Here is a 72,089-nt window from a genome sequence, read left to right as displayed (position 1 = left end):
CGTGCTGCTGGGCTCATCGCGGATTTCGTTTCCAGAGCGACAGCGTCGCCTCAATGCTGGATTATGCCTCTAACTGTGCGAGCAAAGATCATCTCATCTGTAAATGCCCAGTCCGTCCAATTCGAGCCCTGGTGAGTACGCTTCAGACCGAACCCTCAGTTTCTTCACCTCTCACCACCCCAGTGCAGATTTCTCTTCCTCATGTCTCCATTTCTGTCACCGCTATGATCGACTCAGGTTCGGCAGGAAACTTCATATCAGCGTCACTCGCTAACCAACTGAAGCTGACACGCGAGCGTCTCCTGCGCAGACTACAGGTACATGCAGTGACCGGCAAACCACTTAACCGAGCTCCAGTGACACAGAGTACTAGCGAGGTTACACTAACGGTGGGCATTGTTCATCATGAATGAATAAAATTCCTTATTCTAGAACATTCTACTGCAGAAGTGATCCTGGGTCGACCCTGGCTAATACAACACTGTCCCGAACTCTCCTGGGAAAATGGTGAGATAAAACGATGAGGCGATGGGTGTTTTCCACAGTGCTTCTCAGGAATCCTCAAATCGAAACCAGTCCCCACAGATAACATCTCCGTTTCTGTGCCTAAGGATTATGATCACTTTCGTGACGTTTTCTGTCCAAAGAGAAAATCAAAGCTTCCACCTCATCGTCCCTGGGATTGCGCCATTGAACTCCTCCCAGATGCACCAATGCCGAAGGGAAAGATCTACTCGCTCACTATCCCAGAACAAGAGGCGATGGAAAAATACATTCAGGAAGCTCTCGCTCAGGGCTACATTCCGCCTTCCACCTCTCCTGTCGCATCTCCATTTTTCTTCGTCTCCAAAAAGGATGGGGGCCTGTGCCCATGTATTGATTACAGGGGACTCAACAACATATCCAAGAAGTTCCATTATCCACTTCCTCTAGTGCCCGCAGCCTTAGAAAAACTCCGTGGCGCAACCATATTTTCTAAACTTGACCTTCGTAATGCATACAACCTCATCCATATCCATCAAGGGGATGAATGGAAAACTGCCTTCGTGACCCCTACCGGACACTACGAATATTTGGTCATGCCATATGACCTTACTAACGCACCCGCCATCTTCCAGGATTTCATGCATTCTATCTTCCGAGACATTTTCAACAAGTATGTCATGGTTTACATTGACGACATCCTCAGCTATTCGAGAAACACCAAAGACCATTATAACCATGTTTGTGAAGTATTGCGACGTCTTCGCAATCACTCTCTCTATCTGAAGGCAGAGAAATGTGAATTTCACCAGAAAACAATCCAGTTCCTAGGGTATGATGTATCAGAACATGGCGTCAGCATGGACGATAAAAAGGTGGTAGCAATCACAACCTGGCCACCACCCAGCTCTATAAAGGAGCTCCAAAGATTCCTGGGATTCGTGAATTTCTACCGTCACTTCATTTGGGACTTCAGTCTCATCGTTACTCCACTCACCACCGCGCTTCTTGGAAACCCTAAGAAACTCATCTGGACTCCAGACATGCAAATTGCATTCGAGAGGCTAAAAAGGGCATTTTGCGAAGCGCCAGTACTGGTTTAGCCAGACCCCACGAAACCTTTCCGGGTAGAGGTAGACGCATCCTCCACCGGCGTGGGCGCAGTTCTGGCGCAAAGGACAGGCGAATCCCCCGCTCATCATCCATGCGCCTTTTATGCATACAAGTTCAGTTCGGCCGAGAAGAACTATGATATCAGCGACCGTGAACTGTTAGCCATAAAAATGGCACTGGAAGAGTGGAGACACTGGCTTGAGGGAGCCAGACATCCATTCATCGTGATCACAGATCATAAGAATCTCCAGTACTTGAAAGACGCCAAACAAATGAACTCTAGACAAGCAAGGTTGGCTCTATTCTTTACACGGTTTAACTTCTCCATTTCCTATCGACCGGGTTCAAAGAATGGACAAGCAGACGCACTATCACGGAGATTCTCACCAGAAGAAGAAAAGCTGTCTCCCGAGCCCATGGTCCATGGTCGCATTTAGGAGTAGATTTTGCCACCGATCTGCTGGTCTCCCAAGGTAATACAGTCATTTTCGTCATTGTAGATCATTTTTCAAACATTTTAAAGCTCATCCCGATGAAAGGTCTTCCTACAGCTATGGAGAGCGCCGAGGTGCTATTCCAGCAAGTATTTCGCCATTTCGGGCTCCCGGAGGACATTTTCTCGGATCGGGGCCCCCAGTTCATTTCCAGAGTCTGGAAAGCTTTCTTCAGGCTTCTAAAAATCTCTGTCAGTCTCTCTTCAGGCTATCGCCCACAAACTAACGGACAAACGGAGCGTAAGATCCAGAGGGTGAGCCGATTTCTGCAGACATTCTGTCACCAGCATCAGAACTCCTGGAGTCAATTCCTCCCATGGGCTGAGTATGGACAGAACTCGTTACGCCAACAAACCATCAGAGGTAGAGTCAGTCCAACAATGGTATCGGGAGAGCGAGAGGGTCTGGGAAACCGCGCACACCCAACTCCGAAGTGCCATTCAACGACCAAAGACTAATGCAAACGCACGACGGAGAACAGCACCCCAATACAAGGTGGGAGATAAAGTCTGGCTATATACACGCACCATATGTCTTCGCCTGCCTTGCAAAAAGCTCAGTCCTCGGTTCATCGGACCATTCTCCATCACCTGGGAAATCAACCCGGTGACCTTCCAGCTACGTCTCCCCTCACACTATCGCATCCATCCCGTATTTCATGTGTCCTGTCTAAAGCCATACCACTCACCTATATCTTCTTCCTCCTCCACAGAACCTGGCATGGAAACCCCCCCTCTAGAAGATGACCAAACAATTTACACGGTGCGACAACTTCTGGATTCCAGGTGCCGTGGAGGACACCTCGAGTACCTAGTGGACTGGGAAGGGCCCAGAGGAACAGTCATGGGTGCCGAGGGCAGACATCTTAGACCCAGAGCTCCAACGTGAGTTCCACGAAGCGCATCCTGACTAACCTGCACCTCGAGGTAGAGGTCGTCCTCCCCGGCACCGTAGTTCGCAACGGTCCTCAGGAGCGGACCCTCAGGGGTGGGGGTACTGTCACGGATAAGCCAGGTTCTCACGACACTTCCTTCAGATCTCAATCACCGGAGTTCTGATAATCATCACCTGCCGTCACTCAACACTAATTGCTCACAGACTATTTAAGCCACGCTCTCACCTTCATTCACCGTCCAGTCTCGTATGCTATGCTTACTAACTCGACTCTCTCATTCTTCTTCTCAGTAGCGTTTCCAGATCCTGATCTGCATGTTACCAGATTCAACTCCTTATTGAGCATGTGTTTATCAGAGCATGGGCGAAGCGTCCTTCACCACGTCTTCAAGCTTTGCAGCTTTATCTCAGACATGAACTATCAATAAACACTGGTTTTGATTTCATCTGTTCGTTCATTGTCTTCTGTACGTTACACACACAATGTATTGAGATAGATTTGATGTATACACACACCTACATTCACTGGGAATTTTATCACACATTTTATCACACACTTGCAACTTTGCAAGTATAATTAATTTTGTCTATTTTCGTTTAACTATGTGTTCAGACCAGTATATAAAATGTGTTTTGGATCCTTCTGGGTCATTTTGACCCAACCGCATTTAGTGGGTCAATAGGTCACACTTTTGCCCTTTTCAGCGCAATGAACATACTTACAAACACAAAAAGGCAACATAAAGTGTCCACTAACACACGCACCCAAAGAACACACACACACACATAAATTGGGCATTACATTTCATTATGCCTGCAGAAAAAAAAGCCAAACATTTGTAAATTTTTCACACTTATTGCATTTGTCCATCGGGCAAAATCTGATCTACCAACAAGCTTCACACACACACACACACACACACACACACACACACACACACACACACACACACACACACACACAGTCAAACAATGTTCAAAGAATTGGGCATTGCATTTCAGTTGGCCTCTTTTACAAAGGCTACACATTTGTAAAAGTTTCACACACACACACGCACACACACAAACACATACACACACACACACACACACACACACACACACACGTTCATATTTCTATAAAGAAGTCATATATCAGTCAGCTTTGGCCTGGAGATATTCTGAGTAATGTTTGACAGTTTATCAGTCAGTGGTTATCCAAAATGATATTTAATCATTTCTGCTTATTTTACTCAAAACATGGCATAATTTCATAAGGTTTATCGTTCATAAATTAAGTGTAATTAAAAAAACATAAGAAGAGTAAAAGAAGTTTTATTCACATGAAATTATGCCATGTTTTCGAGTGTGTGTGTGTGTGTGTGTGTGTTTGTGTGTGTGTGTGTGTGTGTGTGTGTGTGTGTGTGAGAGAGTAGCCTGTTGTTGTGTGATCAGATGACATCAGGTGGGCAAAATAGATATTACAAGTGTAAAATAGATATTACACACAGAATAGTGATCATTGTAGATTTTTTTATTTAGAAGAATTCAAGTCAGTTTGGCCTGGAAAAAAAAAACAGGTTTTATTATTTGCTTACATTAAAAATGGTCAAAATGGTTTCAATAAATCTCTTGCCTTTGAAATATACCAGCCTGTAATTGTGCATCAACTTTCGTGCCTCTACAGTGAAAATAATTCATTTTTGTATATAAATAAGTTTCCGGAAACGGAATCTGGTTCTAGGGACATGTTATGTCACCTCGCTGGGGGGACGGAGCCTGAGCTGGTGCAGGAGGTTGAGCGATACTGACTAGAGATAGTTGGGCTCGCCTTCACGCACAGCTTGGGCTCTGGAACCCAACTCCTCAAAAGAGGCTGGACTCTTTACTACTCTGGAGTTGCCTGCAGTGAGAGGCGGCCCAGTGAATGAGAGGGTCATTTCCCTGCGCCTTCGGGTCGGGGATAGGTCTCTCACTGTTATTTGCGCTTACGGGCCAAATGGCAGTGTAGAGTACCCGACCTTCTTGGCGTCTCTGGGGTGGTGCTGGAAAGTGCTCCGACCAGGGACTCCATCGTTCTACTGGGGGACTTCAACGCTCATGTGGGCAGCGACAGTGACACCTGGAGGGGCATGATTGGGAGGAACGACCCCCCCCCCTCCCCCGACCGGAACCCTTAGTGGTGTTCTGTTATTGGACTTCTGTGCTAGTCACAGTTTGTCCATAACGAACACCATGTTCAAGCATAAGTGTGTCCATCAGTGCACGTGGCACCAGGATACCCTAGGTCAGAGGTCGATGATCGACTTTGTGGTTGTTTCATCTGACCTCCAGCTGTTTGTCTTGGACACTCGGGTAAAGAGAGGGGCGGAACTCTCAACTGATCATCACCTGGTGGTGAGTTGGATCCGATGGCGGGGGAGGAAGACTTGGCAGACCCAAACGTAATGTGAGGGTCTCCTGCGAACGTTTGGCAGAGTTTCTATTACTGCCAAATTTCTAGAGTCATCATTACTCTCCTAAAAAAATCCACGTCTGTCACGTCTGAATTATTTTTTGGATCAGTTCCTCAAACTTCTGACTCCATGATGTCATCAAATGATTCAAGCACGTTGAATGCCACGAAGTATCATGCTGCCACCACCATGCTTCAACATAAGATTGGTGGGTTTTTTTTTTTTTTTTGCCTTTTTGTAAAAACTTATTTAACTCAATTCATAAGAAAATCTTTTTCCTCTCATGGACATTTAAGTTCCTGCCATTGTTTCTTTTTCCCCATGAGTGCTTGGATTGACAGGAGTCCATGGAGGCAGAAAGTCCATGGCTTGGTTTTTGGTCTGTTATTCACTGTCAGGAGTGTTTATTATTTCCAAACTTTAACAAAGATTGATTTGACATTGCCTTTATGGATTATTGAGTGAAATAAACATTGTAATGGTTTCACTGCATTACATTTTTTTTATACTTTCTACCCTGAGTGGTTACAAAGTCCTGAATGAAGCAGCAACCTAGATGCATTACACGCATACACACCTACACACTAAAATTCATACTGTTTACTCATCATATAACCATCATCATGTACACACAACTGAGAAAACATTAAAATACAGAAATTACATTGAATAGAAACAGCTATATGAAGTTTGAAATCTAAAATCTCTTTTTGAAAGTATCAACAGCCGTATATCTTGATTATAGATCTAAAGCAGTTGTACAGCCTGAGTAGAGGAAGTGATAAAATTAATAATGCTATGTTTAAACGCGTCTCGCCCCCGAAAGCAAACCTCATGAACCTCCTGTGTGCAGGAAGGATGGAAACGTGAAAGTACTCGTCTTCCATATCTATTGTGACGAACTAGTCCCCTGACCTGATCTGAGTCACGACCTCCCTTTGGGTGAGCATCCTGAACCTGAGCCTCCTGAGAGAGCGGTTCAAGGAGCGTAGATCTAGAATGGGACGGAACCCGCCATAATTCTTCGGAAGGATGAAGTACGGGCTGTAAAAGCCTGACTCTCGAACCGAGGGGGGGACCACCTCGATGGCTCCTTTCCTCAGGAGTGTGTGCACTTCTTGTTACAGGACCAGAGCCTGCTCGGGTCCCACCAGGGTGGGACACATCCCGTTGAAACGGGGAGGAGAGAACTGAACCGTGTAGCCGTCCTCTATGGTCTGCAGGACCCACCGGGAGACACCTGGCAGCTCCTCCGAAGCTGTCAGAAAGTTCCTCAGGGGAACCAGCCCCTCAGGGCTGGCCTCTGACCCACTCAGAGCAGCTGGGGCCAAGCCACGCCCTGAAGCACATGTTGTGGCAAGGCAGACAGACCAGCCTACATGACCCGAACAGCCGGAGCCACGTACTGCGGCCGTTGACACCTCCTGAGAGGTGGCTGGTCTCCCCCATCCGTACTGAGACTTTGGGCGGAAGTGGAGGGAGGTACCCTCCAGAGGGCGGCCGTGCTCTGGAGCACATCCTGTGGCAGAGACAACGGCCTAGCGCCCCGATGGTGCAGGGGAGGGATGGGCACCGTCATGTGAGGTGTGCCCCATCCTCCCAACTGAAGACCGTCAGGATCTACGCACCACTGCCCATTTATCGGAGGCAAGAGTGACCCCCAGGTCACCCTGCTCTTTCCCGGGCCCTTAGTCTCCGCCCGCGGAGATCGGGTGGCGACGCTCTGTCCCTGGGCTTCGCGGTGCCCGGAGGGACCAGGCTGGGGCTGCCGCCGATCAGCCCCACGAGATCGCCGAGGGAGGTACTGCTGAAACGCAGCCGACTGCTTTTTAGACTCCTGGAACTTGTGTACGACCGCCGTTACAGCGTCGCCAAACAGTCCAGGAGAAGCCATCGGTGCGTCCTTTCTGTGGCCACCAGGGCCGTCATGGACCGCCCAACGGCCCGCGCCGTGTGCTTTGTGGCCCGAAGAGTCAAGTCGGCAGTGCGACGCAACTCCTCAATATCAGTGGTCCCGGAGCTAAGTCCCTCATCCAAATCAAGTAACAGGTCAGCCTGGTAGGCCTGCAACACACCCATGGTGTGGAGGCAGCCTGTGGCCTGACCTCCTCCCACTTAAGCCTTCCCTACTAAGGCTGACGTAGCACGTAGTGGCTTAGTAGGGAACACCAGCTAGTAGCTAGCCAGCGTCTCTTCCACACGCGGCATTGCCCCGTAGCCGCATGCCTTAGCCCCAAACACATTTGTGTAAAGCAAGGAGTGACTAGGAGAAGTGCGTGTAGAGTACGGGATTTCCCAGGATCTGGACACCTTGGCGTGCAGATCAGGAAAAAATGCCAGGCTCAGGCACTGAGGAAGTGACACAGGGCACAGGAAACGCTCATCCAGCTTACTGGGTGTGCGCTGCTTCTGCTGCTCCACCGGCCAATCTAAATCCAGCTTGGCTACAGCTCGTGTCTCGACTTCGAGGAGCTCCTCATACAGCACAGGCTGTGAGGAGCCCACGGGCTTGCTAGCATCCATCAGCACTCCTTCCTCGGAGGGAGAGACATGTAATGCCGCGCTGCTCATGCCGGGAGAAGGAGCAGCCATCGGGCCTGCCTCTCCGCGAGAGACGGAGCTCGATTCAGCAGACGAGGCTGGAGAGGACTCATCCACCGCCAATCCCACTGCTAAATCGACCTGCGAGCCCCACGAGCGCTGGCGCCACTTTGCCTCGGCAAGAGCGTGACCGGAGCCGCAAGGGAGAGCGCTCTTCTCGAAGAGCGCTCTCCAGGAGCGAAGCGTGCGCATAGCAATGCGGCTGCAATGCGAGCGATCGACTCCCTCGAGAGTCGATTTTGCATGCTCAACTCCCAAGCAAACAACGCATCGATCCTGCGAAACACGGAAAAACACACTTTCGGAATTTTTGTCTGCCAGCCATCACTCGATCAGAAAAACACAGTATCGGAAAAACAGCGCTTACCTGAACAAGCAGAAGCTAGCGTCTTGTCCATCTCGCAGCCATTTGTAGCTTCCTTTTTACGCGACGTCATCCGCCGATGATGTCACGTCCCTACGCCTATTGGTCAGATTACACACGTGGTTCAGAACGCGGTCACGCAGGGGCGTTCCCATAGCGTTTCGACGCAGCTTGAGTTCCGAAAGGGAAGTTCAGAGGCAGGGCCAAGTCAGTCTTTAGGTGATCATTTCTATAATATCAGGCAGTAAAAGCAGATTTAATCAGATTTGGGGTAAAGGCTTTTCCAATATAGGGAAGAGGGGCTCAGTCGGACATGGTAAAGGGGCATCGATATGGGGTAGAAGGGGTCGGTTGGATGGGGTAGATGATCTTGTTGCATAAAGTTCACGCAGACACAGGCAAAGAACATACGGCATGTCATATACCGTTGGAATCGTCTGCTTATTGGCTAAACGGCTGTATAGGTCCCAGCCCATTTCATTGCTATTGGAAGGAGTAATTGTCAGTCAAAGGCGGGTTCCCAAAAAAAAGTAGGTCATGCCACCATTGGCTTCTCAGCCGTCTATCTCTGCCATACAAGCACCGATTGGCTCAAATGAGGGCTTATTTGATTCGTTAGGACCTGGGCTATAAATGTGACGTAGACTTTCAATTTTTGAATATCCCAATTAGGAGTTAGAGCGGCAAAACTAGATGATGGCGCACTTCTGTTTCCAGTTTTCAGAACACTAACGGAATATTTGCGGCGTGACCAGAGCGTTTTGGATTAAAAGGCTTTCAGTTATTTGTGAATTTCAGAATTATTTGTGTTGGAATATATTACCCCAGTGAAGAAAGAGACGCGTCTAAAGGTAAGGGAAAAACGGTCTAGCGCCACCTTGGACAGTTTTGTCCGAAATTTTTTTCTAATTGTATGAAGGCTGTGAATCATATTGTGTGTGGGCTTAAAAAATTATTGATAGTATATACTTTACTAGGTAAATAGGTTTTTTCGTGTTTTTGGAGGATTTGATGCTTTAAAGTTGAAGCTTGTTTCTGGGTCATCTTGTGAATTGAAGCTTGTTTCTGGGTCATCCCCTAGTGGTCACTTCTACTTCCGTGCCGTGCACGGCACGGCGACCCGTAAGAGGTTTTAAACTATTTACTGTTTATAATTATGATTAAAATAAAAATGATTAATTCAAGTGGATTTAAATAACTAAAGTCAAATTTTAAAACACTGTAAAGCAGTGTAGAAAAACATTTATAATATTAAAATTACAAAATGGATAATTATTACATTTATAATGTCATTTATAATTAGAATGCATGATTTACATTTAATGTAAAGTTAATGTAAATCATCATCATCATCACCATCATCTACTTTTTCTCATTACTAATTGTTAGTAGTAGCATTAAGAGGTTCATTTCTGAAACTAAAGAACTAAAAGGAACTTTATGTATGAATGAATGCAATTTATTTTATTGAGTTTAATCTTAGGGGCACGGTGGCTTAGTGGCTAGCACGCCTCACACCTCCAGGGTTGGGATTCGATTCCCGCCTCCTGTGTGTGGAGTTTGCATGTTCTCCCCGTGCCTTGGGGGATTCCTCCGGGTACTCCGGTTTTCTCCCCCGGTCCAAAGACATGCATGGTAGGTTGATTGGCATCTCTGGGAAATTGTCCCTATTGTGTGATTGCGTGATTGCATGAGTGAATGAGAGTGTGTGTGCCCTGCGATGGGTTTGCACTCCGTCCAGGGTGTATCCTGCCTTGCGTGAGTGAGTGAGTGAGTGAGTGAGAGAGTGAGAGAGTTTAATCTTTGATAATGAGAAAATCTTTAATGTATCTGTATGTTACTCTGCTGTATCACGCAGCCTAAGCAGAAGAACTATTCCTTTATTTAGCTACACTGCAAAAAGACATTATGTTTTGTATTGTGATCGGAGACCTGACTAGCTGACTTCAGGCAAAAAAGCTCTTTCTGGTGAAGTTCTTTGACACCAAATTTCAAACAGACATGAAATAAAGTCAGAAGTAAACAAACCCTTATCTTATGAGCAGTCATCCATGATGATATTTCTGCCAGACATGCTGAGATCCAATTAGAAGCTGTGGTATCTGAGGGTGTGAAAGAGTACATAAGTTGTGTATCATCAGCATAGCAGTGGTAAGAGAGTCTTGTGGTTGACTGTATCAAACGCTGCTGAAAGGTCAAAGAGGATAAGGATGGATGACAGTTTGGCTGATCTAGCAGCATGTAGCTTCTCAGAGACATCCAAAAGAGCTGTCTCTGTAGAGTGAGCTACTCTAAAGCCAGACTGGTTGGGATATTGGAGGTTGTTCTGTGAGAAAGAGAGTTGGTACCTTACCAGATGCTATGGATCTATTGATGATAGTGGTAAAGAAGGGCAGAAGGTCTTGTGAGATGGTCTTGAGCATAATGGAAGGGAGTGGATCCAATGGACAGGTGGTAGGATTGCAAGAATGGAAGAGTTGTAAAATCTTTTCTGCTGCTACAGTTGAGAAATGTGACATCAAAGGAGCAGGGAAATCCAGACTGTGAGATGTAAGTGCAGTCAGGGCAGAAGTGAAGTTCCTGCAGATTTACTCAATCTTCTCCTGGTAGAAAGAAGCAAAGTCTTCTGCAGTCAGGGAAGATGAAGAAGGTGTGTGTGTGTGTGGGGGGGGGGGGGGGAGTAGAGAAGAGATGATGTTTTGGAGCTTCCGAGGGTCATGTGAGGAAGCTTCAAGCTTTTCCTTGTAGAAGGAAGTCTTGGCAGAAGTCACATCTGAGATCAACACTTTAATATTAACAATGGAATAAAATATAACAAATCACACTACTCTAGAACAAAGTGGGTTAAGCAGATTGTATACAAAGGTCAGGAACCTACTTTACCAGAAGACAATATATTCAAATGGAGAGTGTTAAAGCACACTTCACACAGTTCACCAAACACTCTATGACCATGAACCCTCCAGGGGTCTCATTTGTAAAACTGTGCGTAGGATCCTTAAAGGTGCGCACATTCTCCCATCATGTTTGTTTTTTATAGATCACAACCTTGGCGTACGTTTCCAGCCCTGTTTTCTGTGTACACACGCTTTATAAATGAGGCCTCAGATCTGCTCCTTTACCTAAGGAATGTATTCATAAAAAGCTAAACTAAACAAATGTGTTTTAGCCTGGACTTAAACACTGAGACTGTGTCTGAGTCCTGAACACTAATTGGAAATCTGTTCCATAACTGTGAGGCTCTGTGAGAAAAAGCTCTGCCCCCTGCTGGAGACTTTTCTACTTGAGGTACTACCAAATATCCTGTATGTTTTGATCGAAGTAGGTGTGATGGATCTTAAAAAAAAAACAAAAGATCACCCAGGAACTGTGGGCCGAGACCATTAAGTGCTTTATAGGTTAGTAACAGTATTTTATAGTCAGTGTGAAACTTGAGTGCATGGGAGACAATGCAATGATGATAAGATGGGGGTGATGTGTGTTGTAGCGTGAGTTATAGAACGTATAGGGAAATCTTGGTTCTAGATCTTCAGCACACGATGTGGTGAGATGAAGAGATTCATGTAGATGTACAGAGGAGGAGCCAAATCTGCTGTTAGATGGAAAGATTTGATCAAATTAGGTTTTAGAGAGAAAAGAGATCAGAGCTTCACACACCTGCTGAGAACATCAAGATGAATCGTGTGTTTCTGGTCCTGGGCTTCGTCCTGATCATGGCGCTCTACTCAGACGCTCAGGGTGAGTCTATTACACAGTTTGTTTATGTACAATAAGATACAATTAATTATATAGAAGAACTAAATAACGTTTGTATACACAGACACACACAATTTATTGAGATGGATTTGATATATGACATGACATGCGGCTAAGTACAGTGACCCATACTCAGAATTTGTTCTCTGCATTTAAACCATCCAAAGTGCACACACACACCCGGAGCAGTGGCCAGCCGCGGAGCAGTTGGGGGTGTTCGACGCCTTGCTCAAGGGCTCCTTAGTCGTGGCTGGCCCGAGACTTAAACCCACAACCTTAGGGTTAGGAGTCAAACTCTCTAACCATTAGGCCATGACTGCCACATATACATATATAGTAGAACTAAAAAATAGTTTGTATACTCAGACACACAATTTATTGAGATTGATTTGATGTAGTGTATATACATACTTACATTCACTGGGAATTTTATCACACATTTAGATTATTCGTAAGCATTATCTGAAGAATTAATAAATTTTTCTGATGTTTATTTTATTGTAAGTTTTGATTAAATTGGACTGAAACACCTGATCTGTCTCTCACTCACTAGAATCTATAAAGGTTTTTGGAGAAGTCGAGCCTTGCTGTTTCGACTTCTTCCTTGGAAAAATTCCTCCCACACACATCCTGCAGGCTCAAACTGTCCAAAGAAAGGCTTCATGTGAGTATCTGACAATCACTGTTTTATTACATGATTTATTATATCAATAAGTGATTTCTAAATTAGATGAGAGTAGAGGAAAATGAATTGATGTGTGTGTGTTTGTGTCTTTCAGTGTTGATACTCCTAAACATCTCGATCTGTGTGTTTGTGAAGTCGTCGTCAATGGCGTCGTCGTCAATGTCTGCACACCTAAAGGCTTCAACTAAGATCACACACACACACACACACACACACACACACACACACACACACACACACACACACACACACACACACACACACTTAACTTAGCCATTTCTTCACCACATTATTGAACCATTTATTATAATGCTTAATGTTGTTATTGTTGTTTAATGCAGTGCAGATTCAAATAAAGTTTCACCACTGAGTGAACTGCATGATTTATTAACAAAAAAAAATTGTGATTTATTAACAGAAACATTTTATTATACTGTATTGTGGGGTATTGTCTAAAGATTCATTGACACAACATTTTTTTAATGATTAAATGATGAATTTAGGATTTTGTAGAGAAATCTTGGTTCTAGATCTTCAGCAGAGAGAAGGATGGGGTGAGATGTACAGATGTACAGAGGCAGGGCCAAGTCAGTCTTTAAGTGATCATTTCTATAATATCAGGCAGGCAGTAAAAGCAGATTTAATCAGATTTGGGGTAAAGGCTTTTCCAATATAGGGAAGAGGGGCTCAGTCGGACATGGTAAAGGGGCATCGATATGGGGTAGAAGGGGTCGGTTGGATGGGGTAGATGATCTTGTTGCATAAATTACAAAGCAGCAATGATTGCAATTGTAATACATTTGAATAATGTGTAAAACATAACAAGTAAAGTTCATCTGTTTTCCATACTAAAGTATATTTTATTATTTTATTGAAACTATTTACTGTTCATAATTATGATTAAAATAAAAATGATTAATTCAAGTGGATTTCAATAACTCAAGTAAAATTTTAAAACACTGTAAAGCAGTGTAGAAAAGCATTTATAATATCAAAATTACAAAATGTTTAATTACATTTATAATGTCATTTATATTTAGAATTCATGATTTACATTTAATGTAAAGTTAACGTAAATCATCATCATCATCATCGTCATCATCATCTACTTTTTCTTACCTGAATTGTTAGTAGTAGCAGTAAGAGGTTCATTTCTGAAACTAAAGAACTAAAAGGAACTTTATGTATGAATGAATGCAATTTATTTTATTGAGTTTAATCTTTAATCTCACCTGCTACATATAAAGTAGTTGAAATGAATTAAAAGCCTTTTGACTTCCTTTTAACTCAAGTTACTATCTTGTAGATAAATCTTAGTTACAGTTCTCAAGTAAATGCTTGTATTGCTGGAGTGGAAAATGTGGTTAAGTTGGGCAGAATAGGCAAACTATTTGGTACCTAAAGTAGTAAAGGCTACCACAGGAAGCAGAGCATTTTCCTGCAGGGTTAGCTAACTAGACACATGAAATGACTCATGCAGCCTAAGTTCTCTAGTCTGTGGTTTCGAAATGACGATCAAATAATAATAATCTGTTCAATTCTGTTTATTTCTGTAAAAACACATTAAAAAAATATATAACAAAAAGCAGCATCAGTGAGATCAGACTCTGATGTTCAGGATGTTGAGGAGACTTCAGTTCCAGTTCATTCCAAAGGTGTCCGGTGAGGTTGAGTCAGGGCTCTGTACAGGACACTTTACTCCAACCTTCACCTCCACACCATCATGGAGCTCAATTAATCTGTTAATCTCAAATTTTTGGAAAAGATATCTTTTGGAAACCAAAAAGTTTCTCTTTCCTTCTGACACAGTAATGTACAGCGCATAAACATGAACCTACAGTGACTTACAGAATCCTGTGACTGAGGGCGAAGGTGCACCGTATCAAACGATCACTGTAACTGTATGGTGAGAAAGAAACTGTTGCTCAAGGAGACCTTTGTGAAAGCGCAACCATGGTTATTAAATATGTGGTTTTGGTTTGTTTCTAAGTGCTTTGTGTGAAACCTTACACAAACTCAAACACGCCTTAACTAACACCATGTCTACAGTGAAATGTGGTGGTGGTGGAGGCATCATGCACACCATTCACATTTTTAAAAACCAACAAATAAAAACTGAAAACAGTAACTTCACCTTTCAGTAGGACAATGAGCCCAGGCCCACTGACAAAACAACACAGGAATCACAACAACAAAAAAAATCACAATTAATTTTAATTACTTAAATACAAAAGACAATCAGATACAATTAGGGACGGGGTGGAAACAGGGAGGAACAGACGAGGGCAGGGCAGACATGTGACGAGGAACATAAACAAACATGTGCACGTGGCCAAAGTCCGGGCTGAGTCATGACAGCTGAGTTGAGTCAATACCCAGAGCTTGTGAACGTAGGTCATGTTTGGACTGTAGACTGACCTGTAAAACGACTGCTTCAGCTTTTAGCTCAACCACTCTACACCATGACAGACTGGTACAAGGTCTGTATAACTCTCCATCCTTTCATCCATCCATCCATTGATCCATCCAACCATTCATTCATTTATTCATCCATCCATCAATCCATCCAACTCTTGCTTAACTCCACCCTTAACAGAGACATTTAAACTCCTCTTTTTCAGGCAGAACCTTTAACCTTTACCCCAAACTTAATAGTATAATTATAATATTTATCAATATAATTTCTTATAACATGTTTGTAGAAGGCACTTTATTTATGTTAATTTTACATGTCGCCACGTTGGCTGATTAAAAAAAAAAAAAAAAAAACAGTTTGAAAAATTGACAAAAACAAATTTAACAGAATCTGGTGGCTTTATAATATTTTTTAATATAGCCTGAAGGTCCTTCAGTGAAGGAATAAGATGCTGAAACAAACATAATTTTTCATCAACAGAGTGATTGGTCCTGGAGTCACAAATAGAGTTTTTCACTACAAACACAATTGAACACACAAAACATCAAACCTCAATTAACCATCAACCCAAATAAAATTATATTAAATGAAATCCCAAAGAACAACGCAATAAATTTGACCTCCTCAGTTCTAATTAACGATAAACTCCCTGGATGCCGATTGTACCAGATAATGATTTCACCGATATTGTGAGACATTTCCTCTCCATAATAGCACCATTTTGCAAAATACAGGTTCAAATAGAGTTAGTTTTTTTCATAAGAGCTGCTGATAGATAGCTATCATTAACCCCACAACTACTGTGGTGTTTCTTAGCTAACTAACTAAAATGCAAAGCACTTTGAATGACCTCTGTGTATGAAATGTGCTATACAAATAAACTTGCCTTGCCTTGCCTAGCTAGATCGTTAGCTATGTGAAGCTCACTATGTTTAGCCCCAGTGACTAGTTTCCCTAGCTAACAAGCTTTCATGGTGATGACAGCAATTCATAAAATGACTGATATTGGTAATGGTATTAACTTCACCTGTTATCTTGATGACACACAGCTCTATGTTATCTTGATGACACACAGCTCTAAGTCAGATGTGAGTCACCATCTTAATAAGATTGAAGACTGTGTGGGACATCAGACAGTGGATGCTTACTAACTTCCGCCTGCTTAACTTAACGTTCTTTCATTAGGACCACACAAGCAGCCAGAAGTAAGCTTTCTGATTACAGAGTAACTCTGGATTGTTTTTCTGTGCAGCAGCGAAAGACCTTTAAAACTAACATAAATAATATCACAAGGGTGACATTCTTTCATCTCAGAAATATTGCTAAGATAAGAAATATGATGTCATTACATGATGCAAAAGCACTAGTTCATGCATTTATTACCTCTACGGTAGAAAATAAAGTTTGTTCAACTCAGTTTTATAACATTTTCATCACTGTAATACATTAATATTTTTTTGTAATGAAGATGCCTGGAAAGTAAGATGTATCCAGATTATTATAATTATTCCTGCCTTCATGAATATGTGAGAATTTAAAATACAAGACAATATACTCTAATATACACACTTTGATTATTCAGCATGGCACAAAACACATGATGAAGGTGTGGAACACCATGGGGATGTTAACCAGTCCATCAGGCATCCGATGGTGGAGGGGTTTATTAATGAAACTAACCTTAATAAATAGCCGTTAAACCGCAGCATGAAAACACAAACATACTGCACAAGATAACAGACTGAATATGAAGAGAACGTTGCAGGTGAACACACAGACAACATGACCTACTGTAAATAGTGTTAATAATTATGGGAACAATGCAGATATGTGAGGAATGAGTGAGATGTGACGAGCTCATGTGGTTTGAGGGCTGGTGTGATATGTTAGTCTTGTCATTCTGGGGAAAAAAAACGGTATTCATTTTTGAGACAGAAATGTAAATCTTTATAATTCATGCAAATTTATGCTCTGTATCATTTTTATTTTATTTTGTCAGTTTTGAGTTATTAGTGTGTAATTTTCTGCACTGATAAAATATTACTCTAGCGCGCGCGTGTGTGTGGCGCCCCCTACTGTACACTCACTAAGCAGAGTTAGGTTACTTATAGTTTCTAGACTTAATATTTTCCTTAACTGTTTCTTCCAGTAAAATAAATAGTTTGTTCTTGTGACATGTTGGGGATGATGGGAAATTTAGTTCAATGCTCCTAAACAATTAAGCTGCCATGTCACACTTCACACACGGGGAGAACATGCAAACTCCACACACACACACACACACACATGGCGGAGGCAGGAATCGAACCCCCAACCCTGGAGGTGTGAGGCGAACATGCTAGACAAGGCAAGGCAAGTTTATTTGTATAGCACATTTCATACACGGAGGCCATTCAAAGTGCTTTACATAAAAATTAGAAAACAATTTATAAGAGAGAAAAAAAATATATATGTAGAAATAAGACACACGATAAAATCATAATAATAACAAAGAACAATTAAAGAAAATAAATGTGATTTTAATAAAAATAGTTTACAATATTTTAAAAAGAATAAAACAGGAGTAAAAGTGATTTGGATAAAAAGTGCAGTCTGTGTGAAGCAGCACAGCACTCATTCAGTAAATGCAGAGTTAAACAGATGTGTTGTTAATCTTGATTTAAAAGTGTCTACTGTTGAAGCACATCTGATCTCTTCTGAAAGCTGATTCCAGCTATAGGTGGCATAATAACTAAATGCTGACGCACCTTGTTTTGAGTGAACCCTTGGTATCTCTAACTGACCTGATCCTAATGATCTGAGTAGTCTGCTTGGTTTATATTCAATTAGCATATCTGTCATGTATTTCGGTCCTAAGCCATGAAGTGATTTATAAACGAGTAACAATACTTTAAAATCTATTCTAAATGTAACTGGAAGCCAGTGTAAGGACCTGAGGACTGGAGTGATGTGCTCAGATGCTTTGGTTCTGCTCAGAATTCTGGCAGCAGTGTTCTGTATGAGCTGCAGCTGTCTAATGGTCTTTTTGGGGATCCCAGTAATGAGTCCACTGCAATAATCCACCCTGCTGGTGATGAAAGCATGAAGAAGTTTTTCTAAGTCCTGTCTTGAGACAAAACATCTAATTCTGGCTATATTTCTGAGACGGTAGTAAGCTGATTTGCTTATCGCTTTCACATGACTACTGAAATTAAGGTCAGACTTTAAAATTACACCAAGATTTCTGACTTTATTTTGTGTCTTTAGACCACTAGAGTCAAGGTGTGTGTTAACCTTGAGAGTTTCATCTTTATTTCAGATTACAATGACTTTTGTCTTTGTTTAACTGGAGGAAGTTTTGATGCATCCAACTGTTAATTTCATCAATGCACTTACATAGAGAGTCAATGGGGCTGTAGTCATTAGGGGACAGGGCTAAGTATATCTGGGTGTCATCTGCATAGCTGTGGTAAGCAATTTGGTTCTTTTTCATTATTTGACCAATTGGGAGCATATACAAATTAAAGAGAAGCGGTGTATTTGCAGACGTTGTAGCGTGAGTTAGAGAACGTACAATATAGCGGCAACCTATAACCTCTGAGAGGCGAAGTAGCAGGAAGAAGCATTGCTGACACGTTCCACTTGTTTCCACTTGTTTATTGAATGCAAGATATACATGTTGTACCGACTGAAGAAAACAAAAACAAAAAAGCATACACTGATGCAAAACACTAGACACAATTGTTGACTAATTATGTTGAAGTCTATATGAAAGCCACATTAAAATACATCAATAAAGTTTTACGGTCAACAGAAAGTAAGCTTTCCCTCTTACTTCCCCCCTCTTCCCATACACACTGACAAACAAGAAATGGAGTGAGATTTATACACTTGAACCCCAATGAAGCACCATGACCCAGAAATGAATTCCAAAAAGATACAAAATAAAAGTCAAGCATAAAGTGCACTTACATTCCAGTCCCTGATTATTAAACAATAAATCTGTAATAATCATCAAAAATAATTAAGAATAAATACAAACATTTACACTGCAGTATGGCACATACATTCTCATTAAGTATTTTAGTCAATGAGAGTCTGTTTAGTTTATCCATGTAGCTTCAAAGGTTGTATTCAATAATGTAAGAATTATGTCATATCTGTTGAGAGCTCTCAAATGTCACTATAAGAAGTTAGTCCATAGATTCTTTATGCTCCTCCGCTTCAAGAAGACAACAAATTTTTGTAATTGGTCTAGTTAAAAGGGAACTCAGTCTTGATTTTGACTTGTCGTACAAATCCCTTCTTGTCCTTTACGGTGTCTACAATTCTACCCATATTCCAGGAGCTCCTTGGTGCATTGTCGTCCACAAGAAGCACATCTCCCAACTGAAAGTTGCGCGTTTTTACAATCCACTTCTGTCATTCCTGTAGTACAGGTAAGCAATCAGTTATCCATCGCTTCCAAAAGAGATTTGACATGTACTGAACTTGACGCCATCTTCTGCGTGTATACAAGTCCTCTTTTGTGAATGTTCCAGGAGGTAATGTCAAATTCGTCTTCAACAGGAGAAGATGATTAGGTGTTCAAACTTCTAAATCGTTAGGATCAGAAGACGCTTTTGTTATAGGTCAATTGTTAAGTATGGACTCCACTTCACAAAAGAATGTAAGAAGACCTTCTTCATCCAATCGCTGACCTTGAACGATAGCATTCAGAATTTTCCTTATTGATCGAATAAGTCTCTCCTAGATTCCTCCATGGTGTGAACCTGTAGGTGGATTGAAAGTCCATTTTATCTTCTTTTGAAGAAGAAAGTCATTGATCTGATTTTGGTTCCAACTATGTATTGCCTCTCGCAATTCACATTCAGCTCCGACAAAGTTTGTCCCATTATCTGAGCGTATTTCAACCACTTGTCCACGTCGTGCAATGAAGCGTCTTAATGCATGAATAAATGAATCTGTATATAATGATGCAGTCATTTCAATGTGAACAGCTCTAATGGCAAGACATGTAAAGATAACCCCGTAGCGTTTTAGGGTGACTCTTCCCCGTTTTATCTCAAAGGGACCAAAACAATCTACTCCAACAGGAGTAAAGGGTGGCTTATCTAGTAAAACTCGATCTGGTGGTAAATCTGCCATTTGTTGATGTCCTGCAGTTCCATAGAACCTCCTACAAACTATGCACTTTGATAGAATTCTTCTTATGGCTACAGCAGCTCCAATGATCCAATATTGTTGTCGAAGGCTAGCCAACATGTAGTTTCGCCCACTATGTCCAACTTGTTCATGAATGTGGTGCAAAATCAGGTTAGAAATGTGCATATCCTTAGTCAGTACAATTGGATGTTTAGCATCTTCAGGAATTTCTGCATTACCAAGACAACCACTAACTCTTATAATACCAGACTGAAGTATGGGATTAAGATTGCAGAGAGAACTATTTCTCTTGACTATTCGACTATTTTGCAAACTTGCAAAGGAAAATCAGGAAATCTGGAAATTTCCACCTTTGACACAGTCGGATAATTTCCATTTCTGACTTTTCCAATTCTTCCAATGAAAGTCCTTGTGTCCAATAGATGGAAACGTTACACTTATTTGGTCTGTTCATCTGCCGAACAGGCCGTGTAACCTTTATTAATTCTATGAAGGAGGTATCTTCCCGGCCCAGGAAGGTTTTACTTTTACTTTACACTGTAATTTGAATTAAATTAACTTAATAGAGCATGTAGTTCAGACCAGATGTTGCAGGTACCTTAATTTGTGAGCGATACTCAGAGACAATCACTTATTTGGCACAAAATTATGCCATTTAATGAATGAGACAAACACAACATAAAACTAACTACACAAACAAACAAAAGAAATAGGGAAAATGAAGATGAAAATAAAATAAAACAAAGGAAATTAAAATTGGGGAAAGGGAGGAAGAGACTGGAAAGAATAAATTAGAGAAAGAAGGAAAGGAATGGCAAGCTTAGACTCAAAAATTAATCACACCCTAACTGGGAAATCGTCACAGAAACTTAAATTCACCTTATGATTCAATGAAAGATTACTACTTAAAAATATGCATCTAAATTGATTGGTAGAGGAAACTGCTACTTGCATTGGTTTGCGGCACAAGAATCTGGATGTAACGGAGAAATCTCAGTCAGGATGGGGTCAGGCGTTCTTCCTGGAGGTTCTGGAGAGTGGAGCTTGCCGGAAGTTCTATGAAGGAAGATGGAGTCGTCTCTAAGCTGTTCCAAAAGTCTGACCATGGATTAGTGGTGTTTGTGACAATTTAAAGGTCACAAACTCCACCCATCTTTGGGGAGATGACCAATACTTCGGTCAGGATTTTGGAGGGAAAAAACTCCCTTTGTTTCAGGTGTCTGTGGGCGTGGTTTAGCTATCAAACTTTTAGATGGCTTTAAAGTTTGATCCAGGGTGTATTAAGACGGTATGGCGCCTTTCGTGCTCATTTCACATTTTGTGGTCATTTGGATACTAAACATGAAGGGTAATGACGGTATAAAGGCAGCGGTACATTATATACACAGATCAGTAATCAAAGGGTAACTGATGTTAATACGATATTATGTTCTTATAAAGGCAAAGAAACAAAAATGAAACATAAAACAAGATGCACTTTCATTAGGGAAGTAAAAAGAAAATGATAGCTTCGTATAAATTCTGACATCAGACCTTAAAGGGGCATACAGCATTAGAACAGGTATACATTAACATGCCATGATCAGTAATTAGAGTGTAACGGATGTTAAATACAATGTTGTTTTCTGACGCATGAATAAAATACACCCTTGTCAGGAAATTAAGGAGCAAATAATTTTACGTCAGGCAAGCCTTAAAAGAAGATCACATTACAAAAAAGGGTTATAAGAATGAGAACCTTAGAGTACCTTATCTTCGGGTTCTATTAGTAAAAGGAATGTCTCATTGTGTTGTGTGTGTGTTCTGGTTTAGGGCCCTATGAGTTCAATCGGAGAAGCCGCATGGGGTTATCTGGTCTTAGTGTAGGCTCCAGACATTCCGGACATGACCGGTACCAGACGCTACAGTAGGATCTACTGGCCATTCTTCTTGCGGCTGGACAAGAAATTTAGGACCATAAAGCCACATACTGTTTTGTAGGAATGAATACACCTTAACTCCTCTAGATGTTAAATCCGCTGGATTACTCAATGAATTCACATATTTCCACTGTGATATGTCAGAGTTCTTCAGAATTTCTGACACTCTGTTAGACACAAAGCACTTAAATCTTGTGGTCTTATTCTGTAAGTACTTAAGAACTGAAGTACTATCTGTCCAGAAAACTGATTCCTGAAAGGGCATCTTAAGCTCTCTCATCCATATGCTGTTAATGCGTCTAGCAAGTGTGGCAGCTGTAAGTTCCAAGTGAGGAATCGTAATGGATTTTAGTGGCATAACTCTTGCCTTGCTTGCTAGAAGAGTTGAATGTGTCAAATTATTGGTGTTGTGAATCAAAAGGTAAGACACCACACCAAATGGCTGCTTGCCTGTGACCTGATGGCTGCTTGCCTGTGCTGGATGACCTCAACCCCCTCTCCCCTCCCCTGTTGCAAGTCGTGTGTTTATGGCGTACTGTTTATGTGCTTATGTTGCTGAGGTGTTTTTCCTGTTCCCACACTGTACTTCCTCTGGAGTATAGTCTGGTGGTTGGTTTTTTTCTCCTCCTTTCCCTCATGTTATGCTGTATTTCTTTTCAAATTCCCTATCTTCCTGTCCTGTCCCCCCTTGTCATATTGTATGTATTGTATGTTGGACAGGTTGATGGCTAATTTCACGGTACTTGTGACCAGTGACAATAAAGGCTACTACTACTACAAATCCTCTCTCTCTTGCGTCTGAAAAATTATGCATTTGAGCAGATGTTGCTTCACCAAAACCATCAGCCTTTAAACATCTTTTGACCTTCAAACTTTCCAAATGATGCAGGTCATCTAGCCACTTTCTCAAACGCTGAATATATTCCAAAGGAATAACATCGTCCCATTCAATTTCTTTTCTGCATAGATCTTGTAGGACTATCTTTGCAAATAGAATTACAGGTGAGAGGAATCCTAGAGGGTCATAGATGGAACTAAAGATGGAAAGAATTCCTCTTCTGGTAAAAGGTCGATCACGGACTACCACCTTAAATAGAAAGATATATGACTCAGCACACCATTGCACTCCCAGGGCTCTTTCTAGTGGTAATGCTTCATGATCCAAATCCAGGTCCTTTATCTTGCTCTCTCTGTCCTTTTCAGGTATATAAATTAATACAGCATGACTGTTACTAATCCACTTAGTTAAGTGAAATCCTCCTTTGGCACACATATCAGTGAGGTTCTTGTACAGGTGCACAGCATCAGATTCAGATGTTACAGAGACAAGGCAGTCATCCACTCATCTCTCATTCTCATTTTCTACTGCTTATCCGAACTACCTCGGGTCACTCATCTCAGGCGTCATCGAGCATTGAGGCAGGATACACCCTGGATGGAGTGCCAACCCATCGCAGGGCACACACACTCATTCACTCACACACACACACACAACGGACAATTTTTCCAGAGATGCCAATCAACCTACCATGCATGTCTTTGGACCGGAGGAGGAAACCGGAGTACCCGGAGGAAACCCCCAAAGCACGGGAAGAACATGCAAACTCCACACACACAAGGCGGAGGTGGGAATCGAACACCCAACCATGGGAGTGTGAGGCGAACGTGCTACCCACTAAGCCACCGTGCCCTACCTGGCAGTCATCCACATAAAAGTTATTAAACAGAACATTCTTTGTCTTGTCGTCATATAGGTCCTTTTGATCTGTTGCACATTTTCTTAATGCAAAGTTTGAGCAGCTTGGTGAAGATGTAGCTCCAAATAAATGTACCATCATTCTGTATTCCTCCAAATTGTTGTTTGCGTTACCTTCAGGCCACCAAAGAAATCGTAAAAGATCACGGTCTTCTGGGTGAACTTTCACCTGATGAAACATAGACTCAATGTCGGCCATCGGGGCAACAGTTTCTAGTACAAGTACGCTAACTAGTGAACTAGTTAGATCAGGACCATGTAAGAGATTACTATTCAAAGATGTACCTTGATAAGAAGCTCCACAATCAAACGCAACCCTTATTTTGTGTTTTTTAGGATGGTATACACCATGATGTGGTATATACCAGAGATGTCCGACACATCTTTCCAACTCAACCTCTTTCTGCATAACTTTTACTGATGACATCTTCTATAAAGGTGATGTAATTTGCATGAAAGATTGGATTCACATTGAACCTTCTTTGCAGATGTGCAGCACGCTGCTCCACAATTTTACGATTCATTGGCATAATTACATCAGTGTTTCTAAATGGCAGTCCAATATGATAGTGACCATCAATGCGTTTTGCTGAATGGGACACAAAATAGCCCCCGCCTTGTCTCATACACCATAGCTTACTGTATTTCATTGCGTATATATATATTCTGTTCTGTATCTCAGTTCTTTGAGCAGCTGTTTGGAATAAACCAGATTTGATTTCACTCGTGTGGTTTGTTCTCTCAGTGCTCCGGAGCTCCTATTGTTTGCAGAGGTAAAGAGACGCGGACAAGTGCGAGGAGGAATCTTTCTTACAGTATACATACATATTTTATTCACAATAGAGAGTGTGTACAGTATTTGTGTGTGTGTGTGTGTGTGTGTGTGTGTGTGTGTGTGTGTGTGTGTGTGTGTGTGTGTGTGTGTGTGTGTGTGTCTGCTCTTCTGAACACGTCTCCTGACTCTCCTGCTCTCCTCTAACAGGAAGTCTCCTCTCTGAAGAACAGCATTCTGGGTATGAGCATGTGGATGATGAGCTTCTCTCAGGTAAAAAAGACCAGAGTGTGAGTTTGTCTAACTCCATTAACTGAAAGATATTAGAATTAAAATTAGAAATCAGAAATGACTACATTTGTCCTTTCTGAGACGTGATTATGATGTAGTGTGTAGAAGAATTACAGTAACTCCAGTGTTTTAATGCTGACACATGAGATCTCACCATGTTGATCTCAAATTTTTGGAAAAGATATCTTTTGGAAATCAAAAAGTTTCTCTTTCCTTCTTACACAGTAATGTACAGCGCATAAACATGAACCTACAGTGACTTACAGAGTCCCGTGACTGAGGGCGAAGGTGCACCGTATCAAACGATCACTGTAACTGTATGGTGAGAAAGAAACTGTTGCTCATTGAGACCTTTGTGAAAGCGCAACCATGGTTATTAAATATGTGGTTTTGGTTTGTTTCTAAGTGCTTTGTGTGAAACCTTACACAAACTCAAACACGCCTTAACTAACACCATGTCTACAGTGAAATGTGGTGGTGGTGGAGGCATCATGGACACCATTCACATTTTTAAAAACCAACAAATAAAAACTGAAAACAGTAACTTCACCTTTCAGTAGGACAATGAGCCCAGGCCCACGGACAAAACAACACAGGAATCACAACAACAACAAAAAAATCACAATTAATTTTAATTACTTAAATACAAAAGACAATCAGATACAATTAGGGACGGGGTGGAAACAGGGAGGAACAGACGAGGGCAGGGCAGACATGTGACGAGGAACATAAACAAACATGTGCACGTGGCCAAAGTCCGGGCTGAGTCATGACAGCTGAGTTGAGTCAATACCCAGAGCTTGTGAACGTAGGTCATGTTTGGACTGTAGACTGACCTGTAAAACGTCTGCTTCAGCTTTTAGCTCAACCACTCTACACCATAACAGACTGGTACAAGGTCTGTATAACTCTCCATCCTTTCATCCATCCATCCATTGATCCATCCAACCATTCATTCATTCATTTATTCATCCATCCATCCATCCATCAATCCATCCAACTCTTGCTTAACTCCACCCTTAACAGAGACATTTAAACTCCTCTTTTTCAGGAAGAACCTTTAACCTTTACCCCAAACTTAATAGTATAATTATAATATTTATCAATATAATTTCTTATAACATGTTTGTAGAAGGCACTTTATTTATGTTAATTTTACATGTCGCCACGTTGGCTGATTAAAAAAAAAAAAAAACAGTTTGAAAAATTGACAAAAACAAATTTAACAGAATCTGGTGGCTTTATAATATTTTTTAATATAGCCTGAAGGTCCTTCAGTGAAGGAATAAGATTCTGAAACAAACATAATTTTTCATCAACAGAGTGATTGGTCCTGGAGTCACAAATAGAGTTTTTCACTACAAACACAATTGAACACACAAAACATCAAACCTCAATTAAACATCAACCCAAATAAAATTATATTAAATGAAATCCCAAAGAACAACGCAATAAATTTGACCTCCTCAGTTCTAATTAACGATAAGCTCCCTGGATGCCGATTGTACCAGATAATGATTTCACCGATATTGTGAGACATTTCCTCTCCATAATAGCACCATTTTGCAAAATACAGGTTCAAATAGAGTTCGTTTTTTTCATAAGAACTGCTGCTAGATAGCTATCATTAACCCCACAACTACTGTGGTGTTGCTTAGCTAACTAACTAAAATGCAAAGCACTTTGAATGACCTCTGTGTATGAAATGTGCTATACAAATAAACTTGCCTTGCCTTGCCTAGCTAGATCGTTCCCCTAGCTAGATTATTCCTGCCTTCATGAATATGTGAGAATTTAATATACAAGACAATATACTCTAATATACACACTTTGATTATTCAGCATGGCACAAAACACATGATGAAGGTATGGAACACAATGGGGATGTTAACCAGTCCATCAGGCATCCGATGGTGGAGGGGTTTATTAATGAAACTAACCTTAATAAATAGCCGTTAAACCGCAGCATGAAAACACAAACATACTGCACAAGATAACAGACTGAATATGAAGAGAACGTTGCAGGTGAACACACAGACAACATGACCTACTGTAAATAGTGTTAATAATTATGGGAACAATGCAGATATGTGAGGAATGAGTGAGATGTGACGAGCTCATGTGGTTTGAGGGCTGGTGTGATATGTTAGTCTTGTCATTCTGGAAAAAAAAAACGGTATTCATTTTTGAGACAGAAATGTAAATCTTTATAATTCATGCAAATTTATGCTCTGTATCATTTTTATTTTATTTTGTCAGTTTTGAGTTATTAGTGTGTAATTTTCTGCACTGATAAAATATTACTCTAGCGCACGTGTGTGTGTGTGGCGCCCCCTACTGTACACTTACTAAGCAGAGTTAGGTTACTTATAGTTTCTAGACTTAATATTTTCCTTAACTGTTTCTTCCAGTAAAATAAATAGTTTGTTCTTGTGACATGTTGGGGATGATGGGTAATTTAGTTCAGTGCTCCTAAACAATTAAGCTGCCATGTCACACTTCACACACGGGGAGAACATGCAAACTCCACACACACACACACATGGCGGAGGCAGGAATCGAACCCCCAACCCTGGAGGTGTGAGGCGAACATGCTAGACAAGGCAAGGCAAGTTTATTTGCATAGCACATTTCATACACGGAGGCCATTCAAAGTGCTTTACATAGAAATTGGAAAACAATTTATAAGAGAGAAAAAATATATATATGTAGAAATAAGACACACGATAAAATCATAATAATAACAAAGAACAATTAAAGAAAATAAATGTGATTTTAATAAAAACAGTTTACAATATTTTAAAAAGAATAAAACAGGAGTAAAAGTGATTTGGATAAAAAGTGCAGTCTGTGTGAAGCAGCACAGCACTCATTCAGTAAATACAGAGTTAAACAGATGTGTTGTTAATCTTGATTTAAAAGTGTCTACTGTTGAAGCACATCTGATCTCTTCTGGAAGCTGATTCCAGCTATAGGTGGCATAATAACTAAATGCTGACGCACCTTGTTTTGAGTGAACCCTTGGTATCTCTAACTGACCTGATCCTAATGATCTGAGTAGTCTGCTTGGTTTATATTCAATTAGCATATCTGTCATGTATTTCGGTCCTAAGCCATGAAGTGATTTATAAACGAGTAACAATACTTTAAAATCTATTCTAAATGTAACTGGAAGCCGGTGTAAGGACCTGAGGACTGGAGTGATGTGCTCAGATTTTTTGGTTCTGGTCAGAATTCTGGCAGCAGTGTTCTGTATGAGCTGCAGCTGTCTAATGGTCTTTTTGGGGATCCCAGTAAGGAGTCCATTGCAATAATCCACCCTGCTGGTGATGAAAGCATGAACAAGTTTTTCTAAGTCCTGTCTTGAGACAAAACATCTAATTCTGGCTATATTTCTGAGACGGTAGTAAGCTGATTTGCTTATCGCTTTCACATGACTACTGAAATTAAGGTCAGACTCTAAAATTACACCAAGATTTCTGACTTTATTTTGTGTCTTTAGACCCCTAGAGTCAAGGGGTGTGTTAACCTTGAGAGTTTAATCTTTATTTCAGATTACAATGACTTTTGTCTTTGTTTAACTGGAGGAAGTTTTGATGCATCCAACTGTTAATTTCATCAATGCACTTACATAGAGAGTCAATGGGGCTGTAGGCATTAGGGGACAGGGCTAAGTATATCTGGGTGTCATCTGCATAGCTCTGGTAAGCAATTTGGTTCTTTTTCATTATTTGACCAATTGGGAGCATATACAAATTAAAGAGAAGCGGTGTATTTGCAGACGTTGTAGCGTGAGTTAGAGAACGTACAATATAGCGGCAACCTATAACCTCTGAGAGGCGAAGTAGCAGGAAGAAGCATTGCTGACGCGTTCCACTTGTTTCCACTTGTTTATTGAATGCAAGATATACATGTTGTACCGACTGAAGAAAACAAAAACAAAAAAGCATACACTGATGCAAAACACTAGACACAATTGTTGACTAATTATGTTGAAGTCTATATGAAAGCCACATTAAAATACATCAATAAAGTTTTACGGTCAACAGAAAGTAAGCTTTCCCTCTTACTTCCCCCCTCTTCCCATACACACTGACAAACAAGAAATGGAGTGAGATTTATACACTTGAACCCCAATGAAGCACCATGACCCAGAAATGAATTCCAAAAAGATACAAAATAAAAGTCAAGCATAAAGTGCACTTACATTCCAGTCCCTGATTATTAAACAATAAATCTGTAATAATCATCAAAAATAATTAAGAATAAATACAAACATTTACACTGCAGTATGGCACATACATTCTCATTAAGTATTTTAGTCAATAAGAGTCTGTTTAGTTTATCCATGTAGCTTCAAAGGTTGTATTCAATAATGTAAGAATTATGTCATATCTGTTGAGAGCTCTCAAATGTCACTATAAGAAGTTAGTCCATAGATTCTTTATGCTCCTCCGCTTCAAGAAGACAACAAATTTTTGTAATTGGTCTAGTTAAAAGGGAACTCAGTCTTGATTTTGACTTGTCGTACAAAACCCTTCTTGTCCTTTACGGTGTCTACAATTCTACCCATATTCCAGGAGCTCCTTGGTGCATTGTCGTCCACAAGAAGCACATCTCCCAACTGAAAGTTGCACGTTTTTACAATCCACTTCTGTCATTCCTGTAGTACAGGTAAGCAATCAGTTATCCATCGCTTCCAAAAGAGATTTGACATGTACTGAACTTGACGCCATCTTCTGCGTGTATACAAGTCCTCTTTTGTGAATGTTCCAGGAGGTAATGTCAAATTCGTCTTCAACAGGAGAAGATGATTAGGTGTTCAAACTTCTAAATCGTTAGGATCAGAAGACGCTCTTGTTATAGGTCAATTGTTAAGTATGGACTCCACTTCACAAAAGAATGTAAGAAGACCTTCTTCATCCAATCGCTGACCTTGAACGATAGCATTCAGAATTTTCCTTATTGATCGAATAAGTCTCTCCTAGATTCCTCCATGGTGTGAACCTGTAGGTGGATTGAAAGTCCATTTTATCTTCTTTTGAAGAAGAAAGTCATTGATCTGATTTTGGTTCCAACTATGTATTGCCTCTCGCAATTCACATTCAGCTCCGACAAAGTTTGTCCCATTATCTGAGCGTATTTCAACCACTTGTCCACGTCGTGCAATGAAGCGTCTTAATTCATGAATAAATGAATCTGTATCTAATGATGCAGTCAATGTGAACAGCTCTAATGGCAAGACATGTAAAGATAACCCCGTAGCGTTTTAGGGTGACTCTTCCCCGTTTTATCTCAAAGGGACCAAAACAATCTACTCCAACAGGAGTAAAGGGTGGCTTATCTAGTAAAACTCGATCTGGTGGTAAATCTGCCATTTGTTGATGTCCTGCAGTTCCATAGAACCTCTTACAAACTATGCACTTTGATAGAATTCTTCTTATGGCTACAGCAGCTCCAGTGATCCAATATTGTTGTCGAAGGCTAGCCAACATGTAGTTTCGCCCACTATGTCCAACTTGTTCATGAATGTGGTGCAAAATCAGGTTAGAAATGTGCATATCCTTAGTCAGTACAATTGGATGTTTAGCGTCTTCAGGAATTTCTGCATTACCAAGACAACCACTAACTCTTATAATACCAGACTGAAGTATGGGATTAAGATTGCAGAGAGAACTATTTCTCTTGACTATTCGACTATTTTGCAAACTTGCAAAGGAAAATCAGGAAATCTGGAAATTTCCACCTTTGACACAGTCGGATAATTTCCATTTCTGACTTTTCCAATTCTTCCAATGAAAGTCCTTGTGTCCAATAGATGGAAACATTACACTTATTTGGTCTGTTCATCCGCCGAACAGGCCGTGTAACCTTTATTAATTCTATGAAGGAGGTATCTTCCCGGCCCAGGAAGGTTTTACTTTTACTTTACACTGTAATTTGAATTAAATTAACTTAATAGAGCATGTAGTTCAGACCAGATGTTGCAGGTACCTTAATTTGTGAGCGATACTCAGAGACAATCACTTATTTGGCACAAAATTATGCCATTTAATGAATGAGACAAACACAACATAAAACTAACTACACAAACAAACAAAAGAAATAGGGAAAATGAAGATGAAAATAAAATAAAACAAAGGAAATTAAAATTGGGGAAAGGGAGGAAGAGACTGGAAAGAATAAATTAGAGAAAGAAGGAAAGGAATGGCAAGCTTAGACTCAAAAATTAATCACACCCTAACTGGGAAATCGTCACAGAAACTTAAATTCACCTTATGATTCAATGAAAGATTACTACTTAAAAATATGCATCTAAATTGATTGGTAGAGGAAACGGCTACTTGCATTGGTTTGCGGCACAAGAATCTGGATGTAACGGAGAAATCTCAGTCAGGATGGGGTCAGGCGTTCTTCCTGGAGGTTCTGGAGAGTGGAGCTTGCCGGAAGTTCTATGAAGGAAGATGGAGTCGTCTCTAAGCTGTTCCAAAAGTCTGACCATGGATTAGTGGTGTTTGTGACAATTTAAAGGTCACGAACTCCACCCATCTTTGGGGAGATGACCAATACTTCGGTCAGGATTTTGGAGGGAAAAAACTCCCTTTGTTTCAGGTGTCTGTGGGCGTGGTTTAGCTATCAAACTTTTAGATGGCTTTAAAGTTTGATCCAGGGTGTATTAGGACGGTATGGCGCCTTTCGTGCTCATTTCACATTTTGTGGTCATTTGGATACTAAACATGAAGGGTAATGACGGTATAAAGGCAGCGGTACATTATATACACAGATCAGTAATCAAAGGGTAACTGATGTTAATACGATATTATGTTCTTATAAAGGCAAAGAAACAAAAATGAAACATAAAACAAGATGCACTTTCATTAGGGAAGTAAAAAGAAAATGATAGCTTCGTATACATTCTGACATCAGACCTTAAAGGGGCATAAGGCATTAGAACAGGTATACATTAACATGCCATGATCAGTAATTAGAGTGTAACGGATGTATACAATGTTGTTTTCTGACGCATGAATAAAATACACCCTTGTCAGGAAATTAAGGAGCAAATAATTTTACGTCAGGCAAGCCTTAAAAGAAGATCACATTACAAAAAAGGGTTATAAGAATGAGAACCTTAGAGTACCTTATCTTCGGGTTTTATTAGTAAAAGGAATGTCTCATTGTGTTGTGTGTGTGTGTATGTGTTCTGGTTTAGGGCCCTATGAGTTCAATCGTAGAAGCCACATGGGGTTATCTGGTCTTTGTGTAGGCTCCAGACATTCCGGACATGACCGGTACCAGACGCTACAGTAGGATCTACTGGCCATTCTTCTTGCGGCTAGACAAGAAATTTAGGACCATAAAGCCACATACTGTTTTGTAGGAATGAATACACCTTAACTCCTCTAGATGTTAAATCCGCTGGATTACTCAATGAATTCACATATTTCCACTGTGATATGTCAGAGTTCTTCAGAATTTCTGACACTCTGTTAGACACAAAGCACTTAAATCTTGTGGTCTTATTCTGTAAGTACTTAAGAACTGAAGTACTATCTGTCCAGAAAACTGATTCCCGAAAGGGCATCTTAAGCTCTCTCATCCATATGCTGTTAATGCGTCTAGCAAGTGTGGCAGCTGTAAGTTCCAAGTGAGGAATCGTAATGGATTTTAGTGGCATAACTCTTGCCTTGCTTGCTAGAAGAGTTGAATGTGTCAAATTATTGGTGTTGTGAATCAAAAGGTAAGATACCACACCAAATGGCTGCTTGCCTGTGACCTGATGGCTGCTTGCCTGTGCTGGATGACCTCCACCCCCCACTCCCCTCCCCTGTTGCAAGTCGTGTGTTTATGGCGTACTGTTTATGTGCTTATGTTGCTGAGGTGTTTTTCCTGTTCCCACACTGTACTTCCTCTGGAGTATAGTCTGGTGGTTGGTTTTTTCTCCTCCTTTCCCTCATGTTATGCTGTATTTCTTTTCAAATTCCCTATCTTCCTGTCCTGTCCCCCCTTGTCATATTGTATGTATTGTATGTTGGACAGGTTGATGGCTAATTTCACGGTACTTGTGACCAGTGACAATAAAGGCTACTACTACTACAAATCCTCTCTCTCTTGCGTCTGAAGAATTATGCATTTGAGCAGATGTTGCTTCACCAAAACCATCAGCCTTTAAACATCTTTTGACCTTCAAACTTTCCAAATGATGCAGGTCATCTAGCCACTTTCTCCAATGCTGAATATATTCCAAAGGAATAACATCGTGCCATTCAATTTCTTTTCTGCATAGATCTTGTAGGACTATCTTTGCAAATAGAATTACAGGTGAGAGGAATCCTAGAGGGTCATAGATGGAACTAAAGATGGAAAGAATTCCTCTTCTGGTAAAAGGTCGATCACGGACTACCACCTTAAATAGAAAGATATATGACTCAGCACACCATTGCTCTCCCAGGGCTCTTTCTAGTGGTAATGCTTCATGATCCAAATCCAGGTCCTTTATCTTGCTCTCTCTGTCCTTTTCAGGTATATAAATTAATACAGCATGACTGTTACTCATCCACTTAGTTAAGTGAAATCCTCCTTTGGCACACATATCAGTGAGGTTCTTGTACAGGTGCACAGCATCAGATTCAGATGTTACAGAGACAAGGCAGTCATCCACTCATCTCTCATTCTCATTTTCTACTGCTTATCCGAACTACCTCGGGTCACTTATCTCAGGCGTCATCGAGCATTGAGGCAGGATACACCCTGGATGGAGTGCCAACCCATCGCAGGGCACACACACTCATTCACTCACACACACACACACACACACACACATACACACACACACACACACACAGGACAATTTTTCCAGAGATGCCAATCAACCTACCATGCATGTCTTTGGACCGGAGGAGGAAACCGGAGTACCCGGAGGAAACCCCCGAAGCACGGGAAGAACATGCAAACTCCACACACACAAGGCGGAGGTGGGAATTGAACACCCAACCATGGGAGTATGAGGCGAACGTGCTACCCACTAAGCCACCGTGCCCTACCTGGCAGTCATCCACATAAAAGTTATTAAACAGAACATTCTTTGTCTTGTCGTCATATAGGTCCTTTTGATCTGTTGCACATTTTCTTAATGCAAAGTTTGAGCAGCTTGGTGAAGATGTAGCTCCAAATAAATGTACCATCATTCTGTATTCCTCCAAATTGTTGTTTGCGTTACCTTCAGGCCACCAAAGAAATCGTAAAAGATCACGGTCTTCTGGGTGAACTTTCACCTGATGAAACATAGACTCAATGTCGGCCATCGGGGCAACAGTTTCTAGTCTGAATCGTACAAGTACGCTAACTAGTGAACTAGTTAGATCAGGACCATGTAAGAGATTACTATTCAAAGATGTACCTTGATAAGAAGCTCCACAATCAAACGCAACCCTTATTTTGTGTTTTTTTAGGATGGTATACACCATGATGTGGTATATACCAGAGATGTCCGACACATCTTTCCAACTCAACCATGGGTACTCTTTCTGCATAACCTTTACTGATGACATCTTCTATAAAGGTGATGTAATTTGCATGAAAGATTGGATTCACATTGAACCTTCTTTGCAGATGTGCAGCACGCTGCTCCACAATTTTACGATTCATTGGCATAATTACATCAGTGTTTCTAAATGGCAGTCCAATATGATAGTGACCATCAATGCGTTTTGCTGAATGGGACACAAAATCCATAAATTGGTGATCTTCCCTCGATAATCCAATGTGTTCATCATGAGCAGTCTCAGGAGATTCTGCTTTAAACTGTTGTTTCCACAGTTTTTCCAACTTTAGTACGAAATCCTATTCACCATTACAGGAGATCGATCCACATCATCATCATTTGTGACCGTCCCTTTAATTGGTCCATTAACCGCCCAGCCAAACATAGTTTTTATTGCATAGGGACCATTATTCTGACTTCGCATGATCTGCCAAGGTTCTAATGCCTGTGGAACATTAGCTCCTATCAACAGTTCAACATCAGAGTCTATTCCAGGTAAGTTCAGGTGACACAAATGTGGCAAGACTGAAGATCATTCTGTGTGGCTATTTTAGCTGTGGTTACAGGCATAGCATCTTGAGTATATACTTCAGGTAATAAGCAATAATGTTCCTGATTCAACCCCGACACTTCCAAATCATTCAGGACATAACTGCTAACTGGTTTGTCTTGATTTATGGTCCTGAGAAGAATATTCACTTTTTTCCAGGGAGATTGAGCTTATTCATTAAACAAAAAGCGTATGTTTTCACAATATTATTTCCCTTTTTTGACTTGACACACATGGGAACAATGGATAATGCACAGCAGTCTTTACCAGCCCTGGTATGAGCATTGGACTGTAGGGAAATCATAGCACTACCAATGGCCGTTTTGAATTCAGATTGCTTATGCAGAGTATCTGACCTTTCACGTGGGAATATATGAAGAAGATCTGGATGAATAAGATTACAAATGGTACAAGTACTTCTTTTCTTGCAATCGCTATTGATATGTCCAGTCTGTAAACAACCAAAGCATATTCCTTTACATTTCAGGAAGTTCATCTTTTCTCTGTGACCTTTCTTTATAAGTTTATGACAAACACTCAATGCATGTTCTCCATTGCAAAAGATACATTTGTTGTTGTTGTCTAATGTCTTACTGTGTTCCTTTACATCAGGCATGGGAGAAATAGTGGTAGCAAAACTACTTCTGGATTTTTTCTGAATCATTCTTGCATTTACTTTGTTAGTTCCTGTGGTGGGTGTGTCCTGTATATTACCAAACACTGGATCTGAAAGGATTTTTACTTGTTTCTCAATAAAATTGTCAATATCCACAAAGGTAGTCTGACTGTTGTTTCGTTCCTTTAACTCATATGCTACAACTGTCCATTTATCTCTGTACTTGTATGGAAGATTTGAGAGAATGATCTGCATGTTGGAAGTCAGGTTTAACTCATTCATGTAATTCATACCTTGCATAGCGTTGCAGCAACTCCTTAGAAACGAGCATATTCTTGCAGAGCCTTTGCATCTTCAAATTTTATAGCTTTCCACGAAAGAGCTTTGTTCATATAAGAAGCAGCTATTTTTACCTCATCTCCAAAATTCTCCTTGAGTAAAGTTTTTGCCTTCAAATAGCCTTGTAATGAAGTCATGTGTTGGCGACTTCGAACTATTTCTTTGGGCTGTCCTCTTGTATATTGCTCCAAAAAAATGCAAGCAGTCACCTGGGCTATCTGCCCTTTTTTCCACCACTTCATCAAATGAGCGTAGGAATTCATGAATGCGTAATGGATCTCCATCAAAGTAGGGTATTTCTCTAGGTGGAAGTGAAGATAAGTTATTCTGTTTAACCAACAAGGTAGTTATTTCATTTTGCTTATCAATAAGCTGTAACATGTTCATGTAACTGAGGTCATTTAGAGGACTTGTTCCATTACCAGTTCCGTTTCCATTATTCCGATCTTCCAATAATGGCATGCTAGATTCAGGAATTTGAGAATGTATTTTAGGTCTGGTTGTACTTCAAGTTCGAGCATGAGTTGAAATCCCTTGTGCAGCATGAGCTTGAGATGTTCCATAAGCAGACAAAGTTTGTGATACAACTGGCTCAGTATCTGAAGGAATCGGTGCTTCCACATCAATATGATAAGAACCAGATTTAATTCTGTTAGCAGAGGTATATGATCCCAGTTTTGCATTTTGGTACACTTTTACAGCCAGTTTGGTTTCCAACTTCAGTTTCTCTTGTTTTCCTCAGTTGTTCTTCTTGCTCCGCCAATGTATGTTTCCTGTGTAACATTTGTTGAGCAGCCAATAATGCAGCCAATTCTGCTTCAGCTTTAAGACGTGTGGATGACACAGAAGAGCAGCTGGATCGAGATTCATGGGACATTACTCCCGAAGAGCCTTTTTTGCTTTTATTTGAAACACTGTCATTTGGTTGAACATCGTGTTTACAATCACCAGATTCAGGTTGTACAGCCTTGTATTGAATAATACATGTTGTAGAAACAACAGAAGTAGATAACTTGTCATACTTGTCATTTGTGCTACGAAGACTGGTTCATGAGTGTTAGAAGCTTCCACACAATGTTTTAGTTTCTTAGCTTCAAAAGAGCCATAATTCCATATCTTCCACAAAACCCTGATAATGGGTACAAATGACATAAAACCATTCATTTTGTTTGCTTTGTTCATCTGGAGGTACAAGAGACAGTAAACATTTATGTGACACAATTGCATCAGACATAATGAGTTGCATGTTTTCCAACATTGAGCACAATTGAGATGCATTGTCATCGCATTTCATCAATTCCTTCATGGTTCCAATCATATTCTTCACTTTATTCACTTTAGTTTTCCAATCCTTTTGTAGCGATTAAATTTTTGCCGCCAAGGCCTTAGCCGTGAGCTTATGCTCTCGTTTTCCGCTATCAGCCAGCTCACCACCTGGCTCGCCGCCATCAACGTCTTGCTTGCCGAAATCCGCGTTTTGCTCCATATCTTAGAGTTCATCAACACAACAAAGGCGTGAACTCAATTCCAAACAGCGCTGTCTTCACGCACACAGAGCAACAACCAATGAATTTGTGTAGTAAGAGAACAATCATGAGCTGTTCAGTCAAAAGCATCACAGTGCAACTCCAATCCAGTGGAACAGCGCACAGCGGCATCTTCCACAGCAGCAGCAAACACAGCTCACAATAATTGAAATCACGGACATACCTTAATTGCCGTTATCATGCGATAAGTATTTGTGGTGAGCAGAGGAGAGCCATTTCCAATTGCGTCCACACTCCTAAGCCGTTTTCTGTTGACTTGAATATAGCGGCAACCTATAACCGCTGAGAGGCGAAGTAGCAGGAAGAAGCATTGCTGACGCGTTCAACTTGTTCCTTGATCACATTTATTGAATGCAAGATATACATGTTGTACAGACTGACGAAAACGCTAACTAATAAACAAAAAAGCATACAATGATGCAAAACAGTAAAGACACAATTGTTGACTAATTATGTTGAAGTCTATATGAAAGCCACATTAAAATACATCAATAAAGTTTTACAGTCAACAGAAAGTAAGCTTTCCCACTTACTTCCCCCCTCTTCCCATACACACTGACCAGAGGTGGCAAAAGTACACACATCCTTTACTCAAGTAGAAGTACAGATACTCTTTTTTAAAAAGACTCCAGTAAAAGTAGAAGTAGTGACTACACTCTTTTACTCAAGTTAAAGTAAAGAAGTATGGGCTCTGACATGTACTTAAGTAAAAAGTCGCTGTTACTACTACCTGGTTAGTGTCATGCTGGTAACTGGACGTCATGTTTATATATCTATATATATATATATATATATATCTATATATATATCTATATATATATATATCTATATATATATATATGTATATGTATGTGTGTGTTTGTGTGTGTGTGTGTGTGTGTGTGTGTGTGTGTGTGTGTATGTATATGTATATGAATTTATAATTTTGGTGTGTGCTGATGGATATTTGTGTTCATCAACCACAAGAGTGTTACGAAAGGCAGGCACTGATGTAGGTGAGGTAGGGTGGAGTCAGCGTTCACAGTCATCTCAAGGGTGTTCAGTAGGGATGAGATCAGAAAACAACCACATATAGCAGGAAAGGTCAGGTGACCCAATACTTTTGGAATAATATAATGTATACCAAGTATATCACCAAGGCCATATCCCAAACTGTAGGGAGATTCCAGCTCTGTCCTTGAAAACAACTCAAAATTATTGTGATGTTTTACAAATGACAAAATTAATGTTAATTAAATTAAGCACATTGTGTTTTTACACCAGGGGCAGTTCTAGGATTTCATCTTTAGGGGGGGTTTAGCCCTCAGTGAGAATTTAAAACCAGAAGAGTTCTATATTATATATTATATGACAACTCTGGTAATAAGAATAGTGACATTTCACTGCTTTTGTTTGCCGTCTTTGCGTCTTTCCGCCTTTTGTTTTTTTTGTTTTTCCGTCTTTGCTTAATGTTATAGACAAACGCCTCCAGCTTTGACTACGCGTGCATGCTGCGCGTACCTGTGCGTCTCTGTTCTAATAAAGCAGACAGCTGTGTGAGGAAAACGTGCAAACCACTAAGCCACCGTGCCCCCCGTTGGATCGCGTTCATGTGGTTAAGTTGGGCAGAATAGGCAAACTATTTAGTACCTAAAGTAGTAAAGGGTACCACAGGAAGCAGAGCATTTTCTTATAGAGTTAGCTATCTAGACACATGAAATGGCTCATGCAGCCTGAGTTCTCTAGTCTGTGGTTTCGAAATGACGATCAAGTAATAATAATCTGTTCAATTCTGTTTATTTCTGTAAGAACACATTAAAAAATTCTATAACAAAAAGCAGCATCAGTGAGATCAGACTCTGATGTTCAGGATGTTGAGGAGACTCCAGTTCCAGTTCATCCTAAAGGTGTTCAGTGAGGTTGAGTTAGAGTCAGGCCTCTGTGCAGGACACTTGAGTTCTTTACTCCAATCTTCACCTCTACACCATCATGGAGCTCAGGGTCTTTATCACTCTGGAACAGGGTTTGAGTCTTTTAGTTCCATTGTAGGGAAATTGTACTTTAAAGCTACAGCACACAGAAACATCCAATACAGTTTTAAACAGTCTGATGGTGTTCTACATGCCAGTGTAATGGCCAGGGTGCACTTACTTTTGGACATTTAGTATATGTAATGTTTGTCGTATGTGTCTGAACTATCAGTTACTTGATATTAATTTCTTGTTTAGGGAACTGTTGTATAAAAGCAATAACACACTCGCAGATGTGCGAGTTGTGTGTATAGAGCAGCGGTGGCCAAACAGTCAGAGACCAAGAGCCACATTTTTTACTGTGTTACCGAAAAGATCCACATCATACACAAGGGCATACTCGACTGGTTCCGCCATTTCTCAGGGTAAGAGGCAAGTATACTACAAGACCCTTCTCTGTTCTGGCACCAAGGTGGTGGAATGAACTTCCCCTAGTGGTCCGGATAGCTGAGTCACAGGCTATTTTCAAGCTGCGGTTGAAGACCTACTTATTCAGGAAACACTTCAACTAGCACTTCTTTCCTTATCTTTTGCATTAAAAAAAAAAAAAACCTTTGACACTTTTTCATTGTAACTTTGAACAAATGTTTTAAACTCATGGTATCTTAAGTATGTGACCTAGTGAACCAGCATTAATGTATTCAATGTTAGAGATTTAAGCACTTATGCACGTCGCATAGTTGAAAGAGATGAGAGGAAAGTATCTGTGGCTGAGTCCAAGGTTAATGAGGAAAAAGTTTCAGGATCAGAAAGAGTAAAAAGAGTGCCAGAAGCTGCAGAAGGAGGGGGACAGAGTGAAGGTTGCGGCGTGTAAGAGCGAGGGGGTGAGAGGTACTTTTTGGTAGGATAGGTGAGAGTGATGGTGAAGGATACCAGGTGATGATCGGAGATGTGTAGTGGGGTAGCAGTCATGTCTGTAGCTCGAGAAGTACGGGTGAAAACCAGGTCCAGGACCTGAAGCTTGTCAGAGGGGAGGTTGAAATTAAGGATTTTTCTTATAAGTTCAAGCAATAGTCTGATGTTTGCTGTTCATTAATCAACCACCACGAGCATTTGAGTCGGAAGTAAATAAAAAGTGTGTGTGTCCTGTACCACCCACATATAATGGTTCTGACGCCCATGGATTTCAGGAAGCCGGAGCGTGGTCAATGCTGTAGGTAAAACACGGAATGGAGTTGAATTTATTAGGGCACTCCTCAAGCAGAATGTATTCGACTAGTGGCGCTCTGAAAAGTAATAAAAAAAAACATATGCACTAAATAGAGATGGTAAAAGTGGGTGGGTCCAATATTAATGGTCTTAAAAAGTGGGTGGGTCCTGTCCCCAGAGGATATAGTAGCTGTTGTAGCCGTGTTCTGTGGGAATATCCAGGTTTCTGTTAGAAATGTGACCTCTGTTCTGTAGACAAGAGCATCTGCGACTGTAAGAGGTGACTACAGAGATGGGTTTGAGGCAAATATCTGCAGTCAACCAAGAGTGAGATTTAAGATGTGGTGTGGTAGAATATATCAAACAGTACTAGATACTTGTGTTAAAATGGTTTAGAGAGATACTTAGGAGAACCTTAAATTTAAATGAGTAAGCCCTGCCCACAATTCACACCTTAAGGGAGACTGAACTACCCCTGATTAATCCGCTGAGAGAACAACATAGCAAAGACCAAAACTTTAATATTAACAATGGTATAGAATATAACAAAATTCAAATCACACTACTTATGAACAAAGTGAGTTAAGCAGATAGTATACAAAAGTCAGGGACCTACTTTACCAGAAGACAATATATTCAAATGAAGAGAGTTAAAGCACAATTCAAACAGTTCACCAAACACTCAATGCCCATGAACCCCCCAGATCTGCTCCTTTGCCTATGGAATCTATTCATAAAAAGCTAAACTAAACAAATGTGTTTTTAGCCTGGACTTAAACACTGAGACTGTGTCTGAGTCCCGAACACTAATTGGAAATCTGTTCCAAAAGAAAAAGCTCTGCCCCCTGCTGGTGACTTTTGTACTTGAGGTATTAGCAAATATCCTGCACCTTTTGATTGAAGTAGGTGTGACGGATCATAAAAAAAACAAAAGATAACTCAGGTACTGTGGCACGAGACCATTAAGTGCTTTATAGGTTAGTAACAGTATTTTATAGTCAGTGTGAAACTTGAGTGCATGGGAGACAATGCAATGATGATAAGATGGGGGTGATGTGTGTTGTAGCGTGAGTTAGAGAACGTATAGGGAAATCATGGTTCTAGATCTTCAGCACAGTTAATGATGTGGTGAGATTCAGAGATTCATGCAGATGTACAGAGGAGGAGCCAAATCTGCTGTTAGATGAAAAGATTTAATCAAATTAGGTTTTAAAGACAGAAAAGAGATCAGAGCTTCACAAACCTGCTGAGAACATGAACATGAATCATGTGTTTCTGGTCCTGGGCTTCGTCCTGATCATGGCGCTCTACTCAGACGCTACCCGTGAGTTTATTACACAATTTGTTTATGTCCTTTAAGATAAAATTAATAATATAGTAGAACTAAATATCGTTTGTACACACACACACACACACACACACACACACACACACACACACACACACACACACACACACACACACACACACACAATGTATTGAGATAGATTTGATGTATACACACCTACATTCGCTGGGAATTTTATCACACATTTAGATTATATGTAATCATTAACTGAAGGATTAATTAATTTTTCTGATGTTTACTTTATTGTAAGTTTTGATTAAATTGGACTGAAATACCTGATCTGTCTCTCACTCAGCATTAGCTGTAAAAGTTTTGGAGAAGTCGAGCCTTGCTGTTTCGACTTCTTCCTTGAAAAAATTCCTCCCAAACAAATCCTGCAGGTTAAACCGACAGGCTCACACTGTCCACAGAAAGGCTGCATGTGAGTATCTGACAATCACTGTTTTATTACATGATTTATTATATCAATAAGTGATTTCTAAATGAGATGAGAGTAGAGGAAATTGTACTGATGTGTGTGTTTGTGTGTTTGTGTGTTTCAGTGTTACTACTCCTATATGTCCCAATCTGTGTGTTCGTGAAGTCGTTGTCAATGGCTGAACACCTTAAGGCTTCAACTAAGATCACACTGCAACACAAACACACACAAACACACACACACACCCACATGTATACACACACACAGAGTTATTTACTAAGGTTCAAGCTTAGCCATTTCTTCACCGCATTTATCAACCATTTATTATGATGCTTAATGTTGTTATTGTTGCTTAATGCAGTGCAGATTCAAATAAAGTTGTCATTGCACCACTGACTGAACTGCATGATTTATTACTGCAAATATTTTGATTTATTAACAGAAACATTTTATTATACTGTATTGTGGGTTATTGTCTAAAGATTCATTGACAACACATTTTTTTTATTGATTAAATGATGAATTTATGATTTTGTAGAGAAACCTTGGTTCTAGATCTTCAGCAGAGAGAAGGATGGGGTGAGATGTAGAGATGTACAGAGGCAGGGCCAAGTCAGTCTTTAGGTGATCATTTCTATAATATCAGGCAGTAAAAGCAGATTTAATCAGATTTGGGGTAAAGGCTTTTTCAATATAGGGAAGAGCGGCTCAGTCGGACATGGTAAAGGGGCACTGATATGGGGTAGAAGGGGTCGTTTGGATGGGGTAGATGATCTTGTTGCATGTATTACAAAGCAGCAATGCAATTGTCCTACATGTGAATAATGTGTAAAACATAACATGTGAATATATTTAATTAATTTTTTAAACTATTTACTGTTTATAATTATGATAAAAATTATTAATTCAAGTGGATTTAAATAACTCAAAAACTAAATTTTTAAAACACAGTAAAGCAGTGTAGAAAAGCTTAAAAACATTTATAATATTAAAATTACAAAATGGTTAATTACATTTATAATTTGAATGCATGATTTACATTTATTAAAACAAGGTCCGTGACGTCGCCCGGTATGGCTCAACCGGGGCACAACCCTGGAGCCAGGCCCGGAGTTGGGGCTCGTATGCAAGCGCCTGGTGGCCAGGTCTTACCCTACAGGGCCCGGCCGGGCTCAGCCTGAAGGAGCGACGTGGGGCCGATCTCCTGTGGGCCCACCACCTGCAGGAGAAACCGTAAGGGGCTGGTGCAATGTGGATTGGGTGGCAGTCGAAGGCGGGAGCCTTGGCGACCCAATCTCATGGAATGTCACCTCGCTGGGGGGGAAGGAGCCTGAGCTGTTGCGGGAGGTTGAGAGATACTGATTAGAGATAGTTGGGCTCGCCTCCATGCACAGTTTGGGCTCTGGAATCCAACTCCTCGAGAGAGGCTGGACTTTCTACTACTCTGGAGTTGCCCGCGGTGAGAGGCGGCGGGCTGGTGTGGGCTTGCTCATAGCCCCCCAGCTCAGCGGCCATGTGTTGGAGTTCACCCCGGTGAACGTGAGGGTTGTTTCCCTGCACCTTTGGGTCGGGGAGAGGTCTCTCACTGTTATTTGTGCTTATGGGCCAAATGGCAGTGTAGAGTACCCGACCTTCTTGGCATCTCTTGGAGTGGTGTTAGAAAGTGCACCGACCGGGGACTCCGTCGTTCTACTGGGGGACTTCAATGCTCACGTGGGCAGCGACAGTGACACCTGGAGGGGCGTGATTGGGAGGAATGGCCCCCCCGAACTGAACCCGAGTAGTGTTCTGTTATTAGACTTCTGTGCTAGCCTCTCCTCAACCCCACCAACATGTCTTCCATTCAGAAAGCAGAGGCAGAGGGCTAGGTTGTGGACTCATCGATCCCCTAAGCTGAGGTCACTTAGGTAGTTGAGAAGCTCCTTGGTGGCAATTCACCAGGGGTGGATGAGATCCGCTCTGAGTACCTCAAGTCTCTGGATGTTGTGGGGCTGTCATGGTTGACATGCCTCTGCAACATCGCGTGGCGGTTGGGGACAGACTGGGGTGCTGGACTGGCAGACTGCGGTGGTGGTCCCTCTGTTTAAGAAGGGGGACCGGAGGCCTCCACGGAAAAGTCTATGCCAGGGTTCTAGAGAGGAGAATTCAGCCGATAGTCGAACCTTGGATTCAGGAGGAACAATGTGGGTTTCGTTCTGGTCGTGGAACACTGTGAAACATGTGTTTTGTGGATCTGGAGAAGGCATTTGACTGTGTCCCTCGTGGTGACCTGTGGGTTGTGCTCTGGGAGTATGGGGTTTGGGGCCCTCTGCTAAGGGCTGTCCGGTCCCTATATGACCGGAGCAGGAGTTTGGTTCGCATTGCCGGCAGTAAGTCAAACTTGTTCCCGGTGCATGTTGGACTCCAGCAGGGCTGCCCTTTGTCACCGGTCCTGTTCATTATTTATATGGACAGGATTTCTAGGCGCAGTCGGGGGCCGGAGGGAGTCCGGTTTGGGGACCACAGGATTTCGTCTCTGCTTTTTGCAGATGATGTTGTCCTGTTGGCTTCTTCAAATCAGGACCTTCAGCATGCACTGGGACGGTTTGCAGCCGAGTGTGAAGCGGCTCGGATGAGAATAAGCACCTCCAAATCCGAGGCCATGGCTCTCAGCCGGAAAAGGGTGGCTTGCCCCCTTCAGGTTGGTGGAGAGCTCCTGCCACAAGTGGAGGAGTTTAAGTATCTTGGGGTCCTGTTCAAGAGTGAGGGAAGGATGGAGTGGAAGATCGACAGGCGGATCTGTATATCTTCTGCAGTGATGCGGTCGATATACCGATCTGTTGTGGTGAAGAAAGAGCTGAGCCGCAAGGCGAAGCTCTCTATTTACCAGTCGATCTACATTCCTACCCTCACCTATGGTCATGACCTTTGGGTCATGACCGAAAGGACAAGATCCCGGATACAGGCGGCCGAAATGAGTTTCCTCCGCAGGGTGGCTGGGTGCACCCTTAGAGATAGGGTGAGAGCTCGGTCACTCGGGAGGAGCTCGGAGTAGAGCCGCTGCTTCTCCACATTGAGAGGGGTCAGCTGAGGTGGCTCGCGCATCTGTTTTGGATGCCTCCTGGACACCTCCCTGGGGAGATGTTCCGGGCATGTCCAACCGGGAGGAGGCCCCGGGGAAGACCTAGGACAAGCTGGAGGGACTATGTCTCTCGGCTGGCCTGGGAACGCCTCGGTATTCCCCCAGAAGAGCTGGTGGAAGTGTCTGGGGAGAGGGAAGTCTGGGTGTCCCTGCTTAGACTGCTGCCCCCGCAACCTGGCCCGGATAAGCGGTAGAAAATAGATGGTTGGATGGATTTACATTTAATGTAAATTTAATGTAAATCATCATCATCATCATCATCTACTTTTTCTCATTACTAATTGTTAGTAGTAGCAGTAAGAGGTTCATTTCTAAAACTAAAGAGCTAAAAGAAACGTTATGTATTAATGAATGTAATTTATTTCATTGAGTTTACTCTTTGATAATAAAAGAATTTATAATAAAAATTTTAAATAATGAAAAAATCTTTAATGTATCTGTATGTTATTCTGTTGTATCATGCAGCCTTAGCAGAAGAACTTGACACTGTGGCTTGTAAATAGCTTTGTGACCCAAACACACATTTACACAGTGTACACAGTGTGTGATAGTGAAGTCATTTGATGTAAATGTTTACATGGCTACTATTTCTTTATTTAGCTACACTGCAAAAAGACATTATGTTTTTTATTGTGATCGGAGACCTGACTAGCTGACTTCAGGCAAAAAAAGCTTTCTAGTGAAGTTCTTCGACACCAAATTTCAAACAGACATGAAATAACATCAGAAGTTAACAAACCCTTAGTGTCACTGTAGCATTAATTAAAATAAATATATATGTCCACACAATGTTGTAGACAAAGATAACAAAATGGCTAATCTACCAGGTAAGTCTACAGCCATCCTTTAGAATTCATAACTAAGAATCATGTTGATTTGTTAAATATCCTGACCTTCAGGATCACCTGGATTTCTGCACTGATTACTCAAACGTGTGATTGATCTTCATTCAAGATTTAGTCATAATAATGTATTTGTCACGATTAGTCACAGGCGAATGTGGATCCAAATGCAGTTAAATCCTTTTAATAGACAAAAACAGGAAACAAGAAACAAACAAGCAGACAAAAACAGGGCAGAACACTGAGCAGGACAGGGCACAGGAACAAAGACATGAACAGACAGCCTAGCACATACTAACAACGACTCAAAACAGGGAAATGAACAAACAGAGTAGATATAGGGAACAAGAACCAATCACATGACAGAGGCAATCACAGGCTAAGACAAAACACCCGGGGAAGAGAATGAGTGCAGTTAATGTCCATGGTAACAAATAGGTGGGCAGGGTCAAGAATTAACAGCAGGGAATGACAGCAGACAGAAACAAGGGAAAACACAGACAGCCTCGTTACAGAGTGACGTGGGGCCGATCTCTAGTGGGCCCACCACCTAAAGGAGGAACCGTAAGGGGCCTATGCATTGTGGATTGGCTGGCAGTCGAAGACGGGGGCCTCAGGGACCCAATCCCCGGAAAAGGAATCTGGTTCTAGGGACATGGAATGTCACCTCGCTGGGGGGGGACGAAGCCTGAGCTGGTGCAGGAGGTTGAGCGATACTGACTAGAGATAGTTGGGCTCGCCTTCACGCACAGCTTGGGCTCTGGAGTGAGAGGCTCATAGCCCCACAGCTCAGCCGCCATGTGTTGGAGTTCATCCCGGTGAACGAGAGGGTCGTTTCCCTGCGCCTTCGGTTCGGGGATATGTCTCTCACTGTTATTTGTGCTTACGGGCTAAATGGCAGTCTAGAGTACCCGACCTTCTTGGCGTCTCTGAGGTGGTGCTGGAAAGTGCTCCAATCAGGGACTCTGTCGTTCTACTGGGGGACTTCAATGCTCATGTGGGCAGCGACAGTGACACCTGGAGGGGCGTGATTGGGAGGAACGCCACCCCCCCCTTCCCGACCTGAACCCTTAGTGGTGTTCTGTTATTGGACTTCTGTGCTAGTTACAGTTTGTCCATAACGAACACCATGTTCAAGCATAAGCGTGTCCATCAGTGCACGTGGCACCAGGATACCCTAGGTCAGAGGTCGATGATCGACTTTGTGGTTGTTTCATCTGACCTCCAGCCGTTTGTCTTGTACACTCGGGTAAAGAGAGGGGCGGAACTGTCAACTGATCATCACCTGGTGGTGAGTTGGATCTAATGGCGGGGGAGGAAGACTTGGCAGACCCAAACGTACTGTGAGGGTCTGCTGGGAACGTTTGGCAGAGTCTCTATTACTGCCAAACATCTAGAGTAATCATTACTCTCCTGAAAAAATCCACATCTGGCACTTGAATTGTTTTTTGGATCAGTTCCTCAAATTTATCCTGTATACTTCTGACTCCATGATGTCATCAAATGATTCAAGCAAGTTGAATGCCACAAAGAATCATGCTGCCACCACCATACTTCAACATGAGATTGGTGGGGGTTTTTTGGCTTTTTGCAAAAACTTCTTTAACTAATTTCACAAGAAAATATTTTTCCCCTCATGGACTTTTAAGTTCCTGCCATTGTTTCTTTTTCCCCCATGAGTGCTTGGATTGACAGGAGTCCATGGAGGCAGAAAGTCCTTGGCTTGGTTTTTGATCTGTTATGCACTGTCAGGAGTGTTTATTTTTCCAAACTTTCAGAAAGATTGATTTGACATTGCCTTTATGGATTATTGAGTGCAGATTTATTGAAATAAAGATTGTAATGGTTTCACTGCATTACATTTTTTCTATCCTTTCTTCCCAGAGTGGTCACAAAGTCCTGAATGAAATAGCAACCTAGATGCAATACACACATACAAACCTACACATACAAATTCATACTGTTTACTAATCATATAACCATCATCATGAACAAACAACTGAGAAAACATTAAAATACAGAAATGACATTGAACAGAAACAGCTATTTGAAGTTTGAAATCTAAAATCTCTTTTTGAAAGTATTAACAGCCGTAGATCTTGATTATAGATCTAAAGCAGTTGTACAGCCTGAGTAGAGGAAGTGGTGATTTGAGAAAGTGTGTGGAGAGGGGGAGAGTGAAAAATCACATGCAAGAAAAAAGCCATCTTAGAAATGAGATCTGCTATGAACATGAAATGAGTCTTGTGATTCTGCTCCTGGGCTTCATCCTGAACATGGTGCTGTTATCAGACACTAGCACCATGACCCTGAGGAACACTGTTTCATTTCACTGTGTACGGCACCAGCTACATATAGTTGAAATTAATTGAAAGCCTTTTGACTTCTTCTTAACTCAAGTTACTATCTTGTAGATATATCTTAGTTTCAGATCTCCAGGAAATGCTTGTATTGCTGGAGTGGAAAATGTGGTTAAGTTGGGTAGAGATGTGTAGATGTGTAGAAATATATACATTTGTATAAAATGATCAAGTAAAACCTGACTCAGGGAAATTTGCTGTTTGAGAGAAAAGATATCAGAGCTTCACACACCTGCTGAGAACTTGGTGACGACTCTTCACAATCAACACAAAGCTAAGATAAATCTTGTTTTTCATGTAGGTGCTAATAATAATCACCTTTGTCAGTCAGAGATTTCTGAGAGTAATATTGTAGAGGTGTGTAAATTAGTGAAGGCGATGTTAGTTGAAGTGTTTCCTGAATAAGTAGGTCTTCATGCCGCTGTTTGAAAATAGCCAGTGACTCAGCTGTCTGGACCCCTAGGGGAAGTTCATTCCACTACCTTGGTGCAAGAACAGAAAAGAGTCTTGTAGTATACTTGCCTCTTACCCTGAGAGATGGTGGAACCAGTCGAGCAGTGCTGGTAGATCGGAGGGTGCAGGGTGCAGTGCAAGGAGTGAAGAGGGCTTTGAGGTAAGAGGGAGCTGGTCTGTTTTTGGCTTTGTAAGCCAGCATCAGTGTTTTGAACTTGGTGCGTGCAGCTAACAGAAGCCAGTGGAGTGATCGCAGCAGCGGGGTGGTATGCGAGAACTTTGGCAGGTTGAAAACAAGCCATGCAGCTGCATTTTGGATCATTTGCAGAAGACGAATTCAGTATACAGGGAGAAAACACAAGGACCAAGTACTGAGCCCTGTGGGACACCAGTGAAGAGTCTGCATGGAGCAGATGTCACTCCCCTCCATGTTACCTGATATGAGCATCCTTCCAGGTAGGAAGAAAACCATTCCCAAGCTGATCCTCAAATCCCAAGACTCCTGAGGGTGGACATGAGAGTCTTCCTTATAGAAGGAAGTCTTGGCAGAAGTCACATCTGGGGAGAACTTGGCCAGGAGTGTTCAGTAAGAATCAAGATCTGCATCAAGTTGTGATTTCTTCCACTTTCTCTCCGATGATCTTAGCTCTCTTTGATTGTTCCACAGCACATCTGAAAGCCAAGAATTTTTAATGGGTTTAGTGGACATAGGGCAGAGAAAGTCCATAGTTGAGGAATGAGATAGAAAATTATCTGTGGCTGAGTCCAAGGGTAGTGAAGAAAAAGACTCAGGATCAGGAATAGTAGAAAGAGTCCCAGAAGCTACAGAAGAAGGGGAGACAGAGTGAAGTTTGCAGTGGGTAAGAGTGAGGGGGTGAGAGGTAGTTTTAGGTAGGATAGGGAGAGTGATGGTGAAGGATACCAGGTGATGATCATAGATGTGTAGTGGGGTAGCAGTCATGTCTGTAGCTGGAGAAGGACAGGTGAAAACCAGGTCCAGGACATTGCCTCCTTTGCGTGTGGGGATGTAGCTGTTGAGTGTCAGGGTGAATGAGTCGAGAAAATTAAGGAGGGAAGAAGATTGAAGCTTGTCAGTGGGGAGGTTGAAATCCACAAGCACTGTCAGAGGGGAGCTATCGGAAGGCAGAGCACTAAGCAGTGTCTCCATTTCTTCCAGGAAGTCTCCTAGAGGACCAGGAGGGCAGCAGACAACAATGACAACATGTTTGATTGGAGATGTGACTGAAATGGCATGGAATTCAAAAGAGTCGATGGTTAAATGAGACAAGAGGAGAGGTGTTAAGCACCATCTCTTTGACAACAATAAACCTGTACCACCACCCCTGCCCGTTTCTCGTGGTGAGTGAGAGAAAGCAAAGGCAGAGGATAAAGCAGCTGGTTTAGCCGTGTTCTGTGGGGATATCCAGGTTTCTGTTAGCACAAGAATATCAAAGGAGTAATGGGAAGTTAAAGCAGAGATAAAATCAGCTTTCTTTAAAGCGGACTGGCAATTCCAGAGCCCAACTACCATCACTGTTTGAGATTTACACAACAGAGGAGGGTAGATGAGGTTACTGGAAATGTGACCTCTGCTCTGTAGACGAGAACGTCTGTGACAGTAAGAGGTGACTACAGAGATGGGTTTGAGGTAAGTATCTGCAATCAACCAAGAGTGAGATTTAAGATATGGTGTGGTAGAATATATCAAACAGTACTAGACACGTGTGTTACAATGTGTTAGAGAGATACTTAGGAGAACCTTCAATTTAAATGAGTAAGCCCTGCCCACAGTTAACCTTAAGGGAGACTGAAACTACCCCTGATTAATCAGCTGAGAGAACAACTAAGCAAAGACCAACACTTTAATATTAACAATGGTATAGAATATAACAAAATTCAAATCACACTACTTTTGAACAAAGTGAGTTAAGCAGATTGTATACAAAAGTCAGGAACCTACTTTACCAGAAGACAATATATTCAAATGAAGAGAGTTAAAGCACACTTCACACAGTTCACCAAACACTCGATGCCCAAGGTATGGTTGCCCAAAGATACCTAAGGAATCTATTCATAAAAAGCTAAACTAAACAAATGTGGTTTTAGCCTGGACATAAACACTGAGACTGTGTCTGAGTCCCGAACACTAATTGGAAATCTTTTCCAAAAGAAAAAGCTCTGCCCAGTGCTGTAGCCTTTTGTACTAGATCTTCAGCACATGATTTGGTGAGATGAAGATATCCATGCAGATGTACAGAGGAGGAGCCAAATCTGTTGTTAGATGGAAAGATATCAGAGCTTCACACACCTGCTGAGAACATCAAGATGAATCGTGTGTTTCTGGTCCTGGGCTTCGTCCTGATCATGGCGCTCTTCTCAGATGCTCAGGGTGAGTTTATTACACAATTCATTGAGATGGATTTGATGTATGACATGATATATGGCTAAGTACAGTGACCCATACTCAGAATTTGTTCTCTGCATTTAAACCATCCAAAGTGCACACACACACACACACACACCTAGCTGTGAACACACACCCGGAGCAGTGGCCAGCCGCGGAGCAGTTGGGGGGGAGGGGGTTTCGGTGCCTTGATCAAGGACACCTTAGTCGTGGCCGGCCCGAGACTCAAACCGACAACCTTAGGGTTAGGAGTCAAACTCTCTAACCATTAGGCCATGACTGGCCCATATACATATATAGCAGAACTAAAAAATAGTTTGTATACAGACACACAATTTATTGAGATGGATTTGATGTAGTTGCATCAAATTTAGATTATTTGTTATCATTAACTGAAGGATTAATTAATTTTTCTGATGTTTAATTTTTTTGTAAGTTTTGATTAAATTGGCCTGAAACACCTGATCTGTCTCTCACTCACTAGAAGCTATAAAAGTTATTGGAGAAGTCGAGCCTTGCTGTTTCAACTTCTTCGATGGAAAAATTCCTCCCAAAAACATCCTGCAGGTTAAACAGACAGGCTCACACTGTCCACAGCAAGGCTGCATGTGAGTATCTGACAATCACTGTTTTATTACATGATTTATTATATTAATAAATGGTTTCTAAATGAGATGAGAGTAGAGGAAATTGTACTGATGTGTTTGTGTGTGTGGGTGTTTGTGTCTTTCAGTGTTACTACTCCTAAATATCCCAATCTGTGTGTTCGTAAAGTCATCGTCAAAGGCTGCACACCTAAAGGCTTCAACTAAGATCACACTGCAAGATACACACACACACACACACACACACACACACACACACACACACACACACACACACACACACACACTTATTTACTAAAGTTTAAGCTGAGTCATTTCTTCACCACATTTATGAACCATTTATTATGATGCTTAATGTTGTTATTGTTGCTTAATGCAGTGCAGATTCAAATAAAGCTATCATTGCACCACTGAGTGAACTGCATGATTTATTAACGCAAAGATTTTGATTTATTAACAGAAACATTTTATTATACTGTATTGTGGGTTATTGTCTAAAGATTCATTGACACAACATTTTTTTATTGATTAAATGATGAATTTATGATTTTGTAGAGAAATCTTGGTTCTAGATCTTCAGCAGAGAGAAGGATGGGGTGAGATGTACAGATGTACAGAGGCAGGGCCAAGTCAGTCTTTAGGTGATCATTTTTACAATATCAGGCAGTAAAAGCAGATTTAATCAGATTTGGGGTAAAGGCTTTTTCAACATGGGGAAGAGAGGCTCAGTCAGACAAGGTGAAGGGGCATCGATATAGGGTAGAAGGGGTCGTTTGTATGGGGTAGAGGATCTTGTTGCATATATTACAAAGCAGCAATGCAATTGTAATACATTTGAATAATGTGTAAAACATAACATGTGAAGTTCATCTGTTTTCCATTTTAAAGTATATTTTATTATTTTATTGAAACTATTTACTGTTTATAATTATGATTAAAATAAAATGATTAATTCAAGTGGATTTAAATAACTCAAGTAAAATTTTAAAACACTGTAAAGCAGTGTAGAAAAACATTTATAATATTAAAATTACAAAATGGATAATTATTACATTCATAATGTCATTTATATTTGGAATGCTTGATTTACCTTTAATGTAAAGTTAATGTAAATCATCATCATCGTCATCATCATCTACTTTTTCTTACCTGAATTGTTAGTAGTAGCAGTAAGAGGTTCATTTCTGAAACTAAAGAACTAAAAGGAAATTTACGTATGAATGAATGCAATTTATTTTATTGAGTTTAATCTTAATCTCACCTGCTACATATAAAGTAGCCTTTTGACTTCCTTTTAACTCGAGTTACTATCTTGTAGATAAATCTTAATTGCAGTTCTCAAGTAAATGCTTGTATTGCTGGAGTGGAAAATGTGGTTAAGTTCGGCAGAATAGTACCTAAAGTAGTAAAGGCTACCACAGGAAGAAGATCATTTTCCTGCAGAGTTAGCTAACTAGACACATGAAATGACTCATGCAGCCTAAGTTCTCTAGTCTGTGGTTTCGAAATGACGATCAAATAATAATAATCTGTTCAATTCTGTTCATTTCTGTAAAAACATATTAAAAAATTCTATAACATCAGATCAGACTCTGATGTTCAGGATGTTGAGGAGACACCAGTTCCAGTTCATTCCAAAGGTGTCCGGTGAGGTTGAGTCAGGGCTCTGTACAGGACACTTTACTCCAACCTTCACCTCCACACCATGATGAAGCTCAAGGGCTCAGAGTTTTAGTCTCTTAGTTCCAGTGTAGGGAAATTGTAAAGCTACAGCACACAGAAACATCCAATACAGTTTTAAACAGTCTGATGATGATCTAAATGCCAGTGTAATGGCCGGGGTGCACTTACTTTTGGGCATATAGTATATTTAATGTTTATCCATATGTGTCTGAACTATCAGTTACTTGATATTCATTTCTTGTTTAGGGAACTGTTGTATAAAAGCAATAATACACTTACAGATGTGCGAGTTGTGTATATAGAGAATAACATCTGTTTTATGAAATGCTGCTTACTTAATTAACAAACCATTAAATGATGTGTTTGAGCTTTTGAGACTTTGTCCTGGTTTCGCTAGTGAAACCACCCAGTATTTAGTTTAATGCCTTGTATTAATTAATCTGTTAATCTCAAATTTTTGGAAAAGATATCTTTTGGAAATCAAAAAGTTTCTCTTTCCTTCTTACACAGTATTGTACAGCACATAAACATGAACCTACATTGACTTACAGAGTCCTGTGACTGAGGGCGAAGGTGCACCGTATCAAACGATCAGTGTAACTGTATGGTGAGAAAGAAACTGTTGCTCAAGGAGAGCTCTGTGAAAGCGCAACCATGGTTATTAAATATGTGGTTTTTGGTTTGTTTCTAAGTGCTTTGTGTGAAACCTTACACAAATTCAAACACGCCTTAACTAACACCATGTCTACAGTGAAATGTGGTGGTGGTGGAGGCATCATGCACACCATTCACATTTAAAAAAACAAAAACAAATAAAAACTGAAAACAGTAACTTCACCTTTCGGTAGGACAATGAGCCCAGGCCCACGGTCAAAACAACACAGGAATCACAAAAAAAAAAAAAATTCACAATTAATTTTAAAGAATGCCCGATGACGCCTGAGATAGGCACAGGCTTCCCGTGACCCGAGAAGTTCGGATAAGTGGTAGAAAATGAGTGAGTGAGAATTTTAAAGAATTCATGAATAATGCATGACCCCCAAAGCAAAGGTGCAGCAAAACCCATGAGCAGTGTGACAGAGAAGATTGTGTTAGATTAGTTTGCATTTAATCTTAAACATTTAGCTACAATCTCTTACACTTCTGCAGAAGTTTAGACGAAGTGAGAGATTTCTGTTTATCCTCTTCACTCTATCTGTAAGGCTGAGACCAGAAACAGAACAAATGTCATTTCTGCTGATGTCACGACGCGGGGTAAGGAAGCGGACCCAAACGCAGGATAGCAAAACAAAACAGGGTTTAATAACAAAGGAAACACTAAACATGACACGGACTAAAGACAGGACAATACAACAGTAGATTCAGTGCTGCCATCGGCAATGCGGCACACTTAAATACAAAAAACATATAGACAGCTGAGTTGAGTCAATACCCAGAGCTTGTGAACGTAGGTCATGTTTGGACTGTAGACTGACCTGTAAAACGACTGCTTCAGCTTTTAGCTCAAACACTCTACACTATAACAGACTGGTACAAGGTCTGTATAACTCTCCATCCTTTCATCTATCCATCCATTGATCCATCCATCCATCCATCCATTCATTCATTCATTCATCCATCCATCCATCCATCCATCCATCCATCCATCCATCCATCCATCCATCCAACTCTTGCTTAACTCCACCCTTAACAGAAACATTTAAACTCCTCTTTTTCAGGCAGAATCTTTAACCTTTACCCCAAACTTAATAGTATAATTATAATATTTATCAGTAAAACAATATAATTTCTTATATCGTGTTTGTAGAAGGCACTTTATTTATGTTAATTTTACATTTTGCCATGTTGGCTGATAAAAAAAACTGGATACGAGTTTTTTTAATATAGCCTGAAGGTCCTTCAGTGAAGGAGTAAGATGCTGAAAAAAACCATCATTTTTCATCAACAGAGCGATTGGTCCTGGAGTCACAAATAAAGTTTTTCAATACAAACACAATTAAACACACAAAACATCAAACCTCAATTAACCATCAACCCAAATAAAATTATATTAAATAAAATCCCAAAGAACAACGCAATAAATTTGACTTCCTCAGTTCTAATTAACGATAAACTCCCTGGATGCCGATTGTACCAGATAATGATTTCACCGATATTGTGAGACATTTCCTCTCCATAATAACACAATTTTGCAACATACAGGTTCAAATAGAGTTCGTTTTTTCATAAGAGCAGCTGCTAGATAGCAATCATTAAGCCCACAACTACTGTGGTGTTGCTTAGCTAACTAACTAAAATGCAAAGCACTTTGAATGACCTCTGTGTATGAAATGTGCTATACAATTAAACTTGCCTTGCCTTGCCTAGCTAGATCGTTAGCTAGTAAGATGCTATGACACATGTGAAGCTCACTATGTTTAGCCCCAGTGACTAGTTTCCCTAGCTAACAAGCTTTCATGGTGATGACAGCAGTTCATAGAATGACTGATATTGTTAATGGTATTAACTTCACCTGTTATCTTGATGACACACAGCTCTATGTTATCTTGATGACACACAGCTCTAAGTCAGATGTGAGTCACCATCTTAATAAGATTGAAGACTGTGTGGGACATCAGACAGTGGATGCTTACTAACTTCTGCCTGCTTAACTTAACGTTCTTTCATTAGGACCACACAAGCAGCCAGAAGTAAGCTTTCTGATTACAGAGTAACTCTGGATTGTTTTTCTGTGCAGCAGCGAAAGACCTTTAAAACTAACATAAATAATATCACAAGGGTGACATTCTTTCATCTCAGAAATATTGCTAAGATAAGAAATATGATGTCATTACATGATGCAGAAACACTAGTTCATGCATTTATTACCTCTACGTTGGATTATTGTAATGCTTTACTGTCTGGATCAGGGGTCGGCAACTTGCGGCTCCTTCGTCACTCTGCTGCAACTCCCTGTAGATTTGGAAAATAAATTTTGAATTTAAATTTATTTCAATTTAGTTAGTTAGTTTCTTTTCTGTTAGTTTTTTCTGTTACTAACCTATAAATCACTTAATGGTCTCGTGCCACAGTACCTGGGTGATCTTTAGCTTTTTTTTATGATCCGTCACACCTACTTTGATCAAAAGGTGCAGGATATTTGGTAGTACCTCAAGTACAAATGACTCCAGCAGGGGGTAGAGCTTTTTCTTATAGAACCCCACAGTTGGGCACGGTGGCTTAGTGGTTAGCACATTCGCCTCACACCTCCAGGGTTGGGGTTTCGATTCTCACCTTACAGCCTTGTGTGTGTGGAGTTGCATGTTTTCCCCCCGTGCCTTGGGGGTTTCCTCCGGGTACTCCGGTTTCCTCCCTCGGTCCAAAGACATGCATGGTAGGTTGATTGGCATCTCTGGAAAAATTGTCTGTAGTGTGTGAGTGAATGAGAGTGTGTGTGTGTGTGTGCCCTGCGATGGGTTGGCACTCCGTCCAGGGTGTATCCTGCCTCGATGCCCGAGGATGCTAGAGATAGGCACAGGCTCCCCATGACCCAAGGTAGTTCGGATAAGCGGTAGAAAATGAATGAATGAATTAAAATGATTTAATAAAATAAAGTTTGTTCAACTCAGTTTTGTAACATATTTATCACTGCAATACATTAATATTTTTTTGTAATGAAGATGCCTGGAAAGTAAGATGTGTCCAGATTATTATAATTATTCCTGCCTTCATGAATATTTGAGAATCTAATATACAAGACAATATACTCTAATATACACACTTTGATTATTCAGCATGGCACAAAACACATGATGAAAGCATGGAACACAATGGGGAAGTTAAAAAGCCCCATCAGGCATCCGATGGTGGAGGGGTTTATTAATGAAACTAACCTTAATAAATAGCCGTTAAACCGCAGCATGAAAACACAAACATACTGCACAAGATAACAGACTGAATATGAAGAGAACGTTGCAGGTGAACACACAGACAACATGACCTACTGTAAATAGTGTTAATATTTATGGGAACAATGCAGATGTGTGAGGAATCAGAGAGATGTGATGAGCTCATGTGGTTTGAGGGCTGGTGTGATGTTAGTCTTGTCATTCTGGAAAAAAAAACGTAAACATTTTTGAGACAGAAATGTAAATCTTTATAATTCATGCAAATTTATGCTCTGTATCATTTTTATTTTATTTTGTCAGTTTTGAGTTATTAGTGTGTAATTCTGACTTGTTTTATAATAATTTGCTAATTTCTGCACTGATAAAAATATTACTCTAGCGCGTGCGTGTGTGTGTGTGGCGCCCCCTACTGTACACTCACTAAGCAGTTAGGTTACTTATAGTTTCTCAACTTAATATTTTCCTTAACTGTTTCTTCCAGTAAAATAAATAGTTTGGTCTTGTGATCTTGTGGAGGATCCAGAATAGGAGTCACTATGAAGGACCTGTTGCCATAGAAACGGTTAAACTGTTTAAATGTACATCGTGACAATTTTAGTTTATTGTACCATGAACGTGCAAAAGTGTACTATAATGCACGTTAATTCCAAAAGAAGCACACTAGTATTTTTGTTAAGTGTAACACACTGTATGCCAGCAAAGTACAGGACTAATTTTTAGAAAATTCTTTTAATAAATACAATCATTGATATCAAGTTCACCATTCTGATGTCTAACATACAACACAAAGATCTGACCCCACCTGACATTTCTAGCCTGACAGAATACTCATTGCTCATTTTATCCATTGCTTAATTTGTGAATATATTTGTGCAATCTTCAATTTTAATTACTTGGTAGTTAAGCAACATTATGCAAAATTTAACCAGAACTGTGTGTTTCTGTGAATCTTTAAATCATTATATGTAGTCATTATTAATTATTATGAACTTTCATACAGTAACTCACGTGGTACTCACGTCATCAGACTTAAATTCACCCGTTTCCAATCGATCATATTAATTTATGGACCATTTATAAATCACATTCAGTCAGTAAGACACAAGGACTTACTCTTATTCTTCATTTTGCACCCAGTGTTTCAGATGGTGCAGGGTATTAGAAAGATAATGCGCTAATCCTATCCGAACTTCTCGGGTCACGGGGAGCCTCAGGCGTCATCAGGCATCGAGGCAGGATACACCCTGGACGGAGTGCCAACCCATCGAAGGGCACACACACTCTCATTCACTCACACACACACACACACACACACTACGGACAATTTTCCCAGAGATGCCAATCAACCTACCATGCATGTCTTTGGACCGGGGGAGGAAACCGGAGTACCCGGAGGAAACCCCCGAGGCACGGGGAGAACATGCAAACTCCACACACACAAGGTGGAGACGGGAATCGAACCCCCAACCCTGGAGGTGTGAGGCGAACATGCTAGGCAAGGCAAGGCAAGTTTATTTGTATAGGACATTTCATACATGGAGGTCATTCAAAGTGCTTTACATAGAAATTAGAAAACAATTTATAAGAGAGAAAAATATATATATATATATGTAAAAATAAGAGACACACGATAAAATCATAATAAAAACAAAGAACAATTAAAGAAAATAAACGTGATTTTAATAAAAACAGTTTACAATATGTTAAAAGAATAAAACAGGAGTAAAAGTGATTTGGATAAAGCAAGGGCGTCGATTTGGGTAGGGACGGTAGGGACTTTTCCCTACCAATATCCAGGGAACACTCAATTGTCCCTAGCAATAATTCGACAAGCTTATATATATTTATACATAACCACTGATATCCGTCTGTGTCTTGTGCTTTTTTACTTATTTCATTTAACATTTATCCAGGAATCATTAAATAAGATGAAAATATTTTACAACGGCTTTCTGTAAAAAATAGCGCAACTAGTGGAACACAAACAGTTAACAGATTTACCCCCTGTAATGAATCCCGCCTCTGTAACTCACCTCTCTAAAATGATTGGCCATTGCCTTTTTTGAGTCCTGCCTCTCTAACCCACGTCGCTGTTTGATTGGCTTTGTTTTTCTCGCTACTGTGTTTAGGTCGGCTGCAGTGCAGTTATATTCCGTTGTATGAAGCAATATGCAACATGATTATGCAGGCTACGGGTATTTGAGGAAGAAAGTATTCTTATAACAACAGTTTTATGCACAAAACATGGGGAATGTTGTCCCCACCAATGTCAAATAAATTATGTCCCCACCAATGTCAAATAAATTATGTCCTCACCAATGTCAAAATCAAACTTACGCCATTGGGATAAAGAGTGCAGTCAGTGTGACCGCCATACCGTCCACGGCACAATACGGAAAATGACCACTAGGGGATGAGGCTGAAGCAACTTCGTTGTAGCTTTTAAGCATTAAATCCTCTAAATACACGGTTAAACTTATTTTTGTATTAAAGCTTAGACTCTCAAGATTTTATTAAGCCCACACACAAAGCATAATATGATTTATAGCCGTCATACTATTTGAATCAAAATTGGTAGTGAACTGAACTAGGTGGCGCTAGACCAGTTGTTCCCTTACTTAAGACGCTTCCCTTTCTTCACTGGGTAATATTTTCCAAAACAAATGCTTCTCAAAAATCCCCAAGAGTCCAAGGAACCTTTTAATCCAAAACGCTTTGGTCGCCTCGCAAATATTCCGTTTCTGACCGAAAACTTGAAACAGCAGTTCACCTCCTTCCTTTGTTTCGGCTCTCACTTCTCCCATGAGGCTTCTAAAACTACACTGTTGCATCAGATTTGTAGTCCAGGGCCTAACGAATCAAACAAGCCCTCACTTGAGCCAATCAGCACTTGTAGTGCAGAGATAGATGGCTGAGAAGCCAATGATGTCTCTCCATCCTAGGTGGGACTCCCTTTGACTGACAATTGCTCCCTCCAGTAGCAATGTAATTATCCGGGACCTTTACAGCTCTTTAGCCAATAAGGAGACAATTACAACGGTATGTCTGATGCCTGAGCTGCGCAGAAATGGCTGCGCAATGGGTTTATTGCGCAATACTCGACTTTTTCACACTCTCACAGCTCAGGGTGTCAGGTTACAGGTTACAGGCCTTTTTTCACAGCAGACTTCTAGGCAGAGGGGTTCTCTTTGTTTTAGGCCTTTTAAACTGAGCATGCAGTCTTTTAATTCAAAGTTATACAGTAAACAAGTAAACAAGAAAAACATGAACGGACGGACATGTCCGTAGAAAAATATTCATATAAAATCCAATTTTGAGTATTTTGACTTGAATTTTTTTTTCACCAAAAAAATATTTCAAGTCTTTTGACTTGAATTTTTTTTTTTGGTGAAAGCCAAGACATGTGGCTATTACCCTCAGTTGTTATTTGGTTCCTAACATGTTCCAGAGCAATAAGATTAATCAGTTTATCAGGTAAACGACTCAGACGGAAAAAACCTTCCATTCTAGCCTCTGTAAATTTGTGTCAGTAAGGCCTAGAATCACTCTGACACTTGTATCTGAAACTAGAGACTCTCTCACAAGGCTCACCCCTGTGTGTCAAAGTATAGGGGTGGGTAGGTCATTTAGGTGGGTAGGTCATTTAGGCGAAAATCATGAAAATAGGGGGGAGATCCATAAGGAGATCCATAAGGAGATCCATAAGTGATGTTTTGTTAATCTTGATTTAAAAGCGTCTACCGTTGAAGCACATCTGATCTCTTCTGGAAGCTGATTCCAGCTATAGGTGGCATAATAACTAAATGCTGACGCACCTTGTTTTGAGTGAACCCTTGGTATCTCTAACTGACCTGATCCTAATGATCTGAGTTGTCTGCTTGGTTTATATTCAATTAGCATACCTGTCATGTATTTCGGTCCTAAGCCATGAAGTGATTTATAAACGAGTAACAATACTTTAAAATCTATTCTAAATGTAACTGGAAGCCGGTGTAAGGACCTGAGGACTGGAGTGATGTGCTCAGATTTTTTGGTTCTGGTCAGAATTCTGGCAGCAGCGTTCTGTATGAGCTACAGCTGTCTAATGGTCTTAGCTGATCACTAAGCCACCGTGCCCCCCACTGGAAGGGATATGTCATTACAAAATGTAGTTAATAGTTGTTGCAATGCAACATTCTTGTTATTTGTGACGAACAAAATTTCGGCGCGTAACTTGTCCTGCGGCTTTTGTCCTAGACCCACGAATGAGGTGTCAAATTGACCAGCTCATTGAGGACAGGTGTGCTATGACTTTTATAAGTGATCGGAATTCCGGAATTCCCAGTACGGAAGCTCAAACGGGTTTTTTTTCCCCCATAGACTTCCATTATAAATTTTGGAGGTTTATAACTCGGCAAGTTTTCGAGCGATTTACACCAAACTCGACCAGCTCCTTTAGGACCTTACACCGGACAAAGTTTTATTTTAGTAGCAAAAAGTATTGGGACCCTACCGGGTATTCACGTGATGTCACAGGTAGCCCCGCCCTCCAAAATAAGCGAAATCAAAAAGTTAGCTCAACATGGACATGTCATATCAAAACACTCAGCCCAATGAGGGGAACTGACGTCACGTGTAGCCCCGCCCCCAAAATAAGCAAAATCAAAAAGTTAGCACAACATGGACATGTAATGTATCAAAACACTCAGCTTGATGAGGGGAACTTGCCACGTGCAAGCACCATTCACATTTTCTTCAGGAAATGTACCGTTCTAGTTACCATTACTATAGTTTGACCACTATAGTTTTTTTTAAAAAATGGCAATTTTATGGCTGTCTTTAAAAGTTACATTCTCAAACTTAGTACTTTATCCTGCCTGTGCATAGAGTGTACTGTAATGCAATAAGGCCTTTATGTCAAACACAATAAGATACCAAACTGATAGTGATAGTAGATATGAAATGGTTTGACAGAATATGCTATTTTAAGGTAGGAGAGAGAGTAAGATTAATCTTGAAGAGATGGATTTTGTTCTTTGGAAACAAAAAGAAGCTTAAAAATTGTACATCAGGTGACTACAGAAAAATGATCAAAGGACCATCATGTACCCCCCAAAAAACATGCAAATTAAGAAACAATAAGTATTTGAACCATCTATCCTCTGCTAATACAGTATGTCAGTATTTACCAACCTTTCTTACTCAGCATTTCATTGTACCAGCTCCGATCATCTTCCGTGCGATGAAGATTTTGGACCTCCACTGAGATGAGGCTGACTCTAAGAATCCTGAGACATCTACAGATCTACCAGCTCCAGTTGAGCTAAGTTGATACCAAGAGGAGATCTGAACTCCATGTGATCTTTAGACCGATTCAACATTTGATGAGTGTATATTTATAATCACACCCCCAGTGTCACCCATATGAGGATGGGTCCCCTTTGAGTCTGTTTCCTCTCAAGGTTTCTTCCTTACCAATTTAAGGGAGTTTTTCCTTGCCACTGCTGCCTAAATCACCTCAGACTTGCTCATTGGGGGTAAATACATATACATACATACATACATACATACTGTACATACATACATACATACACACTGTGAACTATATACAGTACGTATATCTTGAATTTTTACTATTATTAATTCTCTATATTTCTCTTTATGTTTACCTTCTGTTCTATGTTTATGTTCTGTAAAGCTGCTTTGAGACAAAGCCCACTGTAAAAAGCGCTATACAAATAAACTTGAAATGAATTGAATTGAATTGAATTCATTGCAGTATACAGTAGCTCTATTACATGTAGGCTAATGCTTCACAATGTTCAAATATGGTTCCTTTGTACAATTTCTTATTATGACTATTTCAGAACACACCCGAATCAATGAGCTAGTTACCCAAGACATTCTCAGCAAGTTTAAAATAAGGAAATACTCTAACAGTCGCAATACCTCTGAACTCCTGGGAACACAATTTTAAAATACTGCTACGTGCAATAAACAGTATTATTTGAAAAAAAAGCCTAGCCTAGTCACTAGAGTCTACATCCACTTCATCCTGATGACTCAACACTCATACTTTTATCAGCTCTCACACTTTTCCTGTCCCTGTATGTTTAAAGGAAAATATGGTGAAGGGAGGGATGTGTGTGTGTGTGTGTGTGTGTGTGTGTGTGTGTGTGTGTGTGTGTGTGTGTGTGTGTGTGTGTGTGTGTGTGTGTGTGTGTGTGTGTGTGTGTGTGTATTAACAGATTAGCTTTTAAAAAAAACAGACTTGTAATAACTTATAAAATTAACTTAAAGTTGAAGTTAAAATGTTTTTATGTATTTAATTTATTTATTTTGGAGTATTGTTTGTTTATCAGGTTTAAAATTAAATTATTTAATTAAGAAATAAATAGAGCTCGGAAGCAGGATAGAGCAGAATTTCAGAATTTCAGTCCATCTGAATATGACATGGATGTAGTTGATACAACACTTAATTTAATAAACCTCTTCTCATCTCATCTCATCTCATCTCATCTCATCTCATCTCTCGCTCAGATCAAGCACTCATCAGTTCCAACATCACGTGATGCTACAACTGAGATGCAACACAGGCACACTGTTGTAAGACCCTGGCAGGTACAGGATGGAGTTACAGGAATCTTCCAAGGCTACAATACTGAGCCAGGGATTCATCAGCATGTTCGGCCAGTGTCTCATGGGAATGTTGTTAATGGAGCTGCCTGGAGACGTCTTTGAACCGATTTTGAGTGAGTCAGCTGTATGGTCTGGTCTTTATCAGCAATCAGGTCTGTGCTGAACTGAGAATTTGCGATGACCCATTAGTTCCTCAGGAGCTCTCGGTTCCACTATTATAAACTGTTGTAGAAAGGACATTATTTACATTTACACTATTTACTGTCCAGTGTCAACCAAATGAGAATGAGGTTCTCTTCTGAGCCTGGTTCCTCTCAAGGTTTCTTCCTCATATCCTCTCGGGGAGGTTGTCCTTGCAGCCATCGTCTCCGGTCTGCTCATTAGGGACAGGGATAGATATATAGTATTTGAAATTTTAAGTTAATATTCTTTAAATAAATTGTAAACTTTAATTGTATATATTCATATATTTATTTTTATCCATATTTCTTCTTCTTCTTCTATATATTTCTTTTTTCTCTCTCTATGTTTCCATACTTCTGTAAAGCTGCTTTGAGACAATGGGAATTGTTAAAAGTGCTATACAAATATATTGAATTGAAAAATATTTAGATAATGTACTGAGGATTCTGGACATTTGCACTGAGGTCACGCTCACCATGCTCGTGGTGTAGTATGAACTACGCCTTATTATTACTTCCTGGTCCAGCAAGTCTTCATGAGAACTGTCTCATTGTGAAACCATTAAGATCTCAGCAATGATCTTGTACTCTATGTGTTTCAACCCTTGCCATGTTCTGGATATCTTTTTTTAATTACCCTCTGGCCTTAATTAGTTATTGATATTGTGTCTTTCCCTCAGTCTTAATTATGGAGCTTCAGTGGATTTCTAGTGGCTATACACTCTGGAGAGGAAGTGGTGTAATGAGGAGAGAGAAGATAAGTCTTAATACTGAGTGAATGGGGGGAAAAATCTGCTTGAATATATTGAGATAATAAAATGTGACCAAATGAGATAATGAGAGAGAACAGAGCATCATAAATGAGAGAGAACAGAGCAGATCATTTAACACCTCCTGGGAACATGAAGAGCAGCTCTGTGACTTTTTGCTTGGGCCTCGTCATCATCATGGCGCTTTACTCTAGTGCAGTCCGTGAGTATTTTATGTAGCTACACACCATGGGGTATTTACTCTGATGTTTATTAAGAGCTGTATTTACAATTAAGTGAGTATTTGATGCTAGTTTGTTTTTTCTTTTAACATTCCCTTTTCAGTCACACCTACCTTTTCTTCTTGTAGATGTTCACTTTGAGGCTAGAGCTCACAGTATGCTAATTCAGTGTGTATATATATATATATATATATATATATATATATATATATATATATATATATATAAATATATATATATACACACTGAATTAGCATACTGTGCCATTATATATATATATTAATAATGTTATATATATTATTAACAAATATATCAACATTTTATAATATTAGCATGATGATTAAATGTCCCTCAAGAGGGATGAATCACTTAAAGAACAAAATAGATCAAATATATACGACATGGTATGATAAGTGTTTATTAATTCGGATCATTACTATATATATTTTTTGATTAACTGAGCTGTTAATATTGTGTGTTTCTCACTCAGCTTTAAGCCTTCCGCCCGGACCTGGAGACTGCTGTTTCAAGTTTTACCCTGTCAAAATTAAATCTAAAAGAATCCTGAAGGTAGTGGATACAGGGTCACACTGTTTACTGCAAGGCTTCATGTGAGTTTCAGCCTGTAGATGATAAACACATGCGTTGCTCTTTAACTCATTTCATTCTGAATTATCTGTTTTAAGACTCGGATGATTTGTGTGTTTGTTTCTCTGTGTGTTTCAGTGTTAAGATGCCTAAGGGATATTTGTGTCTCCAGAATAACCCCCTAAAATAAACTTCATCTACTACAATCAAATCAATCGAATCGAACAAACTTTATTAATGGAACAAACTGTTGATGCTTAATGAATAAAAATGCAATAATGAAGTGAAAAAATCTCATGCTTGTATAACATGAAACTGTATTAAATAATGACTAATTAATTTATTTTACATTGCACTGTGTAACCCTGTATAACAACACACACACACACACACACACACACACACACACACACACACACACACACACACACACACACACACACACAAACATACAAAGCTATCTGCTAATGAAGTTTTTAATACTTTTTAAGTCTGATTGGTCAGAAGTGGTGATTAATAAATAATAAAGAAACATTATTAACTAGATTTGTAAAGTTTGTCATGACAAACTTTGATGTTGGCTTTGACAAAGCAAGTATTGGCAAAGGCCGGTGTTTTTTTTAAAGGCGAGTGGACAAGGATCAGTGTTACATTTGGAGGCAAGTGGATAGAAAGCTAGGGTGCCAAAACATTTGGAGGCAAGTGGAGACGAGCAAATGATGTCATCCGAATACTCTTGAGGAAGTTCCCCGCATTGGGCAGAGTGTCTTGATATGTCACATTTCCATGTTGTAAAACGTTTTTTGATTTTGATATTTTGGGGGCGGGGCTGCGGGATAACCGAAAGGCCAGTCGGTACACCAATTTAAACCTCTGTACAGAGTATCACCCTAAAGGAGCTGGCCGAGTTTGGTGTAGATAGTTCGAAAGCTTGACGAGTTATAAACCTCCAAACTTTATAATGGGAGTCTATGGGGGAAAAGGCCACTTTGAGACCCGGTACCGGAGGTACCAGTAATCGGATTGCTTAGAAAAGTAATAGCAACAAACATATCTGAATTTGGTGCATGTGGTGCGAAAGCCCTAGGAGGAGTTACTCTTGATAAACTTTTGTCTAAGCTTAAATAGGAAAACAGAATGTTGGCTTCTACAAAGCCAACATAATAATCGTTTCTGTGGTAAAGCTCAGTTACAGGGATTCTTATGGCCGACGCTCCACGTAAACAGGATGTGAAAATGTGTGTAATTGTAGAAATAGTGACGATTCTGTGAAGTTTTTGAATTCTAAGGTAGTGCCACATCTAGCGATGGGCAGGCATACAGAATACAGCAACATCTCAGTATGAAATGAAAAATAATAGCTAAAGATAATCATCATCATCATCATCATCATCATCATCACTGTAATACTGTTTAGATAAAATCAGTTTATAAGCATTCAAGTCAATTTGACCTGGAAAAAAAACAGGTTTTATTATTTGCTGACATTAAAAATGGTCAACATGGTTTCAAAACAATCTCCTGCCGTTGAAATTTACCAGCCTGTGTTGTGCCACTATAGTGAAAATAATTCAAAATTTCTGTTTTTTTTTTTTTTACTAAAAATGAGCCATTTTTGTATATAAATAAGGTTTATTATACCAAATATATATATATATATATATATATATATATATATATATATATATATATATATATATATATATATATATATTTTTTTTTTTTGCAAAATATATGTTAATATGTTGAAACATGTTCTATCGTATATACTTCATTTCTTATAAGCAGTCAAAATAGAGAAGGTCAAGTTGACTAGGTGCTCCTAATTTGTATTGGAGGACAATAGGAGGGTTGAAGATAGTCAGTAACTCGGCTGTTCGGACTCCTAGAGAAGTTGATTCCACCACCTTGGTGCCAGAACAGAGTCGAGCCTGTTCTGTTGAAGGTTATGATCCAGAGAGCGGTGTAGAAACAATCCTGTCACAGGATCACAGCATCCTTCCATGACTACACTGTACTGCATTCGATTCACAGAAGCTAAAATGCTCATTGAGGTAAGACGGGCCTCGACCTTCACCTGCTTCACCAGGCGTTTACTATCTGTGACCTTTGTGTCAAGTTTGTGGCTGTGTCCTGTTAAAGAAAACCTAAAATTTCAAAATTCTGTCTTGTCCATCTGTAACTGTATGTAGAAGCCTCAGTGACATTCAGTACTGAATTATCAAAATGATCTGAAGATCACACGATCATTACACAGCCAAAGATTATCAAGAAGAAGACTGAATTCTTGGATTCTGAATGTCTTAATTTTCACAAGTTTGTCATGTGAAAGGTTTCTCTCTTGCAACAAAGCCAAATAACTTCTGTTTGTCTACACACCAGACTTCTGTTTGTTTTAAACACTTATAGCTATCCATTAAATTATGTCTCACACTTCTGTGTGTATGTATTTACACATGTAATTAATTATTTTTATAGTCGTAAATGTTTATAGGTTCGATATTGTACTGTATGTTACATGTTTAAAGGATGTGCGATGGATCAGTTGCTTTGATTTATCTTTTTAATCCATCTTCAGCTCGACTGGAGGAAGTGGAGAAATGTCTAACGGGGGTGGGGAAACTCTGACTTTCTATTATAAAAACGAGCCACTAAACTTAAGGCAGGCAAATTTGCTGTTAGAGAGACAGAGAAGATAACCGAGCTTCACACACCTGCTGAGAACATCAAGATGAATCGTCTGTTTCTGGTCCTGGGCTTCGTCCTGATCATGGCGCTCTACTCACACGCTAACCGTGAGTTTATTACACAATTTGGTTACGTACAATAAGATACAATTAATTATATAGTAGAACACACACACACACACACACACACACACACACACACACACAAAATGTATTGAGATAGATTTGATGTATATACACCTAAAGTCAATGGGAATTTTATCACACATTTAGATTATTTATAATCATTAACTGAAAGATTAATAAATTTTTCTGATGTTTATTTTATTGAAAGTTTTGATTAAATTGGACTGAAACACCTGATATGTCTCTCACTCACTAGAAGCTACAATAGTTATTGGAGAAGTCGAGCCTTGCTGTTTCGACTTCTTCCTTGGAAAAATTCCTCCCAAGCAAATCCTGCAGATTAAACCGACAGGCTCACACTGTCCACAGAAAGGCTGCATGTGAGTATCTGACAATCACTGTTTTATTACATGATTTATTATATTAATAAATGGTTTCTAAATGAGATGAGAGTACAGAAAATTGTACTGATGTGTGTGTGTGTGTGTGTGTGTGTGTGTGTGTGTGTGTGTGTGTGTGTGTGTGTGTGTGTGTGTGTGTGTGTGTCTTTCAGTGTTACTACTCCTAGATTTAGCAATCTTTGTGTTCGTGAAGTCGACTTCAAAAACTGCAAACCTTAAGGCTTCAACTAAGATCGCACTGCAACACACACACACCATTTATTATGATGCTTAATGTTGTTATTGTTGCTTAATGCAGTGCAGATTCAAATAAAGCTATCATTGCACCACTGAGTGAACTGCATGATTTATTAATACAAAGATTTTGATTTATTAACAGAAACATTTTATTATACTGTATTGTGGGTTATTGTCTAAAGATTCATTGACACAACATTTTTTTTAATGATTAAATGATGAATTTATGATTTTGTAGAGAAATCTTGGTTCTAGATTTTCAGCAGAGAGAAGGATGGGGTGAGATGTACAGATGTACAGAGGCAGGGCCAAGTCAGTCTTTAGGTGATGATTTCTATAATATCAGGCAGTAAAAGCAGATTTAATCAGATTTGGGGTAAAGGCTTTTTCAGCATGGGGAAGAGGGGCTCCGTCGGACAAGGTGAAGGGGCATCGATATGGGGTTGAAGGGGTCGTTTGGATGGGGTAGATGATCTTGTTGCATATATTACAAAGCAACAATGATTGCAATTGTCCTACATGTGAATAATGTGTAAAACATAACATGTGAAGTTCATCCGTTTTCCATATTAAAGTATATTTTATTATTTTATTAAAACTATTAACTGTTTATAATTATGATTCCAATTAAAATGATTCATTCAAGTGGATTTAAATAACACTTAATTAAAAATGTAAAACACTGTAAAGCAGTGTAGAAAAGCTTAAAAACTTTTAGAATGTTAAAATAAAAAAAATGGATAATTATTACATTTAATTTATATCCAGAACGCATTACTTACATTTAATGTAAAGTTAATGTAAATCATCATCATCATCTACTTACTAATTGTTAGTGGAAGCAGTAAGAGGTTCATTTCTGAAACTAAAGAACTAAAAGGAAATTTATGTATGAATGAATGCAATTTTTTATTGAGTTTAATCTTTGATAATAAAATAATATATAATAAAAAAATTAAAATAATGAAAATATATTTAATGTATCTGTATGTTACTCTGTTGTATCATGCAGCCTAAGCAGAAGAACTTGACACTGTGGCTTGTAAACCAAGTTTTGTGACCCAAACACACATTTACACAGTGTACACAGTGTGTGATAGTGAAGTCATTTGATGTAAATGTTTACATGGCTACTATTCCTTTATTTAGCTACACTGCAAAAAGACATTATGTTTTGTATTATGATTGGAGACCTGACTAGCTGACTTCAGGCAAAAAAAGCTCTTTCTGGTGAAGTTCTTCGACACCAAACTTCAAACAGACATGAAATAAAGTCAGAAGTTAACAAACCCTTAAAGTGTCACTGTAGCATTAATTAAAATAAATATATATATATGTCCACACAATGTTGTAGACAAAGTTAGCAAACTGGCTAATCTACCAGGTATTCCAGGAATTCATAACTAAGAATCATGTTGATTTGTTAAATATCCTGACCTTCAGGATCAGCTGGATTTCTGCACTGATTACTCAAACGTGTGATTGATCTTCATTCAAGATTTAGTCATAATCAGAGGTGGCAAAAGTACACACATCCTTTACTCAAGTAGAAGTACAGATACTCAGATTTTAAAAGACTCCAGTAAAAGTAGAAGTAGTGACTACACTCTTTTACTCAAGTTAAAGTAAAGAAGTTTGGGCTCTGACATGTACTTAAGTAAAAAGTCGCCGTTACTACTACCTGTTTAGTGTCATGCTGGTAACTGGACGTCATGTTTTATTTATATATATATATATACGAAAGGCAGGCACTGATGTAGGTGAAGTAGGGTGGAGTCAGCGTTCACATTCATCTCAAAGGTGTTCAGTAGGGATGAGATCAGAAAACAACCACATATAGCAGGAAAGGTCAGGTGACCCAATACTTTTGGAAATATAATGTATACCGTGTGTATCACCAAGGCCCAAACTGTAGGGAGATTCCAGCTCTGTCCTCGAAAACAACTCAAAATTATTGTGATGTTTTACAAATGACAAAATTAATGCTAATTAAATTAAGAACTTTGTGTTTTTTGGGTTGACACCAGGGGCGGTTCTAGGATTTCATCTTTTGGGGGTTTAACCCTCAGTGAGAATTTAAAATGAGAAGAGTTCTATATTATATATCATATGACAACTCTGGTAATAAGAATAGTGACATTTCACTGCTTTTGGTCTTAGTGCACATAAGTGTTATTAGACATAAGAGTTATTAGAAAGACCAAATTATTTGTCACCTGCTTCTGAAAAGTGCCCCAAAGCACGATGCTACCACCACCAT

At 40.2% G+C, this 72,089-nt stretch overlaps 1 protein-coding gene and 1 long non-coding RNA gene across 3 annotated transcripts; both read left to right on the top strand.

Moving 5' to 3' along the window:
- Window positions 1-11,998: 11,998 nt before the first annotated feature.
- Window positions 11,999-52,709, top strand: LOC113656595 (regakine-1-like). Of its 2 annotated transcripts, none has more exons than XM_027167908.2 (3): window positions 11,999-12,122; window positions 52,309-52,432; window positions 52,558-52,707. In XM_027167908.2, the coding sequence occupies exons 1-3, from the start codon at window positions 12,059-12,061 to the stop codon at window positions 52,634-52,636; spliced, it is 267 nt and encodes an 88-aa protein (XP_027023709.2). In that variant the 5' UTR covers window positions 11,999-12,058; the 3' UTR covers window positions 52,637-52,707. The 2 variants fall into 2 exon arrangements, with proteins under 2 accessions (XP_027023709.2, XP_027023710.2); XM_027167909.2 differs by lacking the exon at window positions 11,999-12,122 and adding an exon at window positions 51,666-51,809 and having other exon boundaries at window positions 52,558-52,709.
- A 16,302-nt stretch (window positions 52,710-69,011) lies between these two features.
- On the top strand, window positions 69,012-69,918 carry LOC113651490. The gene is made up of 3 exons (XR_003442675.2): window positions 69,012-69,173; window positions 69,448-69,571; window positions 69,745-69,918. It is a non-coding gene; the product is annotated as an uncharacterized LOC113651490 (long non-coding RNA).
- Window positions 69,919-72,089: the final 2,171 nt, after the last annotated feature.

This window comes from Tachysurus fulvidraco, chromosome 17 (assembly GCF_022655615.1).
Source record: "Tachysurus fulvidraco isolate hzauxx_2018 chromosome 17, HZAU_PFXX_2.0, whole genome shotgun sequence".
In the NCBI taxonomy this organism is placed as follows: Eukaryota; Metazoa; Chordata; class Actinopteri; order Siluriformes; family Bagridae; genus Tachysurus; species Tachysurus fulvidraco.
Note: the sequence above shows the minus strand (reverse complement) of the source record. Positions and strands in the feature narration are given on the sequence as shown.

Coding starts and splice junctions, on each gene's coding strand:
- LOC113656595 (XM_027167909.2), top strand. CDS start 51,746: ATGAATCGTGTGTTTCTGGTCCTGGGCTTCGTCCTGATCATGGCGCTC. Junction 51,810..52,308: donor GCTCTTCTCAGATGCTCAGG/GTGAGTTTATTA, acceptor CTCACTCACTAG/AAGCTATAAAAGTTATTGGA. Junction 52,433..52,557: donor TGTCCACAGCAAGGCTGCAT/GTGAGTATCTGA, acceptor TGTGTCTTTCAG/TGTTACTACTCCTAAATATC.